At 35.9% G+C, this 72,089-nt stretch overlaps 1 long non-coding RNA gene across 1 annotated transcript; it reads right to left on the bottom strand.

Annotated features, from left to right (window-relative positions):
• Window positions 1-19,500: 19,500 nt before the first annotated feature.
• LOC127163933 (uncharacterized) lies at window positions 19,501-71,196 on the bottom strand. Its single transcript, XR_007827559.1, has 3 exons — window positions 71,132-71,196; window positions 29,401-29,490; window positions 19,501-19,640 (listed from the first exon to the last, which is right to left on the bottom strand). It is a non-coding gene; the product is annotated as an uncharacterized LOC127163933 (long non-coding RNA).
• Window positions 71,197-72,089: the final 893 nt, after the last annotated feature.

The raw sequence follows: 72,089 nt of genomic DNA, 5'->3' as shown, positions 1-72,089 counted from the left end.
CTTTGCATGCTGGTATCAGACAGAAGTCGAAAAGTGTAGGCAGACGTTCCAAACATCAAAGCGATTGTTTTTAGGAACTAATTTGAATATCCTAGACTGCGTGTAAACTAGAGTTTGAGTTTGCGAAAATCTTCCGTAAGCACTAGAGGGAATTGGTTGCGTTCTCCTGTTTTTGGTTTTGGCACGCACACACACACACAAACTGAGCTCTCGGATGCATGATCCGTTGAGTCGGTTTGTGGATGCGTATGGCTTATAGATCTAACCCTGGCCATCGCCACCTCACCACGCTTCACTGAAGCATTTATCTCCCAAACTGCACCGGCTTTCCCTTCTAAAGCACTTCCTCCAGCTTTCTCACTCTCCCCTTGGTCTTCGCGAGTGTCCCTCTGTCTATTTTTTCTCCCCTTCCTCTCTTGGAGTCTCTCTCTCTGTTATCGGCTGTTGGAGTAGCTTCACTCGGTCACAGATAGTGGAAGCTGTGGTGGGCAATCTGCCAGACAGCCGGAGCTATCAGATACGCATGGAATCCTAATACATCATGATACACGGCATGCGTGTGTGTGTGTGTGTGTGTGTGTGCGTGTGTGGACGGGAATGCGCTGGGAGAAAATGACAGCTAAAATTAAACACACTGAGAGCAGAAGTGTTTGTGACTGAGCTAATATTAGAGGTGCCACTAAAAGAGGAAAATCACACGCAGGATAACTTTTCTATTTCTCTCGCTATCTGTCTGTTTTTGTGCGTATGCGTTTGTGTGTGTGTGTGTGCAGTCCTTTCATTTTCACACTTCAGCTTTAGTAAGAGCGATGATAAGAGGCGAAGAGTCTAAAATGATTTTGCGTCTAAAATGGAAGAACCTGACAGGGAGAGGATACGTCTCTCTCTCAAAAGAGATCATGTCTTCCAAACAAATAATCATGATAAATTACAGTCCAGCATCGTTTTATGACTTTGCCATGGATTTCACCACGCAGAGATTTCACTTCAATATCTATAATATAAGTAAAGTAATATATCAATTACTATAAAGTGCTCTGCTTACTTATGTACTTATGTTTGTGTGAATTCTGCATGATTTGGAATTTTAGTTAACGTCTCCATAACAAAGAAAGAACAAACAGAGAGAGAGAATGTATTTATTTATTTATTACATAAACACATAATAAGCAAAATAAATAAACTAATAAAACTACAACAACAATAATAACTAAAGATGAGAAACATTCTGAAAAACTATTTTTATGAATAAGCAGAATAAATAAACTAATAAAAATAAAAGAATAATAAAAACAACAACATTTATTTATTGTTTGTTTTTATTTATTTATTTTGTCTTTGTCACATAATAAGCAGCATGAATAAAATAAATAAATAAATAAAAATTGTGACAATAATAATAATAATAATAATAAGCAGATGAGAAACATTCTGAAAAACTATTTTTATGAAAAAAATCAATAACATTTATTTATTTATTTATTTATTTATTTAGCCACATAATAATAATATTAATAATATTATTAATAATAATAATAATAATAATAATAGATTCTAAACATTCTGGAAAACTATTTTTATGAATGAACAATTTATTTATTTATTTATTTATTTATTTATTTGTGTCAAATAAATAAATAAATAAATCAATAAATAAATAAATTGCAATAATAATAATACTAATACTAATAATAATAATAGTCTATTTTATCCAATAATATTTATTTATTTATTTATTTGCCACATAATAAGCAGAATTAAAAAAAATAAAATAAAATAATAATAATAATAATAATAATAATAATAATAATAATAATAATAATAATTCCATCTGGTGAAGACATGAATAACAAGCAATATTAACTTCTCCAATGCTGTTCAGTCTTTGTAAAGCAGCGTGTGGCAATTAGTCGGTGTGGTACTAGTCCCCCCCTCAACCCTGTGATTGGTTAGCTGACTAAAAAGTAACAGTCATGAGCGCTACGTTTTACCCAAAGTTGAACATTCTTGAGCACTGTGAAAAAAAAAAACAAAAAAACGCTCAGGCTCCTCGTTGCGCTCCCAATAAAAACAACTGAAAAATACGCTAGCTTCACCAAAAAAATACTTTTGTGGGCATGTGGTCTAAGGCTATTTTTGCAGTTCTAAGAATGCAAACTTGCATTCTTGTGGAGACTGATCAGAAGGGCACAGGTATGAATATGTACATTTAATGTTACCTCAACTTCATCAATGCTGAGATTCTTCTTAACATGGCAGTAACATAGTAGCGCTTTCTGTAAGCTTTTATCAAGAAAACATTAATGAAAAATGTTTACTTCCATGAGCCGGCACATATTTGTGAGTTTGGAGCATGACGTTTAAAGCTTACAGGATTCTGTACGTCGCCCACCTGCAATGTCTTCTGGGATTTGTAATGGTTCGATTCTCTCAGATTTGCATTCAATGCAATCTCGATATCAAGAATACATCCAGGTAGTTTCATGCATTCTCTGTACTCTGTACTCTTAAATATTGGAATTGAACTTTTATGGTAGACGATGACGTAGTATGAAAACACACAAAAAAAGCATCAGAAAGCTGTTCAGTAGCTTGCAAGAATCACACATGAGCTGTATATGCTAATGAAACAGACTATTATCCCTATTACTGACATGTTAAGCATCCCTCAAGAAAAGCTAAATCACTACAGCAATCAGTTTACTGTATATTATCAATCTTACGCATACTGTTCTACATAATGATGTGTTTCTCAAAACAATTATCTTTCATGTGATCTCTATGAGCAAAGGTAAAAATGTGATTATTTCCTTTAATGTTCTCTTTGGTTCTCAACAAAGATCGCGTTAATGGCCCCAGATTAAAATTGCATTTAATTTCAAAGAATCAATAAAATGAATTGATAAAACCTGAGAAACGTAAGGCTTAGTTGACTATTAATTACCTTTGCGTATGTTCACTGCCCTCAGAAGTATTTCCTCAGAACGTTTTAATTATATCAACGCAGACTTCTACCATATTTCCAGATCGGATGAAAATAATTTTCAAAGCAATGAGAACTGTTAAGAAGGGGACAGAGGGGGTCTAAATCTTGCTGGTAACTATAGTCCGTTTTCAAATGTCACGATCTCCACATCCTGTTCGACAGACTCTCGTAACTGTAAATTGCTTTTCCAAACCATTCCATTTGCCCGCTCTCTCCTGATTCTCATCCCTGTAAATAAAATGTCATTTGTGATGTTAATAATCATGATGTTTGGTGGACCGAAAGCACTTCAACTTTCATTTCACTTATTCAATTACCGCCATCGCAGGAGGAATGTGGTGTTTGTGTGCGTGAGTGAATGCTATCACAACGCATTTGATGAAGTTTAATGGGTCCGGATAGTTTTGTGCCAGCGTTTCTGATTACTGATTACTTATGTTTAGTTGTTGTGGGCTGTTAAAATGAATGGTGGTGATTATATAGTGTAAGAGACATGTGTTAAATGGACAATATTCCTCTAGATATTGTGTCAACTCACCTAATAGAGTTGTCTGAACAAACTACTTCATATTCAACAATGTTATTGATTTTTTTTAAAAGCTTGCAGCCTGCTACTGCAGTTGCTGTGAGTATTGTTGTACTGTTTGACTTGTTTATGCTGTTTTTGTTATTACTGTCATGCTAAGATATCATCTTTTTACTTAATGAGGCTACTTGGTGGTGTGTTATTGAGGTCTAAATGCATTTTTATATATCTGCTGCACTTATAATTTTCTTCAGAAGAAAAACAATATTAAATTTGAATTGCCTATACCAGATATAAACTACTAACCCTGAGATCCTAATCAGAATCAACTGAGAGTTTGTCATCTAAAAGATTACAATTTAAAGCATCTTTTTTTTTTTATTTATTTAAAGATTATTTGCTGAAAAAGAAAGCACTATTTGTTTTGAAAATTATATTAGCTGAATGGGATTTTACATTTAGAAGTTAAAATTGTTATTGAGGATTTTATCTTTGAAACAAATAAAAGACAAATGTGTTTATCTCTAAAACGCAAAAAAAGATGCTATTAATGTGTTCTCAGTATTTTCAAAGAAAAATTTTATTAAATTAAATTATTAAATGTAATTAAAAACAAAGAAAACACAAAACTATATAAAACAAAGAAAAGCAAAACTTAAAAAAAGCAAAGCAAAACAAAAAACAAAAAACAAAAGCAAAGCAAGAACAACAATAAAAACAAAGCAAATCAACTCAAATCAAATCAGAAATGAAACAAAGCAAAGCAAAACAAAACAAAGCACAAAACAACAAAACAAAACAAAGCAAAGCGAAGCATAAAACAAAAAACAAAAAACAAAAAACAAAACAAATCAAATAAAAAACAAACAAAAACAAAGCAAAGCAAACACAAAAATAAAAAACAAAGCAAATCAAGTCAAATCAAATCAAAAAATAGCAAAGCAAAACATAAAACAAATCAAAGCAAAACTAAACAAAACAAAACATAAAAAAGCAAATCAAGTCAAATCAAATCAAATATATAAAGCAAAATAAAACAAAAACAAAACCAAATCAAATAAAGAAAACAAAACAAAAAAGCAAAATAAAACAAAGCAAAAAAAAAAAAAAAAAAAAAAAAAAAAAAAAGCAATGCAATGCACAAAAAACAACAGCAAAATAAATAAATAAAAAATAAAGCATAAATTAAAATTACCAAACAAAAATCAAATTAAAGCAAAATAAAACAAAATCAAAAGCAAATTAAATCAAGATAAAAACAAAACAAAACAAAACAACTAAGTAAATCCAATCAAATAAAAAATAAAACAAATAGCAAAGCAAAACAAAACAAAAAAAAATCAAAGCAATGCAATAAAAAACGACAAAAAACAAAAGCAAAACAAAAACAAAGCAAATCGAAACAAAAAAAAAAACAAAGCAAAGCAAAACCAAACAAAACAGCAAACAACGCAAAGCAAAGCAAAACAAAACCAAAACAAAGCAAAATAAAACAACAAAGCAAAGCAATGCAAAAGCGCAGCAAAGCAAAGCAAAACAAAACTAAACAAAACCTAGAAAAAAACAAAGCAAAGCAAATCAAATAAAAAAATGAATTAGTATACACAGTTTTAAATTTATAAAAGTTAGCTGACATGTAGTTGCAAAGTAATTCATAGATACCAGAATGTCTAAAGTGAACTGTCAAAATAAAGTGTTGCCTGGAATTTCAAAGGATGGACAAAAGTCAAGAGAGAATATTAAAAATATCTTTATTTTCAAACGTGTAACAAATGTTCAAGTTTCAAAGTTCAAGTTTCGAAGAACGAAAGTCTGGAATGACGTAAATGATCACAGAATATACATTTTTGGGTGAACTTTAAGGTATTTAGAGGAGGACTTAAAAATCTCAACGCATCATTTATTGATGTTTAAATATCCTTTGATTTCTAAACTTTTAGCGTGTATTAGTATAGAAGAAAATGCAAGCGCCCTCATTAGCAAACATGCAAACAAACACTTCTGGAACTAGCCGAGAATTAAATGAGGGAGGCGTGTTTGTGTGGTGCGATATAGTTTGAGTCTTCATATGTCAGTGTGTGTGTGTGCTTTCGCAATGATTAGTCAAGTGCTGATTAACTGATGAGATCCGCTTGTGTGTGTGTGCGTGTGTGTGTTTGTGTGTCTGTGTCTGGCTGTAAGAGAAAGGGTTGATTGAATGTGCTCAAGACACCTAATTATGTTGTAGCCCACCAAAGGTACAACAGTGCCAGGAAGAAAAATAAAGTTTTCAAGAGTTTTTGAACTGTAAAATATTGGCAAACTGACATAATTACGTCCTGTCGTAGCTCTCCCAAACCAACCTCTCATCAAGGCTTCTTAAAAGTTTTTAAGTGCTGACTCCTGCTACCTTGCCTGAGGTACATGAAATCCCAGTGAGCTAGTTATATTCCAACAATGCTGACAAACCCCCTCACCCCCACCCCCATTACACATTTGTAAATTGGAGGGACCTTTTATTTTGACCATAAGTAATTTTTACAAATGTATAGAAATCTAATTATTAGGGCTGCACTATTAATCATATAGTTGAGGTCAAAAGTTTACATACACCTTGCAGAATCTGCAAAATGTTTTATGCAAAATGTTATTTTTTTATTTAGTACTGACATGAACAAGATATTTAACATAAAATACATTTACATATAGTCCACAAGAAAATAAATAATAGTTGCATTTATAAAAAAAGACCCTGTTTAAAAGTTCACATGCACTTGATTTTCAATACTGTGTTGTTACCTGAATGATCCACAGCTGTGTTTTTGTTTAGTGATAGTTGTTCATAAGTCACTTGTTTGTCCTGAACACTTAAACTGTCCACTATTCTCCATAGAAATCCTTCAGGTCCCACAAATTCCTTGGTTTTTCTGAATTCTTGTGTATTTGAACCCTTTCCAACAATGACTGTATGATTTTGAGATGCATTTTTTTACACTAAGGACAACTGAGGGACTCATATGCAACTATTACAGAAGGTTCAAACACTCACTGATGCTTCAGAAGGAAAATCTATGCATTAAAAGCCAAGGGTGAAAACTTTTGGAATTTGAAGATCAGGGTAATTTAGCTTATTTTGTCTTCTGAGAAACATGTAAGTATCTTCTGTAGATTCTGAAGGGCAGTACTAAATGGGGAGAGAGAGAGAGAAAAAAAGATATTTAGGCAAACTAAGAAAAAAATAGACATATCTTTATTCTGTTCAAAAGTTTTCACCCTCTGTATTTTAATGCATCGTTTTTCCTTCTGAAGCATCAGTGAGCGTTTGAACCTTCTGTAATAGTTGCATATGATTCCCTCAGTTGGATCTCAAAATCATAGTCATTGTCGGAAAGGGCTCATATATTCAAAAATACTGAAAACCAAAGAATCTGTGGGACCTGAAGGATTTTTCTGAAGTACAGCGGACAGTTTAACTGTTCAGGACAAACAAGGGACTCATGAACAACTATCATTAAACAAAAAGACACATCTGTGGGTGATTCAGGTAACAACACAGTATTAAGAATCAAGCGTATGTAAACTTTTGAACAGGGTCACTTTTATGTTGTGTTCAGTTGTTAATTATTTGACATAAAATCTAATTGTTAATATTACTGTTGATCATTTAATATTTCTACTGTAAAACAGCTATCAAATATTGTTTAACTACTTAGATCTTACCTTACCCTCTGTTACAAACTGAAGCATTGTGTTTGAATTCATGTTGACATTTAGTTGACATTTTAGTAACTTGAGTCTACATGAAAATGTGAGAATTCCAGGTAAAATTTCTCAAATGAAACAATCATGAATAATAATTGTGATCATAATTGAGCAAAATAATCATGATTATCAGTTTAACCATTATCATTAATCACCATTTAGAGTGTTAAGCTAAAGACACCACCCAAAATCAAATCTCCAGTGATCTACTGTCTTCCACTGACAGTAATCCACTTGAAACCTGACACCATGGCTTCAAAAACTCCACAAATCCACTCTACTTCTATCAGGGTTCACTTGCCCTTTTAGCTTGTGGCTTATTCTGGCTCAAGCCTGACTGTGGACTTCAAGCTGTGCTTGTCTACATTTTCGATATCCCTTGACATAAAGCAACCACCTCCAATCCTGTCAGCGCTGCCTGGTTCCTTCAGCCTGGGTGGCCAGAGAACAAGTGCTACCAATGAAGGTGCATAAATTATGTTTTTTTTAATGAATTTCCTTTACTATTTTTTTTAAGCCTGCCATATGTATACACTGATGCAAACATCTTCACCTACCAACAAATTTCACGGATTTCTTATTAAATCAGGCACAACAAGTATCTGGCCATCATCACAAAAAGGTCTGAATCTGTATCATTACATTGATCAGTCATACAGAAATCATGTGTATGCTCTGAGCAAAGCATTTTGATGCTTTGTATCTGATCTGTGTGAGGACTGATAGGATTGAACGAATCTTTTCATCTTGTGCAAGTTTTGTGCCGTTCTTTTTCTCAGCTTCTCTGTTCTCTCCCAACTTTCTGTTTCCCTCAGGCCACCTCTCTTCAAATGACACAGAGCGAGTAATTTTGTCAGTTCTTTTGGTGTCTAGATGTCTGGTCCAAGGATTCCACCTCTAGCACACGGTCAAGGTCCTTTAGAAATCTTCACTATTTCTTTGAATGACTTGTTTTCAGACCTACATGCCTTTTGGAGCAAGTCAACAATGTTGAAAACATTACATTAGGTACATGTTGTGCCACACTTTTTCAAAAAGTTTGTACGTCAAAGAACAAAATGATCACAGAAGGAAAACAAGAACACATCCTGTGTGAATGCAATGTAAAATCTACTTTAGACCGTAGACGCAAAATGATTTAAAGCGATTATTACAATGTAATACCATAGTTATTACTATGTACTTAATATCTACTACTCAACAACTGAAAGTTATCCAACTTAATTTATTATTTACAATTTACTCACTGTAACAAAGCTGCGAAATGAAGAATATATTGCAAGGACAGCTCAGAAATGTTATAAACCACACAGAAAAGAACTATTTTTAATTTCTCAAATTCAAGCAATGCATCTCTTTCAATGAAGACGCATTGAGACAGAAGGAAAAATAATCAGCTCAATGTGTGCGGGTGTGATATTTATAACTTTATATTCTCCTGTGTGGAGAGACAGTGACGAATCGCCACCCCCTATTCAATACAGATCTATACGTTCTCATTCAATAAGTGGCATTAACCAATCAGCTGTTCTCTCAGTGGTCACATGACCTACACTGTTAAGGCCTCTGAGCTACTATGAGACAAATTACATCCCATTTATGAAAAAGTAATGATTTCTGCTGCAAGTGATGCACTTTATGAGCTCGGCAGTGAAAACCGTACACATCTGTAGTGTTTCTTTTTTTTTTTTTTTTCCTCACAGCAATCTCGACAATATCTAGAGCTTGGAAAAAGTCAATCCAATCCCACCCAAAGACAGGTCTCGTCAAGAGAGAAGAGAGAGATAAAAATATCAGTTTGATCAATAGTGTAGCTTTGTGAAAGTGGAGCACTAACGCAGCTTTCCAGCCAAGACGGATGTGGGATACTTGATATCTCTGATTTCTGAACATAAAGGCATTCTGTCTTCCAGTGAAGATAATGTAACTTTGCATTTGTCTGCAAACATGTTTGTGTGCTGTCTATGTACATCCATGCAAACCCTGGGATGTGGATTCCCACGCAATTCCAAGTTGGAATTCTGACTTTTTTTGTCACATGTATCCAATTACGAAGTTGTACAATGTGACATTACTAGTTTAGCCTGCACTTTTTTTCAGACCTATTCTAGCAGTCAGCTTCAAGTGCTATATATCATTGTAAACAGGAGAACTTGAAGTTTCAGCCTAGCTAATTTTAAGTCCCAATTGTCCTTTTGTCTTCTCTAAGAATTAATGAATTTCCAAAATTGTAAGAGAATAGCAGGCAACAATTGGAGGTTTTTTTAATGTGTACTCAAACAGAAACTCCTCAAGTTTGGATTTTATTCTTTAAAAAGTTGTTCTACGCCTCCAAATAAAATTTTGTCTACATATTACATTCCCCAAGCAAGTTATAGCCATTTATTGCAATATCGTTATTGACGCTTTTCAGTTAAAAACAGGTTTATTTAGTTTACTGACAATATTGATGTGTTCAAAAATGTTTAGGAAGTAAAGTAAATGGAAACAGTGTTACATAATAACAAATCAAAACTTTTTTTTTACTTCTTTAAATATAATTTTCAATCAGCATATGAACAACAAATGCAAACAGTGCAGCAAGTAGTGAAAACAATTGCAATTACAAATATACAAACAGTGCAAATGATTCATCAACTACACACAAAATGAGAGAAAAATATGTGCAAGAGAAAAAAATAGTGCAAATGATCTTTAAAAACTACATAAGAATAATTTACATAATATAACAGCCTAATAGATCGATCCACTGGCTGTATTCTGCGTTTTACAAGGAAAGCGCACAGCCACGTGAAAACACAAATTCAATTCAATTCAGTTCAATTCAATTCAAATTTATTTGTATAGCGCTTTTCACGATACATATCGTTGCAAAGCAACTTTACACCAAATTGACATTTTTACAATATATGTAGTAGTAGCTTGATGTACATATGGTAGAGATGTGTGGTAAAGATCAATTAATGACGTAATCAAACAAACAAAGAACACTATAAATTAGTAGCAGAATTCAGTAGTGCTGTATGTTGTTTCAGGGTTGGTATCATCAGATAAAGCACAAATTCCAGTGCTTTATCCGATATTTAAGCTGTTTTATCTATGTTTTGGTTTGTTTCATGTCAAAACACTCTGTTGTGTGTTTTTCTGTGCTTTTTCAGAGAATGCTGTCATGCACATGTGTTATTTTGTGTTTGTTTTCATGCATGCACAACGCATTTTAGTTTCACTTTGAGTTTGTTCAAATTTCTAAAGAAACATGCTAATTGGTGGTTCATAAGTCCAAAACCTATGTTTATTGGTTGAACAGATGACAGTTTGAACCAATCTGGGCACAGGGGTAGGGCTAAGCACCAACAATCGTTCCTGTTTTGCTCAGAGGAATGAAATGCATTGGTTTCTTCTGACAGATCAATGTGATGACGTTCACTACAGAGCCTCTGAATATCCAAAGGAGACAAAAGTGATACGGAAAAAAAGAATCTCAGCTTTGCGGTACTTTTTAAAGCATTCAGACTGGATTAGCGGTTCAAAAGTTGGTAAATATTTAAGAACAATAGATATTTTTAACCGTGGACTGCTGTTTTGTTCTTTGAGGGTTGAGGGATCCATGTGGTGACATATGCATATGACTTTCTTCTTTCAGACAAATATAATCAGCGTTATATATTAAAAAAAGTCCTGGCTTTTCCAAGCTTAATAATGGCAGTGAATGGCTATTGAGATTTTGAAGTTCAATAAAGTGCATCCATCCATCATGAAAAGTGCTCCACACAGCTCTGGGTGGTTAAAAAAAGGCCTTCTGAAGTGAATCGATGCATTTGTGTAAGAAACACCGGTCATGAATTAGAAGAACAAAATGAGGAATTTGTACCGAAAAATGTCGGAGGATTTCAATGTAAGCCAAGAGGAGACCGGTTTTCCTTTCCTGTTAACAAAACTTGGTTCTCATGAGACTAGCATATTTTCACCAGAGCTTACATTATGCCTACATCCTATGTCATCTGCTGGAGCTCCACTCTCTCGTGAACACGTACAACAGTTAGCGGAAGCTAGATATTACAGTTTATAAAGTTTTAAATATGGATATTTTTCTTACATAACACATCGATTAGCTTCAGGAGGCCTTTATTAACCCCTGGAGCTGTCTGGAGCACTTTTTATGATGGATGGATGTATTTTATTGGACTACTGAATCTCAGCAGCCATTCACTGCCATTGTAAATCTTGGAAGAGCCAGGACATTTTGATATATAAATCAGATTTAGAAATCAGAAAGAAGCTCCACTTTATGATTCAAAGGGCTCTAAACGATCCCAGCCAAGAAAGAAGAGTCTTATTTAGTAAAACGATCTGTTATTTTCTAAAAAAATTACAATTTATATACTTTTTAACCATAATGCTTGTCTTGTCTAGCTCTGCGTGAACTCTGTGCATTCCGGTTCAATACAGTTAGGGTATGTCAAAAAACTCCTATCTCATTTTCTCCTCCAACTTCAAAATCATCCTACATAGCTGCAAAAGTACCGACCAAGTGTTTACAAAGGGAATGCGCAAGAAGGGTCAAACACCCTTTACAAAAAAAAGGTAAAACAGCGATGTACAGCGATTTTGAAGTTGGAGGAGAAAATGAGATGAGAGTTTTTAGACATACCCTAACTGTACTGAACCAGAATGCACAGAGTTCACGCAGAGCTAGACAAGGTGAGCATTTGAGGTTAAAAAAGTATATAAATTTTTGGATTAACCAGATAAGACCCTTAGAAGGGGAGGAGTAAATTATCTGGAGTAAATTATCTGTAATTTTTTTTGTTGGAATTGAACTTCTCCTTTAATAAGAAAAAAACACTACTGGAACCAATATATATAGCTGTAATTTCCGTTCACTGCTATGTAAGTTTACTAAAGTATGAAGGCATCTACTTCTGAGAACCTCATAAATGTGGAAAAAGGTTCATTTGAGTTGAATACCAGGTGGAATTCTGAAAAATGAGGTTCTCTGTGCGCATCCCATGCCAACAAATGCGTTCAAACAACATTCACAAACACTTAGGAATGATCAGACTCATCTGAGACGCTCTAACATGAGGTAAAAACCGCCCCTCCGTCCTTGGAGCCTGTCTCCGACGCGCACAGGACCCCTGCATCCTCCAATAACAGTGTCTGAATCCATAAAACTTATGCTGAGGGACGCAATAAACTCTCTCATCAATAATGTATGACTCTCTTTCTCCACACATATCAATCATTATCCAGTCTACTTCCCCTCACTCTTACAAACACCGGGCCGCACACACTCAACAAATATGCATTGCTGCAGAACAAGGAGAAATGAAATGTGAGAGCGTATTTGTGTTTCAATAAGGTAAGGCTCTTTGCCGCTGGGCCCACAGCTCAATGCAGACTTAAAGGAAGCCACCGACCTCATACGAACACACGCATGCATACTATACGTTTCCTACGGGTGTAATGTGGCAGGGGTCAGTAGAACATGACATCATCAGCATGCAACATATTCATGAGGATGTACAGACATTCACCGGAGGGATTCTGAGTTCAAAACCATTTCATGTGTGCTGTTGTGACAGCTTCTGTGCTATAAAGACACACTTTGGCAGATATATCAGGGACGATTTGGTAAGATGGACCCCTTAAGAACAATGTGGATTTAATGATACATTTTACTTATTTATACTATAGACTTAGCATACACAGGATGATGATGCATTGTCCAATGTATTATTAAATAAATAGGGGGGAGGGATAAAGTCCCTTAAAGGGGCCATCTTGCCCTGCTATTTATATACTAACTTACTTACTAAAATTATCACAAAAAAAAAGTGTTTTTTATTAACTATTTAAAATAGTAAATCTAATATTTAATTTAAATCCAATATTTTTTTTTTTTATTTTTATTCCTTAATTTACTATTTAAATTAGTAAATCAAATGTTTAATTTTAATGAATTATTACGAATGTTAAATGTCATATAGTACAACTGAGGTAAACAGGTATGCATATTATTATTTGTTTGGTTGTAATTAAATAATTAAATCTTAAAATAACAAATTATTTGTAATTAACTAATTGTTGTTGAATTCTTATCTATCTATCTATGTCTTTCTTGCTAGTATATTAATATATTAATTTACAAATAATCACTATAAATAAATTACTATATTATATATTACTATATGTTACTATATTACTATAAATAAAAAAATGTATGTACATTTGTAGTAATTATATTTGAAATAATATTACATATTTAGATTTCTGAATTGTAATTGGAATTTTTTAAATAATTATAAAAAATAATTAAATATAATTAATAATTTATAAATACACATTTATTTTACAGCAAAGGAAATTTTTTTAGGAAGTGTTTTATTTATTATTTAAAATAGTAAATCAAAGATTTAATGTAAATTAATTATTACAAATTTTAAATGTTATATGGTAAAACAGTGGTAAATGTATGCATATTATTATTTGTTTGGTTGTAATATATATTGCAGTCTCTCATGCTAGTATGTTATTATATAAAGTATTATTTACTCATTTACAAATAATTGAAAAATTATTTATTAAAATTATTTAAAATTATTTATTATTTAAAATTATGCATGTACATATGTATATTTGTAGTAATTATATTTGAAATAATATTACACATTTAAATTTCTGAATAGTATTTTTTTAAAATAATTATAAAAATAAATATATTTAATTATTTATTTTATAATTATAATTATTTGTATAATTATTAAAAAAAAATACTATATCTATCTATCTATACTGACCAAAATGATAAACATATAAATATTGTTTTTGCCCCCATTTTTCATGAGCTGAACTCAAAGATCTAAGACTTTTTCTATGAACACAAAAGGCCTGTTTCTCTCAAATATTGTTTACAAATCTGTCTAAATCTGTGTTAGTGAGCACTTCTCCTTTGCCGAGATAATGCATCCACCTCACAGGTGTGGCATATCAAGATGCTGATTAGACAGCATGATTATTGCACAGGTGTGCCTTAGGCTGGCCACAATAAAATGCCACTCTAAAATGACCAGTTTTATCACACAGCACAATGTCACAGATGTCGCAAGTTTTGAGGGAGCGTGGAATTGGCATGCTGACTGCAGGAATGTCCACCAGAGCTGTTGCCTGTGAAATGAATGCTTAGTTCTCTACCATAAGCTGTCTCCAAATGTGTTTCAGAGAATTTGGCAGTACATCCAACTGGCCTCACCGCAGACCACGTGTAACCACACCAGCCCAGGACCTCCATATCCAGCATCTTCACCTTCAAGATCGTCTGAGACCAGCCAGCTGGACAGCTGCTGCAACAATCGGTTTGCATAACCAAAGAAGTTCTGCATAAACTGTCAGAAACCGTCTCAGGGAAGATCATCAGCATGCTTGTCTTCCTCATCGGGGTCTCGACCTGACTGCAGTTCATCGTCGTAAACGACTTGAGTGGGCAAATGCTCATATTTGATGGCGTCTGGCACTTTGGAGAGGTGTTCTCTTCACGGATGAATCCCAGTTTTCACTGTACAGGGCAGATAGCAGACAGTGTGTATGGCGTTGTGTGGGTGAGCGGTTTGCTGATGTCAACGTTGTGGATCGAGTGGTGGTGGGGTTATGGTATGGGCAGGCGTATGTTATGGACAACAAACACAGGTGCATTTTATTGATGGAATTTTGAATGCACAGAGATACTGTGACAAGATTCTGAGGCCCATTGTTGTGCCATTCATCCACGACCATCACCTCATGTTGCAACATGATAATGCATGGCCCCATGTTGCAAGGATCTGTACACAATTCCTGGAAGCTGAAAACCTCCCAGTTCTTGCATGGCCAGCATACTCACCGGACATTCAGCATGTTTGGGATGCTCTGGATTGGCATATACGACAGTGTGTTCCAGTTCCTGCCAATATCCAGCAACTTCGCACAGCCATTGAAGAGGAGTGAACCAACATTCCACAGGCCACAATCAACAACCTGATCAACTCTATGCAAAGGAGATGTGTTGCACTGCGTGAAGCAAATGGTGGTCACACCAGATACTGACTGGTCTATCTATCTACCTATGCATTAAAATCTCCTGAATGTATCAAAATTTCACAGAAAATTTTTTAAAACAAAAACTATTTTCAACACTAATAATAATACGAACCATAATTAATAATGGAGTACCAATAATAATTGAGAACCACATCAGCATATTAGAATGATTTGTGAAGATGTGACACTGGACTTATTTATTTATTTAAAAATAATAATTAAAGGTTGCAAAATAATATATTCTTTGGTTATTTTTTTTATCTTGTAATATTCATATTTTTCTCATCCCTAATAAAAGTTGGATTAGTGTACTGTATATCCTGTAGACTGAATCTCAGCTGTTTTTTTTTTTTTCCAACTGCACAGCCAGAGACACTCTCTGCTTATTAAACACACCTTGCTTTCCCTCTCTCTTTCTCTTGCTTTCCAGGTCCCTTCTGCACACATGAATATTTAATTACACTCACAAAATTACACACCTCCAAATGAAAGTGAAAAGAGGCAGTGAGAGGGGGGAGCAAGAGCTGCGGGCCGAGGAGAGGGACACTAATATCTCTGGGTAAATAGTCATTAGCTGAACCAATCGTCTTTGAATCAATATTGAGCGAGGCGCTTGGGACCCGTGCGCATGCATACACACGCACACACATCAGCGCAAACTCAAAGGTCAGAGGTCACAGGATGCACCTCTGGTGTGGAGTCAGAAACTAAAGTTATCTGTATAGTCCAGTTCAGAGATTAATATACTGTACTGTGTGTATGCAGTTGACATACAGTAGGCTCCAAAAGTATTGGAACCTGTGAGGATTTTCAGGATTTTCAAGCGTTTATTCACAATCTTTTGTATTATTTTTGGTCGTATTTGTATTATTATATAGGTTTAAACTTAAAGATCTCACGGGAAGTAATTCACTTAAACGTACCAGTCAAACAAACACAGAAGGAAACTACATTAACAAACAGAGCCTGCTTCCCTTCTAACAGAGAGTTTAACTAATCTAATAAATATTAAAATGTATAAAAAGAGTATTGCAGCATTTACAATGGTAATATTCGCCAATTAGAGCAGTGCTGGGAGGATTTGAGTTAATATTTGTGGCAGGCGACGATGTCTAAAGAGGGTCTGCGGCATGCGCGACAGAATCGAGCAAACGAAATTAGCATGTATAATTACCCTAAATCCTTGACAGTTTAATGTTTGAGATTAAAGCAAAAGTTAAAATGGAAAACAGCTCATTTGGAGCCTGGTTGGAGAAGTATTTGTGGGAATGTTACATGTAAAAGATGTTGGATTTTAATTAGGGTGATTATGGCAGCATGTGCGAGTGCAGAGTAGAGAAAATTCCATTGATTGGTAAGGACAGGCCTATCTAAACACAAACACACACATGCTTGTGTAACTGTGTGTTTGGTCTATCAGGGTGTTGTTTGTTCAGATGACTGCAATCACCAACAGAGCACAGTGGTACTTTAATCTCGTTGAGTTTGTCAATAAAAGCTTAATTACAGCTTAATGAGGGGTCTTAACACGGGTCAATGACAAGTCAATACCATGCACAATATAAATTGACTTCTTACACTTTGGAACGCAGTGGTTTATGGGAAAAAATAGGCCTAAATCAGGAAATACATCAAATCACTGCTGGACTTCATTTTGAAGATTACAGTTGTGAGGTTTGAAGTCGGAATGTCAAGTAGTGATTGTCAATTAGCTAATATTTGAGATTATTTGCTAAGGAGAAACAAACTACGTCAGTAAATACTGGCTTCAAACTGTAAATCACAGTGCTAAATAGTGGTGATATAAAACTTATATTAGAGGTCAGACAGACTATTGCGCTATGCTAAGCAAAAGCTCCCCAAAAATTCAATTAGAACAATAATAAGAAAAAATCAATCAATCAAGGAATGAATGAATGAATGACACATTCAACTGCTTAAAAGTAACAGTAAAGTAATAATGTACAAAATTGTGTTACAAAATTTAAAAAAAAGCTGTTTTCAGCATTGATAATATTAAGAAATGTTTCTAAAGGATCATGTGACTCTGAAGATTGAATTTAGACTTGAATATCCAGCATTACTATACAGCACTGGTAAGCATATGTGATTTCATTCCGTTTTTTAAAATACATAAAATAGCATTCTTGTGTATTATATATATATATATATATATACATTATGGAAGCCCATTTATAACTTGCAATTGTGAGTTTATATCACGTAATTCTGAGAAAAAAGTTAGAATTGCGAGTTTATATCTCAAAGTTCTGAGACATTGCGAGAAAAAAGTCTAAATTGTGAGATATAAACTCACATTTGCAAGAAAAATTGTTTATATCTCACAATATTGACTTCATAACTCGCAATTGCGCGTTTATATCACAATTCGGAGAAAAAAAAGTCAGAATTGTGAGTTTTTATCTCGCAGTTGTGAGTTTATATTGTGCAATTCTGAGAAAAAAAGTTAGAATTGTGAGTTTTTAATCACAAAATTGTGAGAAATCAAAATTGTGAGAAAAACGTCAGAATTTTGAGTTTATATCTGCCAATTCTGGCTATAACTCGCAATTGTGAGTTTATATCATGCAATTCTGGAAAAAAGTTTATATCACAAAATTCTGAAAAAAAAAAGTCACTATTGCGAGAAAAGAGTCAGAATTATGAGTTTATATCTTACAATTCTAACTTTATAACTCACAATTGCAAGTTTATAAATTCGGAGAAAAAAAGTCAGAATTGCAATTTTGACAATGTCTCAGAATTGTGAGTTAACGTCACACAATTCTAAGAAAAAAAGTCAGAATTGTGAGTTTATATCACAAAATTCTGAGAAAAGTCAAAATTGCGAGAAAAAGTCAGAATTGTGATTTTATATCTTACAATTCTAACTTTATAACTCACAATTGCAAGTTTATAAATTCTGAGAAAAGAAGTCAGAATTGAGATATAAACTCGCATTTGTGATAAAAATTGCGTTTATAGAAAATATAAAAATAAGTCAGAATTGTGAGATATAAACTCATATTTACGAGAAAACTTGTCTTTATATCGCAATTCTGAGAAAAAATTCTGACTTTATGTCTCGCAGTTGTAAATTAATATTACGCAATTCTAAGAAAAAGTTAGAACTGTGAGTTTATATTTCGCAATTCTGAATTTATAACTTGCAATTGTGAGTTTATATCACATAATTCTGAGAAAAGAGTCAGAATTGCAAGATATAACCTCGCATTTGCAAGAAAAATTGCATTTATATCGCAATTCTGAGAAAAAAGTTAGAATTTTGAGTTTATTTCTCACAATTCTGATTTTATAACTCGCAATTGTGAGTTTGCATCATGCAATTTTGAGAAAAAAGAGAAAAAAATAGTGAGATAAAATGTTACAATAACCTTTTTTATTTTTTTGTTCAGTGGTGGAAAAGTGCTTCCATAATATATATTGGTCATGGGCTAGAAGATAACACTAATATTGAATACTAAGTATTATTTCTATTTTTAGTATTACTACTATTTTAGTATTCTACAGGGTTCAATACAGCCATATAAACTAGTTTTATACTGAATGTGAGATTTTGCATGTGCTCGGAATACGTTGTCAATTGAGATATGATACTACAAAAAATACAGATTCAATACGAGAGAAGTCACAGGACAGACAGTTCTTTCCATTAACAGCTTTTTAGACGTGTTTGTGTGATGTCTGCTTTTGAATGAGGGAGAAAAGGCAATTGAAAACAGGAAATTACAATTACATGTCTGTGGTCAGTCTGCGCTTTCTCTTTCTCGCACACACACACAGCAACATGTCTTTCCCTATGCAGGTGTAATTACATGCCGTTTTTAAATAAATTAAAGCTGCTTCTCAACTGGATGAAAATAAAAAAATCAATTTTTCAATCAATTTAGCCTACAGTTCGTTACCCAGCCCACCCCTGTTTCAGAGCGCTCGCTGTGAGATGCACAGACAAGGAAAAAAAAAAAAAAAAACGTGTAGATACAGAGAACCGACTAAAGGTTTACACCATCAGGATAATAGATGTTAATCACACGAAAATGCAATCATGGGTGGGTTAAACGTAGTAAAATTCAATAGTATGAAAGGTGATGCTCTTGCATTACACGTAAGACACACACAGCCGTGGCTCCTTCAGTCTGGTTAACTCTAGTCTACTGGCCTACTGTTACCGTAACAACCGCTGACAGCTGTAGAAAGGTGAGACTTCAATGTCCGAACCTTTCCAGGAATTCCTTCTCACTCATCTTGCAAAGTCTTCCTTTGACCCCTCATTAAATCCTTCAGAAAAAACTGTAAGGGAAAAAAAGACAGTGTTATGTGTGCATAACTGAACAAATAGAATGTTCTCAAAGCTTTTAAACGTTAATGTCTCACAGATATAGATTTTTATATGGCCTTTATTTACGAGAGACGAGTAAAACAATTTATTTATTTAGTTATTATTTCCATCCTTCCGCAAAAATTTTCAAAACTATAGCATGAATATTTACTAATTATTTATTTGTTTATTGTTTGATTAATTGGCTCACATTTTTCTCATTTAATTTTTCAAATTTAATAGTTGAAAAATGGAATGGGTATGTGTTTTATAAGCATTATTACGGCTATAGTACTGAAACATGCTTTTAATTTAATTTAATTTAATTTAATTTAATTTAATTTAATTTAATTTAATTTAATTATTCAATAATTATTTTAAATGAGGGCTGTGACTGAGAATTTACCCTGAATATCACAGAGGTACTTTTATAGTTTTCAGTAATAGTCTAAATAACTTTACATTATTATTATTATTATTATTATTTTTCATTTTAAATGTTAACAATTTTGTTGCTTTTTTGTCATATTTTTTGTGTGTGTGTGTGTGTGTGTGTATGTGTATAGTGTATAGGTGTATAGTGTATAGTGTAAGGCGATGCTTCCTGTTTTAAGTGTCAGTTAAAGGCTTTTCATTCTTCTTGTTACTAAAGGTGAAACAAAAAAGAACGATCAGTTGTGGGACTATTTTGTCATAAATCGCATAATATTTACTCCTGAAATTCACCGTCCGTTACTGATGAAATTATGCATGGTTTGGCGATTTATTTGTTTGGCAAGCATCAGTTCCAGAATTAAATCACTGAGGATGCTCTTACATATATTTTTGTCCCGTTCATTGCTTTGGTTATCACTGTGTCAGTCACTGCTATTTCGCGAAGGAATCCAGCATAAATATGCAGATGTCATTCCGAAACATTGCACCATGTAAAATGAACGTTTCATGCAAATTCTGCGCAAAGCTCGCTCCCTTTATTATCACTTAAAAGCGTCACTTATCTCAGATCATCGCGATCTCACAGAGTTCTGTTGAATGAAGCTAACTGAAAATCAATGAAGCTCTCTAAACTACACAATGAATCTCTTATTTACAATGCGTCTGCGCAATGTTAGTCATGTGATGATTTACGAGCGTGCAAAACTGCACTTGAAAAAAACAATCCAACGTTTTCAGAGGTGAAAACGCCAGATTGTTTGCCCCTGCCCCTGCCCCTGCCCCTGCCCCCTTGCCCCCCTTGCCCCCCTTGCCCCTTGTTTCAAAATCTTATAAATGTATGAGGTGGAAAGGGGGGTCTTTTACCCCACACATGGGATAAAAGACTCACCAGCATGAGGTGAAAAGGCACACAGTATCGAAACAAATACTTTAGCTAAAATAATGTTATATATGTATATATGTATATATGTGTGTGTATATATATATATATATATATATATATATATGTGTGTGTGTGTGTGTTTATGTTTTTATTTAAAACAATCACTTTAGCAAAATTTGTGCTATTGATTTGTACTTTTGACAAATAATTCACTTTCATTCAATAAATATACTATCATTAAATATGTTATTACAAAACATATATTTCAAAATACACAAACAAAAACATTTTAAAATGTAAAGATTCTAAAAGCATCGAAGGAGATTTCATAGTAATTTAATATAGATTTACAGTAGTGACGACAAATTATATTTTATTTTATTATATGACATGATTAATAGCACGTTTTTAAATATGATGGTTTCATTCTAAACATGGTGATTATCTCCAAGATGTATGCCCAACATAATATATGATATTCACCATCAGAATCTAGCAATGTCATGTCAACAAATGGAAAAGTCAGCCTTCTATTAATTATCATGTTAATTATTGTGCCTTTTAGCCCCAAAAGCAGGGGTGCTTTTTACCGCAAATACCATACTTTTACATTTTTTTCAATTATTTAAAAACTCTTGCTTTAAATTTCTTAAACAAAACTGAAAATCATTAAGAAGACCTTTATCTCAAGATATACTCAAGAATATCTCGAATTTAGCAATTTTCATTTGCTACTTTGCGCTGCTGCCCACAATCATGTCAAGCATCAGCCAAATTTGCACGTGTATCTTGAAAAAACAGATATTTTGGAAAGTGCTATACCTACGTCATGTTTTTTTGCCATCTAGTGGTTTGATGAAAATAATTAGCCTGTTGTGTCCCATATACAGGTCACTTGCATTTTTAAATGAACTGGGTTTGAACTCCACTTGAATCTTTCCTGAATGAATCAGCATTTTGTGTGAATCAGTTGAATGAATGAATCAATGACAGTAATTTTTCACCACCTAGTGGCGTATCAATGTTACATGCAAAAAGACTCACTGACATATCTATCCAGTCTGCCTGGAACACAAAAGCACAAACAAATGTGATACAACGCTGCTTGACTCATCAGATTTAAGTACTGCAACTACAATAACTGTTGTATTTAACAGTGTTTATCCAAATAAAAAAAAAAAAAATACATGTGAATACTAAGAAGATACTGCAGGCTACACTACATTGAACTGTCACTGTATAAACAAAATGTAGATTACACAAAGACAGCCTGGTAGTAGATTTCAACAGCTATTTGATTTTCTTACTTTAGTGTGTGAAAGAAAATTCTGCTCCGTAATCTACTTTGTGTATCTGATAAATATCTTAGGATTTAATCTAGTGTTAATATAGGGCTGATATATTACCAAATATCTTCATTCAGAATGAGATATCAGCTTTTAAACAAGCCATAATCCTTATCTGTACAAACCCAGCCATAACCTACCCCTCATCTCTATCTCACAATGTGGAGGAAGACGCTAGACATTAATCAAATGCCTCTGACACACCTCCCCATTAATCATTCTGTGTGATGGGGGACGAGAGACAAAAAGAGAGAAAGAGAGAGACAGAATGAGAACTGAATTTCATTCATGCAATAACGGCAAATATCAGAAATTCAAAACAGCACAATAGCTCTCAATACTCAGCTATTGTTTACAAAGGCGGCTACCTTATAAAAGCGTGTTCACTGGAATTGTTTGCTAGTAGGCGTCCTTGTGTTCAAGTGTATCATGTGACAGATCAAATGAGCTTCTCTGTCCTACCTTCCGTTGGTAGTCGAACTCGCCTCAACTTTATCGCAACACCAACAGTCTCTATCCTTCACATTGCATCAAATCACTAGCTTTCATTGAAAATGAATGAATCTGGTTTCCTTGTCGCTGCAAATCACTGTCAGCCCGAACATGCCTTAAGGCGGCATATTAACCAAGAAGAAACCTCATAAGTGACTGATTTGAAACGCTCTTCATAAGGAGACTCAACTCACAAATGATTTCAATGGAGTTTGATGTTAGCATGTTGGTAAGCTATCGGTTTTTAAGCCTTTAAAATTTAAATCCATTAAAATACAGTCCATTTTTAATATTGGCTAAAATGGTAAGGTTGTTGCAGTGCATTCTGGGATTGCAACTGGCTAGAAACCTTTTTTATATGGTGTGCGAATGCACAAGACAGTTGCATGTTACAGTGGTAGAAACAAACCTAAAGAGAGTATAACAATGTTGGATGTGTTATTATTCAGATAGCTCGTTATAAACAAATAAACTAGCTGTAAGCTAGACATTTAGGTCATTGAAGGTCTTGCTCTCTGTGGTGTTTGCTTTGCTCCATTTGAGGTTTATGACAGAAATATTGCTGACCAGTGAGAATGTGAGAACAGCTCTTACCCTGCCTTAAGGCAAACTACGTTTGATCCAGCCTTTGAGAATAAACCCAGCACTCAGCCTCAGGGTAACTGCAATATTATATAAGTTTATGCATGTGTATGTGTCTAAATGTTTTGGATTAAACACTAAATCAGCAGTTTTGTAATCATTTTAAGGTCAAGTTTTTATTTAATAAAAAAAAGTATGATAAAAATAAAAAAGTATGAAGAGTATGATATTATGTTTATACAAATTCTACAGCACAAGTGTGTAAATACATAAGAAACAGAGTGTCTTAAAAAAAAAACTCTTTCATGCAGAACTACTTCCTTCCGTTACAGATTTAAATCTCAGCTTGACAGTTTAACAGTTGAGCCCAAGCCTCCCTTAAAGGAACACTCCACTTTTTTTGAAAATAGACTCATTCTCCAACTCCTCTAGAATTAAACAGTTGAGTTTTACTGTTTTCAAATCCATTCAGCCGATCTCTGGGTCTGGCTGTAGCACTTTTTGCATAGCTTAGCATTGAATCTGATTAGACCGTCAGCATCTCGCTTAAAAATGGCCAAAGAGTTTCAATATTTTTCCTATTTAAAACTTGACACTTCTGTAGTTACATTGTGTACTAAGACCGACGGAAAATAAAAAGTTGCAATTTTCTAGGGCGATATGGCTAGGAACTATACTCTTATTCCAGGTGTAATAATCAAGGAACTTTGCTGCCGTACCATGGGTGCAGCAGGCGCAGTGATATTACGCAGTGCCTGAAAATAGTCTCCCTAAGCAAGCAGGTGGTCACGTTGGTTATATTGACGGAAGTTAGCCTATTTTCCGTCAGTCTTAGTACACAACGTAACTACAAGGACAAGTTTTAAATAGGAAAAATATTGAAACTCTGGTCATTTTTGAGCGAGATGCTAACGGCCGATTCAATAATCTATGCTAAGCTATGTTAAAAGTGCTACCGCCAGACCCAGAGATCGGCTGAATGGATTTGAAAATGGTTAAACTCAACTAGGGAAGTTGGAAAATGAGCCTTTTTTCCAAAAAAAGTGGAGTGTTCCTTCAATAATTTTAAAACGTCACTTTAGAACTAGTAACGAAGGAACGTTCAGTTGCTTCATTAAAAGCTTATTGGTTTACTGTATTAAAAGCTCACTTTATTATGTAGAGTATTATGAGAGAGAGATGAACTGAGTGAGTGATAACCTGCATCTGATACAGCATTCATACTTCAGCTCAATCTCATATTCACCATAAAACATTAGTTTGAATGTCTGCTGAGGAAAGCAATATCTTTGTTGTACTATTCTTTCATCTGTCAAGGATGATTTCTGACGACAGCGCTACTCATTCCATTTGTTCACGTCATACATCAACACGTGTTGTTGAAAGTAAAAATAACTTCCTTGTTTACAACCCTGTTTCAGTCTTTTTCAATATAAAAGTCTTTGCTGCTGACTCACTCATAAAAACAGTCTCTTGCCACCTTCTAATGGCGGAATAATGCAACTAAAATCCCCATTACGCACTGTTTCTTAATACTTATATTAATAAATACCACTGTTTATATTAAATATTATTTATTAAATAATATTATTTAATATTTAAACAACAACAACAGCCATCTAAAAGTTGCTAGGCAATTCAATCGAAAAGACAAAGGCAGCACTGTGACATACAGCATTAAATTTACATAAAATATAACGCGATGAGATTTTGCCCTAAGCCAAAACTATTTGCTTTGGAACAAAAGAAAATGTTTAACATGCTTAACCACTATAGAGACATCAGTGGCAAATTCCAGAAGATCTGGCCGAGGTAAGGCTGCTCTTGGCGGGTTTATGAGTGCTCAATGAAGAAAACGTCAAAGGGAATTTTCAGATGGGCATTATCTTAATGAACAAACTGGATATTTTCAGTCTAAACAACTACATTCTAACCTAAAAATCGTGTAAAACTACATTTCGTGACACAAAACACTATAACTTATAAAATTGTAGTGGTTTGGGCATCTGCCATAAGAGATACGGTGAAGGGGTTGTTATGTTTTGTTATCACTAGAATATTGCACCGCTGTACACACAGACACACACAACTCGTATGTACATATGTATGTAGTAGTAGTAATAATAGTTAATAAAAATAAAAATAAAAACAACATGCCATAAACCTCATAAAATTGAGTTCGATTTATGCTTAAAACAACAACAACGTTTCTCAAAGAGGCTAGAAAAAAATGCAATTCGTAATCTGTCCTTACTTTAAATATAGATATTTTTAATGGAAAACAAGGGGGGAAAAAAAACTATCTATAGGTCCTCACTCTCCCTCCGTCATACAAGTCGTCACACTCTGTAAAACTTTCTCCTTCCAATTAAGGCAAGAAATGTGAGACAGGGCTGAGAAACAGAGAGATAGTCAGAATGAGATGGAGAGATGGAGAAAAAGAGGGAGAAAGAATATCAGCAGTGTCAGGTATGGGGAACTGAACGTGTCACATCCCAGAGAGAGAAAGAGAGGGAGAGAGAGAGAGACAGAGAGGGGTATATGAAACTGCCACCTGATTCTTCTCTGCTGAAATGTTAAAGCTGTGCTTGTCACTGAGCAACAATCGGTCCTGCCACAGCAGCAGAGAGATAGGATGGAGAGATAGAGAGAGAGAGAGAAAGAGAGGGGGCGAATGGAAGTGGAGAGGTGTAACAGACTTCGGAAGGGAAGAGAAAGACAGCATGTGACAAGATTTCAGCAGGCCTGGGGCATGCACACACTGGCAGAACATATACTCACATACTGATAATACCACCGCTCTCGCCTGGAACTATAATGAAAACCAAAGTATAAATAATACCCAAATACAATTCTTAAAGGAGAAGTGCGTCATTTTTGTTTTTTTCCTAGTGAAAGAGTCCTGCAGTGATGATGTTTGTTTTTTTAGGCCAACTCAGAAGTTATCATCACTCTGGTTCCCTCAACAATAAGATTTTTCCATTGTTTTTTAATGGAGTACTGCAAATAGTAAGCTCTGTGACCAACATAAGAAGTCTAAATATAATCACTAGAGGTAAAAAGCAAATTGTAGGGTATAAACAAACTACACCACATTCAAATGACTTCAACTTTACCACCTTTAAGGTTACGTCAACTCAAAAAAACACGTTTATATGTTTGGTGTAGCAATATTAAATGTCTAAGACAATCTCTGTGGTCCCATTTAGCAACTTGTCAGCAATCGCATTTTTCAAAACAGGTAAAACCTTAAAACGATTCTCAAGGGGGTATTACTAATATGTTTTTCAATGGTAAATTAGAATTAAACATGAAAATATCTTCAGCTTGTGTGAACCACAGACCTCACTTTAAACATTTAACCAAAAACCCTTTGACTAGGACAATGGAAATGGTGCAAAAATGATAACTTGTTTCTGGATTTTGGCCTACAAACATATGTCATCCCTGCATTACTCTATGTGTTAAGTTATTACTCATGTATAAGCCATCTGCAGATTAACTTCCTGAGGAGTGTAAACACTGTGGCTTTGTGGCGTTATCCGTTTGAATGAGAATTCCGACAACCAATGGTGTGCGTTTGGGGGCGGGCTATATTTTTGTCTGCAGTAATGGGGAGAAGGGAAGGCTATAGTGTTTTGGAAACCTTTTCAGAATTACTGGAATCTTTACTTTTCATTTGGTGTCAACCTTTTTTTAGATATATGAGGCACTTAACCTTTAAGGTGTGATTGAACTACTTTTTTTAAATTACTGTTAGTTCAACATATGCATTAAGCCAAAAGTATTCTTCGGGTTTCAGTTTCTTACTACATGTTGTTTTTTGTCTGCAAATGTGAATTTACTGTAGTAATTGCTGGATCCAATTAGACCTAAACCAACCTAGTAGTATGAACAAAAACAAACGTGAAGTAAAAACGCAATCACAAGCATGCCATTTTAGCTAATTTTTTTCTATCTCTCACCTGTCAGCTCTTTCATCATGAGTCATGTTTTTCACGGGATTCGTACCCAAGGATGCGTAAGTCCAATTCTGTCCTGGCTGAGCTACCGAGCAAGCTTGTTACATTACAAGTGCTCGCTGTTTTACCGCCTCTAGTGTTCATTTCTATTAGAAACTGCAGTGATATGTACTTATTGGTACGTATTTCACATATTGCAAAAAGGTTCCCACAGGTACGTTTTCGCCATAAGATCAGGTAGTATATAATGTTCCAAGATCATGGACCAACATTGATTGTTTTGCTTCATAAGATCTCAATGTGTCATGAGGAGCCATGTTTATTAATTTTGTGTTGCCTCATATGCTTTTTTTGACTGTCAGTGGCGATAGTTGTTCAATTACCAAGGACCAAGGTTTCAGCTAAAACTCTTTTTAACTCTTTTTTTCAATTAAAGCAAAATATTCACCTACATGTTGGATGACCTGAGAACAGGGTTGCCAAGTCCAGTTTTCCCACAGAATCGGGCTACTTTAACACTGTTGCCACGGGTTGTTTTTCATGTCTGAGGGTTGAAGCGACCCCATAAATGTAATATTTAGCTCCTGGAATGCTAATTTTACCAGGGGAACCCCGCTACAAAAATTGTATTTTAACCCCTGGAACGCAATTTTTACTGGGGAACCCACCTTGAAATGCGAATGGGCTTCTTTTGGACTAGTTTTGCGTAGCAATTGGGCGGATTTTGTTGTGAAGAGCTGGCAACCCTTCCTTGGCAAATTTAGTCTATGGCAAATCTATGGCAATATTTGCCAAGTCTATGGCAAATCTATGGCAATCTTTGCCAAGACTATGGCAAATTTTTGAGTGAACTATCCCTTATCAATAGGTGTGAAAATCTAAATTCTGACAAATTTCAAAACTCTCTCTCTCTCTCTCTATATATATAAAGCCAGCAAATTAAAATGGAGCTTGCAATTTTGAGAATCATCTTATGAGCAGTCAACTAGTCAGCCATCAGCACATACTTTTTAACAAATAATTAAAGTTGTTAATATATTAAAATTATTCAATGCTTATTAGGATGGGATCTGGGAAATTCTCACTGCAAATCTGTGACATAAGGTGCGTTCATGCATATTAATGCAGTCGATAAAAGATGCAGCGATACAAAGAAAAAAAAAGAAAATGAGTAGAGAAAAAAATATAAATGTATTCACTTAGAAACCACATTTTCCAAGTCAAAGCAGGACTTGGTTTGAAATAGCCTGTTATATAATGATCATTTAAACTGGAAATAAATAAAACTTGTAAAAGGAGATTTCAGACAAGTCAGATGTTTCAATATCTGTCTCTCTCTCATTTTGGAAGTTCTTCCTCCTGTGTTTTACAGCTGACACAGGCAGCTCGGCTCTGTTCTGGGAACTCGTAGGAAGAATGAACGCTTTGTGCCTCTTCAAAAGAGAATCGTGTTATTAGCACTGGAACACACGTACACGCACACAAATACACACGGCGCGAGATCTATCAGACTTTAACCTTTCATCATTCCCGCTCTAAACAAAGTTGCCGACTCCCACTCCGTGTTCAATCCTCACCGTTTCCACCCGCACCACCTCCTCCCCCTGTTCTTTTTCTCTACCTCATGTTCTGTAGAAAAACAAGATTAACAAGGCTAAAGTCTGGTCCACATCACAGCTTATTTAGGCCAAGAACACCCACCTAGACATCAACAGACTGTCTGGCTGAAAAGTAAGGTGACCAATCACAGTTCACTTTGATTTATTCGACATTTAGGTGTGGGATTGGATTGCCACTAAATGTCTTAAACAAAACTGAGTATCTTTCAAAGATCTGATGACCTTATCCTTGTGGTTTTGGCAAATCTACTGACTAATTCATTCTCAGAAGCATTCCGAGTTCTCTTCCTCACATCTCATATTATTTAAATCACAAATTTTTTGCAAGCAAAAAAGAATAAGATTGTGGCAGAGGGGTCCTTGAAGTTACTGCCACCCAAAATGGGTTTTGTTATCATAAAGAAACTCCTCACCTGCCATCAACTTCTTAGTCTCCCTCCATTTTTCTCCACATCTGGCCCATCTGTCCACTCTGATGAGAAACCAGTCTGTCCCCATTTCATCTAGAACAACAGAAGTAACAACAGCCTGAGTGTTCCAGCACAGCCAAAAAAAAAAAAAAATCTAGTGAATGACATTCAGATAGGCACAGAGAAGACGACGATGACGACGACTCACATTTCTAAAGTTCTTTATATTATCGATGCAGGCATACAGGAATGTCATGCTACTAATACTTCTACTACTACTAATAGGATGAATATATGTATAAAGTAAATGAACATGCATAAATACATAAATAGACATACATTTGTAGAAAGCTACAGCCTGTGTCCTCGCTTTCATAGCAAAATCACTTGAACGCATTGTTTTCACCCAAGTGTTTTCACTCCCGTTCCTTTCACTGAACAACCTGCTGGACAATAACCAATCTGGATTTGAAAGTGGTCATTCAACTGAAACCGCCTTGCTGTAAGTCTCTGAATCACTATATAGGGCAAGAGTCAAACCATCAGTTCTCATACTACTAGATTTATTTGCTGCTTTTGACACTGTTAATTATCAAGTCCTTCTGTCCACCCTGTCATCACCAGGCAACTCCAGTACTTCACTTCACTGGTTCAAGTCTTACCTCACTGATACCTCTTTATCACCAAGGCAGTTCAAGTGCTGGTTCAGAGTCAGGGCCTAGTTTTAAATCTGTTCTTTGTCTTTTGACTCCGAAAGCACCAGCTCGGAACCAAAGTGGTTTGTAAGTAACACCAAAGCGTTGCTGGTCTAGAAGTAAGAACAACTTGTGTCAGGGGTTGCGGGTGGGGCGTGACCAATAAGACGATCAAAAACTTTTGACCGGGCTTTTTTTAAAATAGCAGCTAATCATGAACGTTGTGTTTGCATTCTGATGTAGGTTCGCGAAGCCACTGTTGATATTAGGGTTGTTCAGGATGTGCGCTGTGCGGGCCAGTGTGTGGGAACTCAGAAGCTTAAACTTAAAGAGTCGTTTGCTCTCCAATCACTCTGGACTGGTCTGTGTGGCGCTGATGCATCTTGAGTAAGCCTGGCGTGTTTGTGTTTGAAAAAGAAAGGATGTGTGGCCAAGCATGGTGTCCCATGCTTGGAATTTGTGCTCTGCATTTAACCCATCCAAGTGCACACACAGCAGTGAGTAGTGAACAAACGCACAAAACTGGAGCAGTGGGCAGCCAATACTGCGGCACCTGGGGAGCAGTCAGGGTTTCGGTGCCTTGCTCAAGGGTCTCACCTCACTCGTGGTATTGAGGGTGGAAAGAGTACTGGACATTTTCTCCCCCAACCTACAATCCCTGCCGGTACCGAAATTCAAATCTGCAACCTTTGGGTTATAAGTCTAACTCTCTAACCATTAGGCAACGACTGTCCCCATGCACCGTGTGCCCACCCGTTGGCGCTGTCATACTAGCGTTGCTGGGAAAGATGAGATATTCAGTGACATAAGACCTGGCTCTGTGGTGGCTCTCTAGCCCATGGAAAAGCAAACTGGTTCTTAGAAGACCCGCCAGTTGAACCAACTCCAAACCAGCAACAGCACTAGCTCTGAACTAGCAGCTGGTTCCTGCTGGTGGAAAAAGGTACAGGTAGGTCTTGCTTGAGGAGAAAAGGTATCCAAATTACATCAACTGATCACTGGGGTTCCTCAGGGCTCAGTTCTTGGACCTCTCCTTTTCTCTATAAACACTGCATCACTGGCAGCCATCATACAGGCACATGGCTTTTTTTTCTGCTATGCTGATGATATGTATCCCTGCCTCTCAACCAGATGATCCAACCTGTGTGAATCTCAGATATCTCTTTTCCACCAAGGCAGTTTGAGTGCTGGTTCAGAGCCAGAGCCTAGTTTCAAATCAGTTCTTTGTATTTTGACGTCCAAAGCACCAGCTCGGAAGTGGTTCATAAGTAGCACCAAAACATTTCTGGTGTAGAGGTAAGAACTGCTTGCCTCAGGGGCTGGGGGCAGGGTTGCCGTGACCAACAAGATGAACAGATACTTGGCTGGGCTTATTTGGAAATAGCAGCTAAACATGAACACGTTTGATTCAAAATGTTTGGATGCTGATGTAGGTTTGCAAAGTCATTGTTGATATTAAGCTTGTTCGGGATGTATCGGCACTGTGTGGGCTGCTCAGTGTATGACGTCGAAGTACCACGAGAGCAATTCAAAAGCTTAAAGAGTCATTTTCTTTCCAGTTGTGGTGCTTTGGTGTCATGTGCCGGTTAGTCTGTGTGGCACAGATGCATCTCGAGCAAGCCTGGTGTGTTTGTGTTTGGCGCTGCCATACTAGCATTGCTGGGAAAGATGAGAAGTATTCAGGGATGTAAGACCTGGCTCTGTGGTGGCTCTCTAGCCTGTGGAAAAGCAAGCCGATTCTTAGAAGGCTCGCCAGCCGAATCAACTCCAAACCAGCAATAGCACTAGCTCTGAACTAGCAATCAGTTCCTGCTGGTGGAAAACGGGCCAGGTAGGTCTTTCGGAGTTTCTTGGACTAGAGAATCCAAATCACATCAACTGATCACTGGGGTTCCTCAGGGATCAGTTCTTGGACCTCTCCTTTTTAATCTATACAGGGACCCATCATACAGGCACATGTTTTTTTCCTACCATTGCTATGCTGAGGACATGCAGCTCTACCTTTCAACCAGATGATCCAACCTGTGTGGATTTCAGACTGTCTGATGGACATCTCAGCATGGACGAAAGAACAAGACTTTGCTCAACCAGACAAAGATGGAGCTTCTCATATTCCCAGCCTGCCCATCAGTACTGCATCTGTTTACCATCCAGCTAGGTTCATCAACGATAATCTCATTTTGTTTGGCCAAGAATCTTGGGGTGATCCTTGATGACCAGTTGACCTTAAAAGCAACACGAACATGTGTTTGCTCTACACAATATTAGAAAGATCAGGCCCTTCCTAACAGAACATGCCATAAAGTTTCGTTCAGGTGCTCGCCATTTCTAGCCTGGACTATTCCAGTGCTCTTCTGGCTGGACTTCCATCATGTGCAATCAGACCACTGCAAAATGATTGAGAATGTCTTGCATTCAGTGAGCCCAAGAAAGCCCATGTCATGCCGCTTCTCATCTTTCTGCACTTGCTTCCATTTGTGGCTTGCATCAGAAAAGCCAAGGCCTCTGCACCCTCCTACCTCTGCTCACTCTTACAAGTCTACAGGACCTCCAGAAGCCTGCAGTCAGTAAATGAGCAATGCCTTGTGATCTTATCGCAGAAAAACACAAAATAACTCTCAAGGACGTTTTGTTTCACTGTTCCTTGCTGGTGGAATGACCTACCTAATTCCATGCGGACAGCTGATTTCCTTACAAGTTTCAAGAAACAACAGAAAACTGTTTTCTGTCAACTATCTTATTATTAATCACTTGTTGCTTTCCTCAACCTTAAGTTGCTTAAAAAGCGTTCGCCAAATGAATGAATGTAAATGTAAATGCACAAAAACAGATAACAACTACAATATCCCTTTCATGTATATGATCTAAGAAGTCCGTGACTCATTTGGACTGACCAAATATAGACCAATGAATGGGTCATTTCTGCTCACAGCATTTTAGACATTCACCTTTTCTCTCCCACAGTGCCTAATTAATAAGGAGAAAAATCTGAGAGGCAGGAAACTCCAACAAAAGTCTCCATTTAATCTTATTGCTGTCTAGGAGATCTCAACCATGTTGTTTCTTTTCTACAGGTTGACAAATTTCGACCCATCTAACAGTGGTTTATTGCATTGATTATGCCAGCAGGTTATATTTAACACATCTTGTCCTGTTAAGGAAGACTAAATGTCACATGGTCGACATATTTTATCCATGAAACGACCTGTTAAATCAGTCAGTCACCTTTATAAATGTATGCACATGCACACACATGAGATCATGCCTATGAAACCGATACTGCCGCTACACTTGGCAACAAACCGAATCAGATTTATCAGCCAGAAACACAAATCTACTCCCTTAAACAGCTATTTATCTGGGTTCACAAGACATTTTTCCAGCATAAGCGTTCTGTGGAGACACTTTCAGATTTGGGTTATTTTCCTCCAGTGTCAGGTACACTGCTTTCGGCCAGCAAATTAATTTAATGGCCTTTATCGTCTTCACATCGAACTCTCACCTTGTCGACCCTGCTCACACCAACACATCATTCTTGTGGTAACAAAAACACAACGGTGCACAACGATGGCACACCACAGCGTTTGAGTGCGTGAATGCGCATCTGTGTCTTTTTGCGCATCTCATCGATACAATGTGACAATCTGACATTTTCTGCTCCGTGTTCCGTGCTGAAAAGGTAACTCACCGTGAGTGTGATCATCTCAGCTATTCAGCATTGCTTTAAAAAAAAAAAGAAAAAAAAACAGCGCTCAGCCGTTAACCCCCCCTCAACGACTGCACTTATATGTACCGATTTCATCTATGAAAAGCAGAAAAGCGACCGTAACGCAATCAATCCCACATTTCTAAGTGATTACGTTGCAGCCCCTTTAGATTCACTTATGCAAGTCAATCTAACCTATTTTAGCCTTGCACTTATTTGAGTCGTGTCAGGGCTCAAATTTGACACTTGTGATGCAGAAAATGGCCTTTATGCGGTTTTTACACTCATATAAATGCCATGAAGTAGGAATGTCGATTATAGCGCGGGGTCTCGCACAACTGCAGCTCCGTGGACTCGGCAGGGGGGAGGCATTTTGCTGGCGCACGCCAGGTGGGCAAAGATTTGTGCGTGGGGCTTTGGAAGGACTAATTAGTATGTACTGGGCAGGGGGCGAGGAGCCACAGGTGCTGTGAGAGTTGGGGACACATCCTGTCAACCCCTGCAACACTTTAATTAACACACACACACATACACTTAGACAAACAATCTGCACCATGCTAGCTACATGTCATGACTATTAACAGTCAATCCACACGGTTTTGTTACAATATGGTGTGTGAGTGTAAACATGTGTGATGTAAAAGGAGTTGTAGATGCGCATTATCTATTGTCTTTTTTAGCATATCTTGGCTGCGTGATTGGTTATAACATCACAAAAAATAAACTGCATTTTCCCAAATCTCTCTTTATGAAATTGGATATATAAGTGTATACAACTTTATCCGCAAATGTATAGTATACTCAAGTAAAGCGATATATATAGCATATCTCAACTGCTTGATTGTTTACCCAGTTGCAAAATGTAAACTATACACACTAAACTATTAAATTAAATATAAATATAGTCATGAAATATATCCAACTTTATCCACATAAATATATTTTTATCCATATACTTATATAAAGCATTTCCTTTAGTAGTGTCAAACGATTAATCACAATTAATCGAGATTAATCGCATCCAAAATTTGTTTTTGTTTACATAATATATGTGTGTACTGTGTGTATTTATTATGTATATATAAATACACACACATGCATGTACAGTGCACAGCATAAATGAATACACCCCCTCTGAATAAATATAAAAGGTGTAGTTTCTTAATGATCAATAAAAGATAAGAAGAAATGTATTAAACATATACTTCATAAAATCAATTAAATATATATGCCAATATTTTCTGTCAAATAAGTAAACTAGCCAATTTTGTTTAAATGAAGGGTTGCAGAAATTAGTACACCCTAGATTTATTTCAGAAAATACATAATATTCTAGTACTTAGTATGTCCTCCAGAATTTTAAGTACACTTCTCTGACCCTCCTTGGCACTGAGTGTACAAGTTCATGACAAATTGTCACACATGTCCTGTTTAGCTCCTGGAGGATGACCTCCTTAAATGCCCTGGTCTTTAATGGGGAGTGGTGCTCTACAGAATCCCCCACAGCTGCTCAAGAGTGTTGAGACTGGGTGGAATAGATGTCCACTGAAGGATTTTCATGTCGGAAGAATACATATCATCACGGTCATGTTGAAAAAAATAGCCAGCAACTCAGAGAATGAGGAGAGGGTAGCATCTTCTGTTTCAAGTTTTTTACATCCCTATGTAAGAGCTTTATTACCACTGAACATCACTGTGGGAACTAGGCACTTCTCACTGTACTCCTCCTCTAGCAACACCATAACATTTTGGATGCTTTTAGATCCAAAATGACTTAATCTCATAAAACCAGAATATGAATTCCCAGAAGTCTATAATTTGTATGTTACTTCTGCAGGCTACATCTTACTCTGTGAGATAAAGTGTCATTTTTTTTTTCATAGCTTTTGTCATCCATATATACATAATAATTATACACAGTATACACACATATTATGTTAACAAAAACGTATTTATCATATTGTGTTACTCCCTAAAAAAACTAATTGTGTTACTTTTCATGGAAAGTAATGTGTTACGTTATTTTTGCATTACATTTTCTAATTTGGGCTGGGCTTGTTTGTTTGTTTGTTTTTTATATAAAAAAATAAAAAATGATACACACACACACGTTTGTTTTTGTGAATTGTGGGGACTTTCCATAGACTTCTATAGTATTTATACATTGTCTATCCCCTAACCCAACCCTAACCCTAAACCTACCCCTTACAGAAAACTTGTTTGCATCGTTACACTTTCAGATAAACATCATTTACTATTTTTAATAATTTTTTTTTTTTTTTTTTTTTTACATTGGCCGGTCCCCACAATGTAGCAAAAACAAGTACACACACACACACACACACACACACACACACACACACATATATATATATATATATATATAAATATATGTGTGTGTGTGTATATATATATATATATATATATATATATGTAATTCGGTCAATAAATGGAAGAGCAAAACAACTGGCAGTACTTGAAAAAATAACTCGGATATTTTCTTGTAAATTAAGTAATGCATTACTAGTTACTTGAAAAAAGTAATCTGATTACGTAACTTGGGTTACTTGTAATTAATTACCACCAACACTGTATATAATTACTGTAAATACAACTATATCCATAAATAACAGCATACTTGTGTTATATAGCAAATCTCAGCTGTATGATTGTATTATATTCGCAAAACGTAAACTAAATTTTAAAGTTGGAGACTGTACATTACATCGAACTTTACACACATACATAAAGTACTTATGTAAAGCAATATACTATATATAGCAATCTCATCTGCTAAATTGTTTATATCGTAGCAAAATGTAAACTGTATAACAGTCCAGCTTTAATCTGCTAAGTGTATCTGTAAGGCATGAAGATGAAAAGATATCATAAACAATAACATCACAATTTTCTGTAAAGCTGCTTTAAAACCACGTGTAGTGGAGAAGTGCTATATTAATAAACTTGAAATGGACTTTATCAAGAGCCTAGCACATAGACAGTGTGCGTGTGCATGTGTGTGTGTGTCCGTATGGTCGCAGCTGTGGCAGGGTAAAGGTGCGTTGTTTTCGGCCTCTCCAGCTAATTTAATCTCAGGTCTAGTGAGAAGCAGAACTAACGGCGTTAACCGTCAAACAGAGCCGTATCAAATTATTTGTGTCTCTTTTTACACTCACACAGACAGTCATGAACCAGACTAGCACTGCAGATTCTAGAAAACTTGTTTAGCGTGAACTTCAGAATGTCATACAGATAGAAGGTAGGTTTGATTAAATTATCACTTTTATAAGCAGTAATGTGTTGCACAGTACCTCAACTGAAATAGCTGGGTTAGCTAGCTAGCCAAATTAGCTATCTGTTTACCTCAGATTAATGTTTTGTTTTTTCAAAAAAGTGCAGCTTTTGAACAGTCATTTCATCGACTGAATGAATACACTGCTAACTTTAGTCAGTGTCTGAACGAGTTTTAATGAATGAAATAATTGAAATCAACAGCTTCATCTGCATCTATCGCAGCACATTGTGCAATTGCCTTAGAATTTGGCCAACGGGGGCACAATCAGGAATTCATATTAAGAAAGTAAATCTGATTTTGAGTAAATTTGATTTCTTGATTGTTTGACCTTTCAAATTTAGTCGTTTCAATCACAGATCATCTTTCTGATGGGTCAGAGTGTACTATGTCATCTGTGAAGATTCTGTTCACATTACAGTTACACAATAAAAATGGCCCTTCTCCTAGAGCCTCTCTCTTTTTTTACTCTCTTTTCGCTTTCTATCTCTCATTCTGGGTTCGTCCTGTTCCCCTTCACCATTCCACCTTTTTCTACACCTTCATTGTCGTCTTCCTTTCCTCTTTGTGTCTTAACCAATCCTGTTTACTCCTTTTGAGCCAGGAATCGCAAACTGTATATATATTCTAAATAACATTAATTCTTTCTTTCTTTCTTTCTGTTTTAAGCAGAAATCCAACAATATGTAGTGAGATTTATGGATCATTATGACTTTAATGAGCCAGTTCTTTAACAAACCAACCAAAATGAATGAGAAAATGCTACCATTTTACATTCCTATGGTTTGACGTAGGGGGAAAAAAAGGGGAAAAAAAGTTATTAGTTTGGATCTAACTAAATACATAACAAAATTTAATATACAATTAAATAAACAAATAGTTTACAGTTATAAACAGTTATTCTTAAGTACTTAATAAATCATCAGTGGAACCATTAAACAACCAAAACTATAAAGTGAAATTTGAATCTAAACCAAAATCATTCTCATTCTTGCGATTTCGACCCAATGTCCCCTTCTCTTACCTTCTCTCTGTCAGGTGTTAGAAGTATAATCAGGCTTTAATGATCTCTGTCTGTCTAGATTACTGGAGGTGATTCTCCGTAATGATCAAATGTTAGAGATCTGTTCTCTAAGGTTCATCGTGTGACACTTAACTACTGATTTGGACCAATGATGAATCACACAATCAGAGTACACGACACACTTGCACATTAATGAAGGTGCATACATTGGCTATGTTCAAGAAAAATCAGCATACTACTTTTTGAAAACTAATCAGTATACAATAGTTTTTGTTAATTAATGAAACAATAAGCACTATGCAGTAGTGTGCTACATTGTCACATGACCTCAATACATTGCATGTGTAATTAAGAACTGCTTCAAAAGGTCATCTTAGAGATAAATATGCTAATTTTACATTTTAAATGCAAATGTGAGTAATTTAGGTTTTTATTATTTAATCAATTTGTTACAAATAATTACTTTTTTTTGGCAGTCAAGAAAGAGATGTCACAAATTCTGGCTGATATTATTTCTTCATTCTTCCAGTTCATCCGCAAATGTTAAATACATACAGAGATATGATGTATTTTATCTATACGCCTATATCATGGATGTTTCCACCAAGGAGGCCAGGCGGGCAGTGCCTCCTCAAAAAAGTGAATGAGAAAATAACCCATATCGCCTGTGGTGGTTCTGGTGTGGGCCACTTGTGATTTTAGGGGGTAGACTTTAACATTTATCTTAACGTACTTTCAGAGTTATATCAAGTCATTTTTCACTGTCATGTATCACTCTGCAATCTCTAGAAGCTTAGGAGAGTGAACCAACTGCAGGATAAGACTAAAAGTAGCGTAATGTAACATCTTTTTAGGCCGAATACAGGTGATTTTGTATTTAACGTGATCAGAGTTTAATAAAAGCATTGTGAGTTATTTAAACAGCACGTAAATAATATACAGAAAGCGAGTAAAGAACATTATCACTTTAAAAATAACTCCTGTTATAATGACTAAAGCTGTCTACACTGTGAAATGAATTACTTACATCATACATACATCTGTTGTTTATAACAGATTTCATAAGATTGCAGACTTTTCTATATTGTCACAATGAACAAAACTCTAGCATTTGAATGACTAATCTGAATGCTTCTGATTGGCTATTGCATTCATGAGCTCAGCAGAATCATGTGTGATTGGTTTTAATGCGCGACACCTTAAAAACATGTTAAAAGAAAAATGATGCAACACTAACAGTTCTAAATGTAATGCCACAATTAACACTTTACATTTCAAATTCACTTTATTCGCTGATTTATTTTGATTGCACAATGGCATTGGCAACAAAATTGTTTGTTCTGATACCATTCCAAATTCAGGGGGACCAGAAGAGGGGTTAGCTTTTTGACACAGGGGCTTAATATCAGGGGATTTTTCCTTTTAGAAATGTCTTGGTTTCTTGGAACTGTTTTGGAAAATTCTGATATTAGAATTAGAACTACAGCACCACCAACATCTATAGTCACATCATTCTCACATTTTAGGCCTAGTCCACACATACATGAGTATTTTTTTTTTAATAAATCATTTAACAACAAAAAAAAAAAAATGTAGACATGAAAACGCAAAAACGCTATGAAGCGCTGTCAAGAGCATGCCAAAACAGCAGGTGGTGATATAATGCTAACGGTAAAGCCATGTTGGCCAATCAGAGGCCTGAAAAAAAGCGCAAAATCTTAAGTTTCACCAGCCAGGTGACAACACTGCAACCGGAGCTTCTGAAAATCTTTTTTTTTTAAAAGGTTAGGTTTCAGTGATCTGATACTGCATTTGCATGTTGACAAATGGCCAAACCGCACAGAAAAAGCTACAGCTTTGAAAATACCCGTGTTCGTGTGGACAGAGCTGATTATTTGTCACATTTAATTGGTCTGAACAAAAACAGCAGCTGGGCTGAATAAAAAAGCAAATTCACTCTTTGAAAAATAGAAATACAGTGGTTACACCAGTTACCCTTGAATATACTCAAGAAAACTATGTCCAAACCAGCCATTTACAAAAAAACTGCAATCACTAATTGCCAGTTCTTGACCAAAGAAGGTCAAGAGAGTCATATTGACTCTCACACAACACAGACTGTTGCACTACACCTTGGACAACATTTCCCATGCTCCACTTCTCTGATTACACACACAGCCACAGCCAATCACACACAGTATAAATACGAGGCCAGCCCTATCATTCAGTGCTGAGTATTGTACAGTGTTTATAACACATTCTGTGGTAGCTACTTTATGAAGCTAATTCCAAGTTTCCTGAGTCTAGTTTAATCTTGTTTCTAGTCTAGTCATACGTGTCTTGATCCTAGTCTGGTTATCTCGTTTTGTCTTCCTTCAGCCTGCCCTGGATTTATCACCTGTTGTAGATTTAACCCATGCTCTTGCCGTTTCGGACTCTGTTCGCTCCTCGTTGGACTATTGACTGTCAGTTTGGATTACTCTATTTCCTCTCCCCCTGGATTACATTCCCCGTTGATTGACCCTCGCCTGTCCTTGTCCGGTGTCTTGCCCTGTATTATATCTGTTTGCCGGTGTTCAACCCATGCCTGTGTTATGACCATGTCTTTCCTTAATAAAAGCTTGCATAAGGATCCACTCGCTCCACGTCTCATTTGCTCTGTAATAGATACTTAGTCTACTGTTTGCCGTCTATCTGTAATGTTATTATCATCAATGTATTTTGGAATATATTAAATAAATAGTATATAACCAAACCATTGCTTACATACCAATGAGCTGCTAGCTTAGCCTATACACTAGGCAAATGTCAGATTTTTTTTTTTTTTTTTTTTTTTTTTTGTATGTATGAAAGGATTAGTTCATCCAAAAATTTAAATTCTGTCATTAGTTACTTACCCTCATGTCATTTCAAACCTGTAAGACCTTCCAACCTGATCTCATGGCAATTTGTACATATTTTACGAGGTGGCTAATTTGTGAGAATCATAAGAATTTGTAAGTTTATTTGCTAAATCGTATCTATTTCATGAGTTCCCCAATTCATATGAATTTGTAAAATGACCTACCCCCTAAACCTACCTGTCACTGGGGTCTAGACAAATCTTACAAAAATGAGTGAGGTCGTACAAATGTGACCCTGGATCACAAAACCAGTCATAAGGGTCAATGTTTTTGAAACTGACATTTATACATTATCTGAAAGCTGAATAAATAAGCTTTCAATTGATGTTAGGATAGGACAATATTTGGCCGAGATACAACAATTTGAAAATATGAAATCTGAGGGTGCCAAAAAAATCTAAATATTGAGAAAATTGCCTTTAAATTGTCCAAATGAAATTCTTAGCAATGCATGTTACTAATAAAAAATTAAGTTTTAATATCTTTATGGTAGAAAAATTGACAAAATATCTCCATGGAACATGATCTTTACTTAATAACTCAATGATTTTTGACATAAAAGAAAAATCAATAATTTTGACCCATACAATGTATTTTTGGCTATTGCTACAAATATACCTGTGCTACTGGTTTTGTGGTCCAGGGTCACAAATATGTACAAATTGTTTGTGAGATGAGGTGCTGGACCTTCATTTATCTTCGGAACACAAGTTAAGTTAATTTTGAGTCTGGTGATTTATATAAGCATTTATTCACAATTAGAAAATATGATCATATCAACGCAAAGCTGATCGGTCTTCATTCGCTCTGGGACTTGTCTGTGCGTGTTTGAGAAAGCATATGTTTCTGAATATGAACACAGTGGCGTCCTAATATACTCTTCTTACAACATATCCTAACTAGGCCTTTGACAAGCAATTTGTCTGTCCACACTGAACGTAAAACTACTGCGCAACATGACACAATCACAAGTGATCAGGAAATACTTGACGTTTAATATACAGCTATGTCAGAGAGTTTGAACCAATGGCATTTCACAGTGGGCGGGGTTATCCCTGAATTAAAGGGATGGTTCACCCAAAAATGAAAATTCTGTCATTACTAACCTTCATGTTGTTCCAAACCAGTAAGACACTTCGCTCATCTTAAGAACACAAATTATCTTTAATGGAATCCGAGAGCTGTCTGAGCCTCCATAGACAGCAACACAACTGACACATTCAAGGCCCAGAAAGGTAGTAAGGACAGTGGTTCAACCATAATGATACGAAGCTAAGAGAATACTTTTCATGCACAAAGAAAACAAAAAAGACTTTTCCTTCCTTCTTTTCCGTGTCAGTCTTCGATGATGATTTCACATGGAGTATTTTAATGATGTCCTTACTACCTTTCTGGGCCTTGAACGTGTCAGCTGCATTGCTGTCTATGCAGGGTCAGAAAGCTCTCGGATTTCATCAAAAATAATTTATGTTCTTAAGATGAAAGAAGGTCTTACGGGTTTGGAACAACATGAGGGTGAACTACATCTTTAAGTCAGGGGCAGCTCCGCCCATTGTGAAATGCCATTGGTTCAAACTTTTCTCCACATAGTTGTGTATTAAACATCAAGTATTTCTCGATAGCTTGTGATTGTGTCATGTTGCACAGTAGTTCTGCGTTCAGTGTGGACAGACAAATTGCTTGTCACATCGAGCCTAGTTAGGATATGTTGTAAGACTACTACATTAGGATGCCACTGCGAACACAGCCACTGTGTTCATATTCAGAGAAATATGCTTTCTCAAACACGCACAGACAAGTCCCAGAGCGAATGAAGACCGATCAGCTTTGCGTTGATATGATCATATTTTCTAATTGTGAATAAATGCTTATATAAATCACCAGACTCGGTGCTCTACTTCAGCGTGTAAAAGGCTGGCATAGGAACAGATTGTGTCTTTATGCACGTCTGATAGGCTGTCATAATTCATCCACCAGCCTCTAACACCTCCATAACTCGAACAGCATCAGACGCGGGTGTCTCGCAGACAAAGCTATCGTCTTAAGAGCTCACATCACTCACTTTAACAACCGGCTGATGCTTCGTGCTCCCTGTGGTTATGATATGGTCGCTGGGAGGGGGTGAGGAATTCTTCTCATATAAACACTGTGACGGCGCGCCGCTTTGGGAACGACCTGGCGTTGCAGAGGAATTAACCGCCTGTGTGTCGGTTTGTCATCTCCCAAATGCCATCACACTTAAGAGCACAGAAGGGGGTTGGGGGCCTGCCTGATATCTAGGAAAAAAGCAGCCGGATAATCCTGATGAAAGAGAGATAGAGGACCGAACATTTGTCTCTAGATTTGGCAGATGATGAGTGTGATTTTAATGGCACGGGGAATTAGACGCGTTAGGATTGATAAAGCCATAAGAGCCTCTTAATATAGTACATCTGTTTTGTGTCCGTATCTTCCCGCTGGACAACTACAATGTCCGTGTAATGTAATCACCAGACAATGGTTACTAAATTACTCTATATGCTTTAAACATTAATCAGTGAAAGCCAAAGCCATTTTCTCATATTGGGCCTCATTCATGAAACACAAGCGGAACGAATTTCAGTGTAATCGTTCGTAAAAGCATTCTTGGGTAAACTGTCACTTTTTATTCAATACAAATGGTTTGTGGTGCCCTTCAGTGTAACACTATGCTTTAAAACTATTTTTTAATTATGCAAGAATTTAATTATTTGATAATTAGAGCTGGAGAAAAATTTAATTGAACTGCAGAAACGCTAAGAGATGACTAAATGGTATAAATTCTATCAATTTTAACCTTTTAAATGCATTTTCTTTGTGCATTTTAACCTGAAAATTTTTCAGTATGTGTCAGCTGCCTGTATGCGTACCTGTACTTTATTTATTGTTTCTGTATGTAATGAATGGCATTTAGCTCAACTGTTTTTTGGGATTACATTTATGGCTTATTCTACATTAAATCATTAATCAATGTCTGATCTCCTTGTATTTTTATTCTTTTTAATGAATGTAATAAAAATGCAAATTAATTCAAATTACTCCATAATGGCAAATAATGGGAAATAATCAGGACAGTTAACTTCGGAGATTAATTAGTTTCGTGAAGCAGTCAGATCAGTGCATTCAATGTTTCTGAAAGATAAACGGCAATTAAACACAAGAAGCTAAACCTGCTGCTACATGTGGAGCCAAACCTTCCTCAAGTCCAATGTAAAAGATGCTTATTTTCTTGAGTTTGTAAGAATCAAGAAGATTCCAAAGAACATACAATCAAAGAATGATGGAAACAGCAAAGAATGTTTGCTGTTTTCCATGTGACCTAATCGACCTCATAATACAGTCATGGCCAAAAATATCGGCACCCTTGAAATTCTGAAAAAAAATCCAACACTTCTCTCTGAAAACTGTTCCAATTGCAAATGTTTTGGTATTCACATGCTTATTGTTTTTGTTTGCACTGCAACAACACACACACACACACACAAAAAAGTCAAACTTGATAAAATTTCACACAGACCTCAAAAATGGAATGGACAAAATTATTGGCACCTTGTCAAAATTGTAAGAAATAATGGCTTTTCAAGCATGTGATGCTCCTGTAATTTGTATTTAGACACACCTGTGGCAAGTAACAGGTGTGGACAATATAGTAATCACACTTGCAACCAGTTAAAATGTAGAAAAACTGACGCAACCTTTACGTTGTGTGTCACACTGAGCATGGAGAAAAGAGTTGTCTGTGGATTTGAGAGAAAAAAATTGTGGAAAAACATTGACAATCTCAAGGCTACAAGTCCATCTCCAGAGATCTTAATGTTCCTGTGTCCACTGTCCGCAATATCATCAAGAGGTTTACAGCCCACAGCACTGTAGCTAACCTCCCTGGATGTGAACGGAAGAGCAAAATTAATAAAAAATTACAACAAAGGATTGTGTGAATGGTGGATAAAGAACCCTGATTAACTTCAAAACAAATTCAAGCTGTTCTGCAGACAACAGTGTCAGCTCGCACTATGTTAAGCTATGGTAGGAGACCCAGGAGGACACCACTGCTGACACAAAGGCATAAAAAAGCAAGACTGGAGCTTACCAAAATTTATGTGACAAAACCACAATCCTTCTGGGAGAATATACTGTGGACAGATGAGACAAAATTAAAGGTTTTTGGTAAAGGACATCGTGGCACTGTTTACAGAAAAAGAAATGAGGCCTTCAAAGAAAAGTAAAATAAAATAAAATAAATAAAATAGAATATGCGAGTACCAAAACATTTGCAACTGCAACAATTTTCTGAGAGAAGGGTTGCATTTTCTGACAGAATTGCAAGGGTTTTGCTTTTGGCCATGACTCTATAGGGCCTTAGTTTGGTTTCAATTAATTCCTGTGAGGTAATTCCTGAAATGTTTGGTGGTTTAACATTATTATTCAGAAAGAAAAACATCAGTTCACTCTCAGATATCCAATAAAAACAATGAAACCTGTTTAAATGTTTTCTGCTTTGGATCTTTCAACAAGAGATTAAAGAAGAATACTAGAACTGGTTCAGATGCAGAAAAATCATTGAACATAAACAGTCAGAAATACTCAGAGTACATTATGGTTCCCACATACTTCAAGTGAAGAACTAGCAGCTGTGGTGTCATTCTGAAACTAATTCTGGTCAAAACTAAAATGTTTGTATATTTCAGGTTTGAAACAGCTCTGAATTATGTTCTGTTTATTTTCTTTACACAAGTAAAAACATTGGAGATCTGTTTAGTTGAAAATCAAGTTGTAATCATTATTCAAATTATAACCCAACTGCTCTTTTCTCACTGCAGTCATTTTTGTAGTATATTTGCATAGTGTCAGTAGAAGAACTTCACTGGAGTATATCAAGTCCTTTAAATCAATACTTTAGAAAAACACTCAACTAGAGACTTGACTGAACTTTTGCTCCTGAAACACATCTATCTAGCCAAGCATTATCATATTAACACCATAAAATCCCCAAAAAAACAAACAAACAAAAAAAAATGCCAAAATCAATTGCAAAATGACTGAAGATGTTTTTGATATGTCCAGTATCAACTTCATCACACAACAACATATGACTCTTACAACCAAAAATCATCAAGCTATTTCACTGGGTCTTTAAAGGTACATATAACCTACATTTTAATACATCTGTAACAAGTTCTGTAATTTTGTAAACTGAAAAACAGTTATATCCATCCTCACTCACCCTTGTTGGTGATACTGTTATGCTACTGTCTGGAAATGACAACTAAGTAAACCTGAGTGAGATTTACACAGTACGGTTCCATAGAACTTGAAGGAAACAATTTAACATTGCTTCTTGACATGCACTCACTAAATTAAAGTAAATGTCTTGACTGAACTAAAAATGTCAGGTTGCCATGACTTTAAATCTACCCCATTTAGCAATTTAGACTAAGTAAGTCTAAGACGATTCCATCAAAAGAACACTCATTTGACAAATAAAATATACCTCACTCATAAATTACCTTAAAATGCCACATACAGACATTAAGGCTTGAGGTAAAAAAACAACTCAAGAGTCAACTAACAGGTGTGATTCTGACATCACAGTTTAAAAATGTAAAGGGATACATCATCCAAAAATGAAACTTCTGCCATTAAATTCTCACGTGTTGTTCCAAATCTGGAAGACCTTTGTTCATCTTCAGAACACAAATCAAGATATATTTGATTTGAAATCTGAGAGGTTTCTGACCCTGCAACACAACTACCACGTTCAACGTCCAGAAAGGTAGTAAGGACATCGATAAAACAGTCCATGTGACTTGTGTGATCTCACAATTTCATAAAATAAAGGTTGCACCACTGATGTCCAACGGACTATTTTATCAAGTCCTTACTGCCTTTCTGGGCCTTGAACATGTCAGTTGCTTTGCTGTATATGCAGGATCAGAAAGCTCTCGGATTTCAACAAAAATATCTTAATTTGTGTTTCGAAGATGAATAGTCTTACAGGTTTGGAACGATATGAGGGTGAGTAATTAATGACAGAATTTTCATTTTTGGGTGAACCATCCCTACTGTGGCAGTAAAATGAACAACAAAAGTGTTAATTAAATTAACAAATGGTCAAATAATGTAAACCATTGCATTGAAAATGCATTTAAACCAAGCTCTTTCTAATTAAAACAACAGAATAAGAACACGTAGAATAAGAATAGCTTACCAATCAAATGAAATCAGTATTAACAAAATTAATTTGTACTACAAAGTTTGTACAGAAGAACACAAAAGTGGCTTGTAGGTGTATTTTCATGTTTAATGAGGCTCAGAGGTGGCATGAGTGCAATCAAATTCATGAATTCATGTAGATAATGTTTTAAATGTAAAATTTTGAATATAAATAAAAAAAGATTACATAACTAACAAGATACTTTAAAAATGAAACTAAATCTGCCAGTAGGTGACGGCAAGTCACTGATTTAATTACTGAATCATTCATTCATTTGATTCGTTCAAACAGCTGATTCGTTCAGGAATAAAGCAAGTGACTGTTTTTATAAATGGGGAATTGAATCACTCACTCATTAGATTTGTTTAAAAACGCACACTCAATTCACAAACGAAACACTGCTGTGTTTAAATGGAGATGCGCAGCGGCTCAATTGTTTTAAACAATTTTTGACGACGAAATAGAGCAAAATCAGGCTATAGTATTATAGTCAGAGAATGTAACTCAATTTTAACTTCTTGTTTATTTAACTGGTGCATTAAAGCAATATCTCATTTACAAACTCCCTTAAAAAATTTTAAAAGCTGTTTCTCATAGTTCATCATGATCCCACGAAGTTCCATTACAATCAACAAAGCTCCCGACACTGCAAAATGAATCTCTTACTTACACTCTCTCTACACTTCATGAAATGATTTGTGAGATATGTCTGTGATACATTACTCAATGCTGCAAAAACATGTAGAAACCTTTGTAGCTCCTCTCAGCACAAACGTAAATATGCTTATCAGGTCAGTCGCACTGGTACTCCTAAATATTTTTTCATAGTCACGCAGTCGCAAATGCGACTGAAATGATCGCACTGCAGAGCCTTGATACTCATCCCCAGCGCATGTTGGGAATGAAAAAATGGGTATAACGTAAAAGAAACCTGCATTGAGGTGCATTACTTAGTGGATTGAGAGGAACACAAACGCATTATTTACTTGATATTAAAAAAAAAAAACATTTTTACAGTGTGCTGATTGTAAGTTATGTGAAAACCAGTTTAACGTAACAGGTTGTACTAGCTATTTTTTGTGAGAAATCTCCCAGCTTTGCAGCGCAAATCTAATTTCCTCTCCATCTGTAACACACGGCCTAATTACGTCAGTACGAGTTAAATAGACCCATCAAAATTACAGAATACTAAATTGGGATCATCCCTCCCAAACATGCTCTATATCCATTTTGTTTTTCAAAAGCAGTAGAGGGAGAGAGTGACTTCAAATTAAATAGCCTGTTGGATCAGCCGAGATCCAATTTAGGCCTGACAATAATGGGCTGGCTTGCTTAACTAGAAATCAAACATCATTGGCAAGTTCATCAGGACCAGTATTGACTGAAACAATGTCATCGAAGGAAAAGAAGGAAGCATAACAGGATTAACGACTGAACATCGGAACCCAGAGCGACTGCTTACTAAACACGCTCCTTAATCCCGGCAGCCACACTTTCCCCGTAACCCATTTGTGAATCTATCGGTCTCTTTCTCTGCTTCTCATTCAACGGCTCTCTCCGATAGACTTCCCACAACATCGCCGTCTCTCTCTCTCTCTCTTTTCTGTTTCCGCCGGTTTCCATGCATCCCTAAGCCTCTGCAGATGTTGCTTGCTCCGTGAATAGACCTTTTGCTCATGGCTGAGTTGGAATATGGCAGGGTTTGCTTAATCTACTTTGCCTTAATCCCTGTGGCCCGGACCCGTTTCGCCCAGTGTCTTACCGCTTCCTTCGAAATGAGACGCGCACACACATTTTGACATCAATAATAATAAATGAGTTTTCTTTCCCAGGCAGCGTTTGGGGACATTGGAGCCGGTGAGTGGCGCGTTGGCATGTGTGGACAGGTTTTAGTATGGTAAATAGGTGGTGAATGCTGCACAAGCATGAGAAGAGAGTCTGTTTCCGCCTCGGGGGCTTTGAGATATGATGCGATTCGTTTCCGCGGTCCTTCCGTGCGAATGGAAGGTAAGCCGACTGGATCTGCAGAGAAAATGCCAGTACCACCCGCACAGGGATTTGGGTGCCAACAAAGGATGCTGGGAGAAAAAGACAGGAACTATGAAGGGTAGAATGAACAAGAGAAATCAAGGCAGATCCTTTCAATCCTTGCATCGAAGATGCTTAGATCTATCTATCTATCTATACTAATTCCAACCAAAATATTAAATAATATATACTGTGTAACAGGATGAGCTTGTAAAAATCAGTCAGAGGTGTATTAATGCACCTACTGATTATTATGTGCTTAAGATAATTGGCAATGTTACGCATTGCTGTGTTGTGTTTCATTTAAATGAAAATGCCACCATCTGCTGCCAGTGTGGCCCCAACTGGGTCAGCCAATAATATCTCTTATTGATCATTTCATAATCGTTGCCTCGACAATCATCGCAGAGCGAAAAAAAAACAACAACATCAGGAAGGTCTTTTTGGGTTACAATTACACATTTTCTATTTTAATTCGGGTTGTTGCTAGCTCTCCAGTTAACATAGTTAGGAAATGATTTGAACAGCAAGGGAAACAATGCAGAAGTCTTCTGTTGACCTTGTTACTCTCAGAACGCGCAGCCGCCCACTCAGAGCCACCGAATAAACATGTTATTCAAACACGGTCTAAACGTGCGCAAACATGTTATTTGAAAAGGGGCAAAAATGAGCCGTACTGAAGGCCATGCCTGTTGAATTGTCATATATATTTATAACTGTAATGACAGGAGAATCACCCCTCTCTGAAAACTGTCAACAAACACCGAAGGACAATGAAAAAGAAAAACAGTAAATTATGTTAAAACGACCGTTTCTGTTTTGAAACTGTAGGAATATATTAAATAAACAAATAGACTCATATATGATATTCATCTACCACAAAAACACTACTTTACTTTGGCAACACTTTACCATAAGGTTCACTAGTAAACGCCATTAAGAATGAACAATACTTTAAGAGCATCTTAAATGTCAGCATTTACTAATGCATTATTAAAATCACAAGTTGTGTTTGTTAACATTAGTTAATGCACTGTAAACTAACATGCACTAACAATGAACGACTATTTGTATTAACATTAACACAGATGAATAAATACTGTGATAAATGTATTGTTCATTGCTTGTTCATGTTAGTTAATAAATTAATGTTAACAAATGACACTTTGTAAAGTGTTACCACTTTGGTAGATACTAATGTTTTGTCTTTTTGTAGCATTAGCAGTGCGTTTACACTGCTATTAACAAAACATGTCAGCAGCCACTTTTGTTTTATGTAAAACAGAAAAAAAAAAACAGAAATTCTCCTTTTGTGTTTCGTGGATTTAAATAGTACAGATTTGGAATAACACAAAAGTGTTTTTAGCCATTTTTTTTTAAAAGGAGTAGCCAAAAAAAGAAAAGAAAAAATATGTTGTTCCAAATTTGGATTGTTTTCTTGTATTATCAGGTAAGTAACCTAAAATGTTCCTTACAGTATTGATTTTATCTAAGTATTTTATTATCATTTTGCAATATGACTGAATCAATCTGAATACATTAGTAACAATATTTGTTTTTTATTGGATTAGATTAAACCGAAACAGATCCAAAGTCCATATGAATCACAAGTTGTGACTAACTTTAAAACAACTCTCAAAAAAAAAAAAAGGAGCAAAAAGCTGTTACTGGGGTGGTACCTTTTCAAAAGATACACATTTGTACCATATTTATCCCTAGAGGGTACATATTATCTTAAAAGTATACTTTAGGACCTAAATGGTACATTTTAGCACTAAAATGGTGCAATTTAGTACCTTTTAAAAGGGTACCATGTCCATGTCTTTCTTTCGTCAGTCGAAAAGAAATTAAGGTTTTTGGACTTCAGTGGGAGCCAACTGGTTGCAGGTCCAAACTGCAGTTTTAACGCAGCTTTTAAGGGGTCCAGCTAAGGAATAAGGGTCTTATGTTGTGAAACGACTGGTCATTTTCTAAAAATAAATACATAAATAAAAAACTTGGAAAGGTCACGTGTGACGTAGGTGGAAGTATCAACCCAGTGTTTACAAAGCAAACATGCAAAGAAAGTCAAATGGCCTTTATCAAAAAAAGGTAAAACAACAACGTTGGATGATTTAGAAGTTGGAGGAGAAAATAAGATTTTCGGCCTACATGACCTTGATGAAGAACTAACGTGTGACCTTTCTAATGTGATTATGTTAATGCGTGAAGTCATAGTCACGCATCACAGAGCCAGTGCAAGATGGAAATTTGTGGTTAAAAAGTATATACATTTTACTTTAAAAAAAAAAAAAAAAAAAATTGGACTTTCAACCTGCTGATCCCCATATAATCCACAATATAAAGAAAAATTCACGAATGTTTTTCCTCGAAAACCTTTCTTTTCGACTGAAGAAAGACAGACATGAACATCTTGGATGACATTGGGGTGAGTAAATTATCAGGAAATTTTAATTCAGGAGTGAACTAATCCTTTAAAGGGGTGCTATTATGCTTTTTTCACTTTTTAAATTTTAGTCAGTGTGTGATGTGTATCTTTGGGCATAAAAAAGATCTACAAAGTTACATATCTCAAAATCCACTCCAAAGGGAGATATTTCGTTTTTAAAAAATCTCTTTTCAAGAACTACAACGAACAGCTCCTTTGGTCTACAGCATTTGTTTTCTGCACACAATGATGTCACAATGCAGTCCATTAGAATATGATTAAATTAAATCCCACCTACAGAAATTCGAATTGTTAGGGGGTGTGTACAGACGAGGTGAGGGATTAGCCAAACTTTAGCGATGCAACGCAGAGAGCCGCTTTAATGACCCGCAGCACGGGGCGTGGCAGTACTGAAACGGCGTCTAAACTGTACGCCAATCGCAACGCACTGGGACAGCTAACCAATCATAACGCATTTCCTTTTTTCGAAGGCTGGCCTTCATTGAACCCGGAACTAATCGAGCTATTTGTGCTAGGCTGGGGAGAAAGGTATTGTAATAATATAATTATGTGAAAAAAAGGGGGTTTTTAAACCATCAAGCATGAGAGTATGTTCTAGCAAACCCCTAAAACAAAATCAAGACTTTGAAAAAGAGGACCCCTTTAAGAATCTTCAACCCAAGTGGTGAAATTGACATCAGCGGAGAAGGAATGCTATTGTGGATTATGAAGACAAACATTTTTTTTTTTTTTTAATTGTTAGTAATGTGTGCTAACAAAGTAAATAGACTTTAAAATAACAACTCCATGTTGCCACTCATTACATAAACTTTCTTTTAAACGTAAAATTGCTTTTTCTTTAGTAGCCTTTTAACATCTGTGCTGTTATATTTTGCAGGTCTCTCATGAATAACTGAAGTGTGTTGATTGTTGTGCATGTTGCCGTCTAACTCCCTTTGGACGACTTAAAACTGAACTCTCAGCGTCTGCTCTTGAATATTTCAGTGTTATTATATAGTGACAATCAAAATGCAAATCTAAATGCATCAGCCTGGGGTCACGGTAATAATATACCTAACAAGATGACCTGAAAATGTCCTATTCATCACCTGCCCACACACACACACTCGCTCGCTCACACACTCCCATAGAATTATCAAAAGTAATTCATCTGCCGTAATTGATCTTCAATCTAATTACAGTCTGACAGCACATAATAATCTAAGGTGAGTGTAGAGAGAGGCTGAACACTTACCAAAGTGAACTTTTGTACAGTGCCTTAAAATAGTATATAACATATACTTCATGCGCTCTGAGGTCGCTAAGCAACCGTACCGCAACGGGGGAGGCATCATGCTGTCCGTACAAGTGTGATGAAGGAAGCCAGGAATGTGTATTATAAGTTTAAAACTATTTCAGTCACAGGTTACTCACAACCTTTTGCCAAAACACTGTGTCCTTTATACAATAAAGCTATTTTTTACCCATATAATAAAACTAATACTAGTACTAATACTGTTTGAAACATTATAAACAGCAAATGTTATGAAATGCTATGAATTCATCGTAAATTTAAATTCAACTTCATTCAAACTGACTAGAAACAGAACTGAATAAAAACAGTTGGAAAATTGTACGTTACATAAGCAGATGTTTATGTATTTTTCTGTTTGTTTATGATCCCACCAGTGAAATCAGAGAGAATGCACTAAAATAATAAGGAAATAAAAAGGAACGCTATAAAGGGAAGTTACCTAATGCCAAGACGACCCACGTTGCATCACAACTGCCCGAGTGACTGAATTATGAAGCTCTGATGTAAAGCTGACTGTATTACAGCGTGAAGATATGCCATGCTTTATTATATACAGATCAAAGCTAATGTGCATATATTTTTAGATGTGGATTGATTTCAGGAATTTTAATGATGTCTGATTCATCATCACTGGTTTAACAACATAATTCACTTTTTTTTTTGTAGTAAAACTGCTGGTTATTAAAGTTTTCAATGTCAGGTATATAAAGTGCTTCAAATTATTTAATTATTCGCTGTTAAGAGTATTATTATTAGTATTATTATTAGTAGTAGTAATGGATTAATTTATTCCCAATATTATATTGTTCCCATCTATGAAAGGCCGTTTCCGACAATGAAAAAAAAAATGGTTGTTGCGTCTTTTTCTCTCAGAATTACATGATACAAACTCGCAATTCTGACTTTTTTCTTAGAATTGCATGGATATAAACTCCCGATTGTGAGAAAAACAGTGAGAATTACGCAATAAAGACCTCAATAATCTGCAATTTCTCAATATTTCTTTCGAGCTTTTATCTCGCAATTCTGACTTTTTGACTCAGAATTGTATACTGATACTGTATAAACTAACAATTGCGAGATATATAGTCCAATTCTGAGGTGAAAAAAGACTGATATGTTTTCAAAATGGCAAGTTTATATCTATATAATTCTGACTTAACTCCCAACGCATTATAAATTCAGAATGGCAAGATATAACTTCTCAAATTCTTGAAAAAAGTTGCAATTGCGAGATATAAAGTTGCAATTTTGAGGAAAAAAAAAAAAATAGATTTGAGTTTATATCTCCCAATTCTGACTTTATAAATTGGCAAAAAAAAAGAGAAATAAAAGACAGAATTGGGACTTCGTATCACACAGTTCTGAAAACAAACAAACAAACAAACAAAAAAAAGTCATAATTGTAAGCTGTAAACTTGCGATTGCGAAAAAAAAAAAAAAAAAGTGAAAAGAAATTGTCAGAAAATTCTCAGAAAGTCACAATTACCTTTTTTATTTTTATTCAGTGGCAGAAACAGGCTTCCATAGCCATCTCACATAATCCAAAACAATGTTCTCTATTTCACTGAATCTTAAAAATCGATTTAAGAATCAGTTCATCTGAATCATTAAAACTCAATATAAAGTATACAATATATATGGTTGTATGTAAACTAAATTTCGTACAAACTCACTCGAACAATTTTGTACGATTTGTCTAGATGCCATTAATGGGTAGGTTTAGCTCATTCGTACAAATTCATACGAATAAAATATACAAGTATACGTACGATTTTGCAAAAACTGGCCACCTTGTAAAATTTGTACGACTGCCATGAGATCAGGTTGTATGGTGACACTTTGGACATTTTGATAGTCCACTTTAGACATTCTACTAACAGTAAGTAACTTTGCAACTGCATGTCAACTAGTCATTAGAGTATTAGTAGACTGTCTGCTTAATATCTTCAAACACTAAACTTTGCAAGTATATGTCAACTCATTCTACTAACCCTAAACCTAACCTAACAGTCCGCTCTGAGAGTTAGTAGACATGTAGTTGCAAATTAATGAGAATTAGTTAACATGTAGTTGCAAAGTTACTTATAGAATGCCTAAAGTGGACTATCAAAATAAAGTGTAACCGGTTGCACTATTTAGATGTAAATAAGGTAAAAACATGTACCTTTTAGCGTCTGTACCTTGGTTTTTAGCTTTTGCACCTTTTTATACCACTGGTATTGCCTCAGTGACAGCTTTGTGCCTTTTGTTTATTAGTTTGTTTTCTCTAAAAGTGTAGCATCTCAAAGTAAAATAGTATTGTTTTTTATATTGTTGGAGGGGATGGGCTGGAATAGAATAGATAGAAAAAAAAGTGCCAAAAGTTATCACACTTTAATAAAAAATAATACAAATTTACATTTTTCTTTGTGATAATTTGCACTGAAATAGTGCACATAAAACCAGAAAAGCGCGTTAAGGTAGTGTCTTTGACTTTACACAGACAGGCATGCTGCAAAGAAGAAATAAACTGGCGCTCGAGGCAGCAAAAAACACGCATAGTGCCTCCAAGAGTGCATCCAACACACTTAAGGACAGTTCCAACAAAAGAGAGCAGAAAGGTGGACATTTACTGACAAAGCGGAATTACATTGTCAAGAGGGACATGCCAGAGAGAGAGAGACAGTGTGTGTGAGTGAGTGAGTGTGTGAGAGAGAGAGGAAGGGCATGAGACAGGCAGAGAGAAAGACTGCAAGGGACTCTGGATCTGACAGGTGGTGACGGACGACCCTTCTGGGGGTGTTGTGTGCGTGCGTGTGTGTGTGTGTGGCAGATGGAGTGAAGGGACAGGATGTGTCTTCAGAGCAGAGCTGCCAGCACCACAGGGAGCAGGACTCAAGACATGTACATGTGGTTGTGCGAGAAAGAGAAAGATTGGAAATGGAACTATTAATGTTCATTAAAACAGAATATGTCTGAAACAAAAACTTTTAATTCATCATAACAATAAGGTTGAACCACTGATGTCACACTGTCTATGCAGGGTCAGAAAGATCTCAAATTTCATCGAAAATTTCATCTTAATTTGTGTTCCGAAGATGAGGGGTGAGAAATGAATGACAGAATTTTCATTTTTGGGTGAATTATCCCTATTGCAGGTCATATTTCTGTGGCAGTTGCATCACCAACCAGTTTTCTCAACAACTCTCTGCCATTGGTCAGTCAAACAGATTAAAACACCCCAAATGCACACGATTGGTCAAGCCAGTGTTGCTTTGTCAGATTGGTTGGTATCTTCAAACAAACACAGCAATGTTTTTCTAAAGTGTTTATAATTGTCAGGGAACTCATTCTTTGATCCTCAATTTTGTTTAGTCAGCACAACACCAGGAAAGTGATTACACTATAAGTTTCAGAAGATTATTTCTTTTAAGTAAGTATAAGTTTGAATCTCTTTGTTTTAGATTTGCTCATATCAAAAAAAAAAAAAAAGTCTGCTTGATTAATTAATTACAGGCCATCTGGTCAGTAAGTTTAGTTTATGTACGTGCCCAAGCCAAATTCCACATGTATTTGGCACATGAGATAATTAACTTTGAACTAATTTCAAACTTTTATTTTAAAATAATTATTTTTAATCAGCATAATCAACATCATGTTACATGTGCATGCACAAATTATGCATAATTACATGCAACTAGCCCTTAACCAAACCCTCATCCCAAGTACATGTAGTTAATTATTATTACTCAGTACTTCAATGTTACACTGTAACAAGAAGGCTGTAAAATATAGTGTAACACATATCTTACATTTGTAATATAATGTAACTACAATTTTTACTAGATCACAGCAGAGATAAATTAAGAGCAAACAGACTTTTGCTGAAGTCTGTTGCTTCTCCGATGTTTCTCCTGAGAAAGGACACTATCAATCTCAACCGTGGCTGCTTTTACCTTTCAAACTGCACAAAATGAAATTGTGAATTAAAAATATGCCATTGAAACATGTCAATCGGTGCATTTTGATTACAGATTTGTGCAAAACTCTTGAAATGATGGTGTTAACATAAACCAATGTTATGCAACTAAAACATAATTTTTTCCTCTCACGATAAGTCATGACGACCGATGTTGGTAGGTTTATGTATATCGCAGCCACTGCACTACCCATTATTTTTAATTGAATGAGACGTAGACATTATCTTTAGCAAGAGCTGCTTCTGGGGCGCTTCTAATACTGTGCGTTCCATAATGTGCTGCAAACGTGTACAGTGTAAATAAGGTGTTATTCAAGCATTATTTTCAAGGAAAGCCTCTTATACTTGTGAGTGGCCACGTATGAAGTGTTTCTTGGAGGTTATAATACATTAAAGAATGATCATGTGACTACATATGCCAAGTGAGCTGTAAATACTGAGGGAAAAAAAAAAAGTTTACATTGCAGTTTTGCAAAACATTCCTTTTTCGAATTGCTTGAAAAACCACCTCATATGAGCGTAAAAACTTGTTTACGATATATAGAGTTTTTGGGAAATTGACGTGTTTTCATTGGGTGTATTTTCAATTCGCGCAATTTGAAGGGCAATGGAAACACAGTTTATTTTGCAAAAACTCCAATAAAGTTTTTATACTTGCATGAGGTGGTTTTTTAGGCTATTAAAAAAAAGGAATATTTCGCAAAACTGCAATAGAATTTGGTTTTTTTTGTTCCACATATATAGATCACCTGGCATACGTAAAAGTCACAAGATCATTCTTTAATGTACTATACCCTCCAAGAAACCCCTCATACATGGCCACTCTCATTAATGTTCAGATACACATTGCGGGTCTGACACAGCCACCATAGCTGATCGCGGTCGCTCTAGTCAGTTCTTGTGTTTATACCAGCCACACTGCGGCATGTTTCAGAAGCAGCCCAAAAGCGGCTCTTCATGCTGTTTTGCTAAAGATATAGCCCTTAAATGCATGAATGTTTCACCAATCATTATTACATATTTGGGTCTTTAGCAACCCAGACCCATATATCCAGCACGGATGGATCTTTAACTGTTCTCTTGATGTTTTCAGAACAATTACAGAAGAATAAAACAAAGCATATGCTGTTACCTTTTGAAATGTAGAAAGGTTTCATTTGAGCAGATGATTGCACTATCGGCATCATCGTCAGAGTGTACTTCTGGCTCACATTCGCGGTCTCAACCATATCCGCAAAACTATAGTTTTCAATTACTCCAAAATCAATAGTTTGATCGCTGGCAGCTCATTCACCACATCCACCACCAAATGACAGTGACATTTATATTTTATGGCATACAGTAATTGCTCTGCAGTATAGACACTAAAACCTGTTCAATTTTTGCAGATGATATTCTTTTGGTTTATGTATTTGGTAATTATGAGTGAAACATCACATCATTATTTCTATTAAACAATGCCACCTCGAGGAATAAAATTGAATTGCGTGTACTGAGTCATCAGATATTTGAATACGTTTGTGCAGAAAAAATAAACTTATACACACCTTGGGTCTCTAGCGACCTCTAATACTTTTTATTTTTTTAAAAATAAGAAGAAAATAGACATTCTTTTCAATTATATATATATATATATATATATATATATATATATTTTTTTTTTTTTTTCTTGCTTTATGGTTTATAATGAATAGATTGAGGAATAATGATGTCCCGGCTTACTAAAGACCCAAGGTATGCATTTAGGGGTTAAAAGCAGTGGCTAGTGCAGTGGCTGCGATATACTTAAACCTACCAACATCTGTCACCATGACTTAGCGCAGGAGGAAAAAAACAAGTTTTAGACTATGTTTACACGACAACGATGTAGGCAAAAATGGAAAGTTTTTCCCTTGCGCTTTTAAAAAGTTTCAAGTATACACGACAACGTTGTTAAAACAATTCGCATTTACACATATCCGCGCAAACTATCAAAAATGCTGTATTACGTATGCCAGGCCAGTAGTTGGCGCTGTAACCTTGTTAGAAAACACTACCTGTAGGGAAGTAAAATTCGACACATATTACGCAGGTGTATAACGTCACCCTTTTCAAAAATTCCCGTATCGGTTTTCTGTTTTCAAAATTATGCGTTTTCAGTCCCCAAAACATCATTGTTGTGTAAACGAACAGGCAAAGTGCATAAAAAGTTTCCCATTTTTTGCTGAAAACTTCATTTCTCAATTTTATTTTTACTTTTTTTATTGGCATTTATAAAATATTGCAAAAGGTTTGTGCAACTCCGTAATGGAAACGCAGCTAGTGTCTCAAACCATGCTTAGATCTGGCTTCTCATAATTTTTATAATATTAACTTTAAAGCTGTATTCTCATTAAACGTCCACAAGTGACTCATTTGTGTTGATTTCAGGTAATTTAAGGACATCTGAAACAAAGCTGAAACAGAAAATAAAAGTCTACTAATCTATGAAAGAGCAACCTATAAACCGTCCAATTTTCCACTGGGAAGACACTTCTTGAAATATACTGTACAAAGATCAAAATGTCATTAACTGACAAAACGGCTGCAGTGTGTGTGGCGTGCTCTCTGTAGCTCCACATTAAATATAGATCAGTGGAGCATGACTTCAGAACAATAACACTAATAAAAGACAGTTATTACAGCCATTTATTTGAGCACACTGAAACAATGAATCTGCAGCTCAGTCTGTCGTAATAGACACTACAGTATTCTCTTTTTACCTTTTTTTTTCTCTCTCAAAAGAACAAAACAGCAGGGAATTATTAGAAAATGGAGGGAGTGTAAAGAAGGGTTAATACATGAAGTTAAAAGCAAAAAAGAAATAAAGAGACAAAACAAGAGACACTAACTTCAACCAAGAGCCACCAGGAAATCCACCTGACAGTTGCCATGGCAACATAGGTGAAGATGGGCCAGACGCCAGGCCCGTGGAGCATCTCTTAATTGGAAGGCTTTTAGCCTTGGCTCTCTAACGCACAAACACACGCATCGTCTGTATCCTGCACATCCTCCTATATCCTCACACACATAGAATATATATGAGCACTAATATCAAAATGAGGTTAAATGAACTGGACAGAGAGAAATGTATGAACATGTGGGTATTAGACAGTCTAAATGTGCTTCAGGTTTTGTACTTGATGTCCAAAAAAAGTTTAATTGCTGTAAAATGAACAGGGGGAAAAATGAATGGACTTTAATGGACTATTCCTTTAAACCTCACTTTTCATCCCACACTCTTTTATGTTCACTTTCACCCCATATTTGTTGCGTACACACACAAATTGTTGCTCTACAAGACTAAATTCCTTTCATCATTTACTAAAGATTCAGTGATTCATATTTGCAAGGTTATTAATAGTTTTGAAAGTGTTTGTTAGTTTAGCTTGTTTGTAACAGCGTAAACGGGGTACATATTACCATGTCTGTTTTTCACAGCAGTAATAGCCACTCTTTGATCTGTGTGTACCAAGCAACAAGTGAACAGCCTGGCTCAGTGCCGCATTCATTTAGAACTAGATCATTTGTATGAGAAAATAGTTTGTTTTTAGTCTATATCTCCACAGGTTTGTTTACAGTATGCAGCAATTGTGAGAGATCTTCAGGTTTGGGGTTGGGGAACGCCTACGGCAAAGTTATCATCTGCCCGTGTTTCAGTATTTTTATTTTAATACTAGAGTTTTCTTTCAGTTTAACTGTTTTCAATAATGTTTTTTGTTAGTTTTAGTTTTTATTTCACTGGTATTTTTATTTTGCTTATTTTAGTTTCTGTTTTAGGTATATTATCTATAGCTAGAGTTGTGTACATGTATATCATTCATTTGAATTTAAAGCTTTTTATACATATGGTAATGCAAAATGCTATACTGTATATCCTGTATAGAAGTGTGAGGAACTTTTTATTATGGATGGACGCACTTTGTTGGACTTGTTTTGGACTGATGAAGAGAAACACTTGCCAATTTCATTCTAAAGCTTGGAAGTGCCAGGATCATTTTTAATATAACTCAGATTGGATTCATCTAAAAGAAGAAAGTCATATACACCTAGGATGCCTGGAGGGTGAGTAAATAAAGGGGAAATTTTTTTGTGAACTAACCCTTTAAGTTATTAAATTAGATGTCATTTACACTAAAAGTGCAAATAGCAATGAATTCTATTTACACTTAGTGAAAATATCAGTATTTTTCAGTGATACACTATTTACACTAAGTGCAAATAGTGACAAATTCTATTTACACTATGTAAAAATATAAATATTTTCTTTGCAATAATAGTAATTACATACTGTTTATACTACTATAGTGAAAATAGTGGCAGACATCTGCACCTCAGTATTGTAGTACATAATAAACAGTACGCAATAATAACGTACTGAGGGTAAATTATCATTTTTATTGAACTTATTAAATGGACGCTGCATTGGGCATCCTAACCCTAACCGATAAACACCTGTGTGGGACATTATTTTCCAATTTTCAATTCCTTAATTTTTATTAAAAAATAAATGCCTTTCCGATACCATATGTGATGTGAAAAGGGAAATGGTGGATTCGAACTCGGGTTGATATATATATATATATATATATATTTTTTATTTTTTTTTCAAATTATTAAATGGATGCCACTTTGGGACAATATAGCCCTCCCTACGCCTACCCCTAACCCTAACCGTTAAACACCCGTGAGGTACATTATTTTGCACTTTTTAATTATTTCCTTCATTTTTATTGAAAATAAATGCCTTTCCGATGTAATATGTGATGTAAAAAGAGAGAAGAACAACTTCTGCAAAAAGCGGATTTGAACTTGGGTCGATCGCATCAAAAACACATTTGCAACACGATTTACTACCTATGCCACTAGAGCGCTTGCTTAACAGGCATCTTTTGCTATGCTGTCTAAGCCTAATTGTTGGTGGGCGGAGTTAGTGTATATATAGCCTCTGCCAACAAGGCAGACTATCTGCGTTTAGTGTAAATAGACACTTCAAGTCATTTTAATCATAGCTACTCTTAAATCCACCATTTTTGTTCTTAGACAATCAGTTCTGTTCTGTTGTATTTGAACCAATCATCAATTTTGAACTGATTAATCACTCATTGCAGAGAGCAAAATTACATCACAACAGTGAAGATCAGCTAATGTGTAAATTATTTGTTCACCCAACAGATCCATTTTTGCAAAAAATTTGTTCGAAAACTGAGCCAGTCATGGCAGAAACGGCACAAATGCACACAAATGCCTAAACCCAGCAGTGTGTCTGCAACATCTCTGTGGGCACAAAAGGTAAACCGTAGACCTCTGAAACAGGCTCAGCAAAGAGAAACAGCACCGTGGGAGGTGCTGATGGCAACGTTGTGTGAACGTTATCCGCTCTGTGTGAGTCTATTACTGATATATTGATAGAACGTTGCCATCCCAGCAGGGAATTTATAGGACAATGTTGGGAAAACGTTATCTGTGAAGTGGAGAGTTTAGCATGCCATTGAGGCAGAAACACGCACGTCTCAAAACACTCCGAGTGAGAGGGGAAACCAGAGAAAGAGGAAGGATGGCAGAAGGTGAAAACTGTTTCGGAAGGAATCCAGATAAGAACTGGGTGAGTGTACACATAAAAGCTCCAATGACCTAGGTCCTAATATTTACTAGTGGACTACAGAGAGTATGAGGGCAATGCGAGACTCTCTACAGCAAGTGAATCCTAGAACCAAATGTTACAGCCTTGCCCCTTTTTTTCTGTTTGTGTTTCTTTTTGTAAGAGTTCCAGAGTAGACACACCTCCATGGTGGGTGGGACAGCAATGCTGGGAAGGAGCAACACCTGTGGCAACCTATTTAAGAAGCTCCTGGATTTTGCCTCACTAGCTCTCATTTTTGTTTCTTTGTTTGAAGAGTGAGATTTGGGGGGGGTTTGTTCTCATCTTGCTTCCACATCTCCATTTCCAACCATTTATTGATGTGTTCTTGTGTTAATTTCCCTAAACTTGTTTTGCTTTAAATAACTTCATCTTTATTGAAACCAGTTTTGTTAAGTGTCCTTTTTATGTTGTGATTTTGAGCCAGGTCATAACACAAATTGGGGCCTCGCCCGGGATCAATAATTTACTTCACGTCTGCGTTGTTGTACGTGGACGGTTTGCGCACAGCCTGGTTTTTGTCCATGGACACTTCTGACGACAAAAAATTGTGGCCAAAGTATAGTTGTCCTGGAGCAATCCTGAATACCTTAACCCTTACTTTGGTAGCTGAAATCAGTTGTGCTTGCTGGGTGAGATTTTGGCCAGTTTCTGGCAGTCTGGTTTCTACCTGAATTGGACTTCGTACATCTTTAGTATGAGGGAAAATAAGCTGATTATTATTGTGAAGCTATCTGGCCAAATGGTCATTACAGGTAATGAATCACAGAATCCTATATATACGAAAAGATGGTAGATTTCATGCAAACCCATGCTGACGATTTGGTCTGCAGAGTTCTAGTTAAAGAGTCTTGGAAGTTTCCGCCTCACCAATCACAGAAAAGATCTCAACTTTCCTCTCTGACATGTTGGCTCGCTTGACATGCCTACTCATTAACTAAATCTGAACCTTCCACCTAGATAAGACCTCCCTCACTCAACTGCTCTCTATTTTGGTGAATGGCTATGCAATGGTCTAGATGATCTGCTTGCGAACAGGATACGACAACTTTATATTCATCGAGTATATATTCACTGACAGTGACAACCTCTCATGGGCACTGAACTTCTCCTTATTAACTTCTTCCTAAGGTGAGCGCTGGTCTCCAAACCCCCATCCTCTCCAACTTCTACAGGTGTGTCACAGAGCTTCCCGAATTGCTCCATTACTGTCTGTACAGGAACAGCGTTACCCTCAGATAGAAAGGGCCTGGAGCAGTTCATCAATGGGGACTGTCTTCCAACTGTCATGGATGTCTGCTCTGAGAAGAAGGCCTGAGTGTACTATGGAACAACTTGGTCTCATTGTGTAACTTGGGAAAAAAAATTCAGAATTAGCAAAGGATAACAGATTGTCATAAAAGAGAATAAGCCTTAGTCAAACCCTGTGTCAAAGTTTTAACAACAACATGTTAAATGTACAAATTTATTTACTTATTTTTGCATTTGGCTTTCTATGCTCATGACCCACAAGTCGGCATAAACCACGCATTACGTAATGAGAGGATCCAGGGTTTTAATTCTTCAGAGTAATAGTAACCAGCACAGTCTACAGAATAAATTGACACAAAAAAGGGAGAGGTGAGGTCAGTTTGTACTAAAAATAAAATATAAGGGAGCAAAAGAGGTTGATGCAGAAGGGCAGAAATTTACTGTGATTTCTCGTGGGAGATAACATTTTGTAGAAAACTAGAACGCAGCAGCGAGATGGCATTTGAGCAGAGCTCTGAGAATTATGGTCAGGTGGTAAATGGATGGACAGAGATGTTTCATGGTGAGATGTCAAAGCAAGGCCTTTTTAAAGAGAGAATATTTTTATTTTTCTTTCTGTGGCTCTTACCACCGAAAGTGAGATTGATGGTGAAAATAGACCAAATGATACTCAATTATGGTTTCAGTGAGATAATCATTGAGAGCATATTTAGCAAGCTAGAACCAGTAAGAAGACATTAATCATGGCATGGAAAACAGTGTAACAGAAACTAGAAGAGAAGCAATAATGAGTAGGACACTGGTAAGAGAACTGAAACATTACAAAAAAAAGTTAAAAACATATGTTCTATAGAGTGTGAGTTTGTATAGTGTGAAATAAATCTGTATGTACTACATCTTCCACATTGTCATGTGACTTACAGCATCAGCTGAGTTGCTTTATTGTCATTGACAACTCCATTTCTGTGGCCTGGTGGGATAGTAAAATGCCCATCGGATGCACACTTCGAAATTAGATGTGCCATTATTTTGATGATGTGAAATGGTATCACACAGTGAGTGATCGGTGCTACCTGTTGCTATTTTTACCATAACACAACTTGGAAAATAAAATACTGATATGACCACAGCTACTGAAAGAGCTTACAGGTGGCAATGGATATAAGCATAGGCTTAAACCAAAATGCCATACCATGGATAGTCTAAAATCCTCCTGATATCGAGTGAAATCCATGCTGACAAACTCCTTCAGTAGTTGTGGCATCATTACAAACGCCAGCAGGTTTATATCCTGCCAAGATGGCATCTAACGTTTCTCGTCTCCGGCATTTGTATGCTCTTTCAGCAGCTGATGGTCTACTAAAAGCCTCAAAGGCATCAGGGCTAAAGTGGAAAGAACAAAGATGCGGGTCTTTAAGAAGTCTTTAAGCAGTGTGAAAATTTCAGATGAGAATTTTGGACTGTGTGCAGACCTTAAGAGACGTAATTTATGTTATATTAGGCTATCCAAGTCTTAATACCCAGGTACAGGTACCTATTGTTTTACGAAAATTATGAATTTAGACATTTTACTCATTTAACGTATTGTTTTTCACCTACTGTTTAGAAGAGAAGTAGGTGGGGGAATTAGTGAGAGGGTGGAGCACAGCACTGGTGAGTGGGAGGAGCAATGATGAAAGGGAGAGATACTTGCGAAGGGCCAATGAATGGGTAAGTAGGTAGAGCAAAGCATTAGTGAATGGTGGAGCAATGGTGAGCGGGCTAGACAGGTAAAAGTGGGTGGAGCATCAAGTAGTTGAGTAGATGTGACTATCAACTGCATTTGGTGGCAACTGTCTAATCCTGGGTTTCTCAGATCTGGGTCTTGAGGTCCACTTTCCTCCAAAGTTTAGCTCCAACCCTAATCAAACATACCTGAACAAGCTAAACAAGGTCTTCAGGATCACTAGAAAGCTACAGACAGGTGAGTCTGAACAAGGTTGGAGCTAAACTCTACAGGAAAGTGGACCTCAAGGGACAGAGTTGAGAACGCCTAGTCTAATCATTCTCCTCACAAACCACCATTGCAATCATTGGCAATTTTTGAGTTTTAATCAATCAATTCTTTTAATAATTACACAAATGCAGCACAAACTTTTTTAAATCACCTGATTAATGTTAATGCAGTTTATTATTTTTTGGACTGAAGTCCATAATAGTAATCACGCAAACCTAGATCTGAGCCAAGACCGTCTGGATGAACAGTAATGGAGAGGAAGACGCAAGAGCAGTGCATTCAAGATTTTTTGGAACAGACTGGCATATCGAACAACGTGAGAGCTGTCGAATGGAATCTGTCAAAAACAAGCAGACACAAGCCAGGTTTTCTAAGACAAGAGTCACATGGAGGCATTGGCAGGAACAGAAGGGATTAAAAGCAAAACTCACAAACTTCATTTGAAATTTTCAGTGAGACACAAAGCAATATTTCCCTGAAACACAAAGTGATACATAACCATTAAAAATACAGTATATGAGCCATGAGCCGACACTGACCCACACACGGATATACAGGAAAATCTATCACGCTATCAGTAGCCCTGATGGAGTTCTTTTTGTATGTGTGTGTGCTGGCAAGTTTGTGTGTGTAATCTGACTGATTTGATAAGAGTCAGACAGGCCTACCTGAGACCTCAGCCGCCAGGTCAATGTTATCAGGCATCTCAGCGGACAGCCAGCAGAAAATAAGGCCTATCTGAGACACACACACACACGCTCACACACACATACACGTAGGATCGATTCTTATCGACAAACCCAGTAATTACATTTCATTAGCTTTAGCTACTAATCCAAGAGTTCCTGAGAGGACCTGAATGAAACAAGGAGAAAGAACGATAGCGAGAAAAAAGTGGCACAAAACAAAGAAAACAGAAAGAGGATTGAGGAAAAGATAGTACAACAGGAAACAATCAAACTGAAAGATGAAAAAAGTAGAACATAGAATATTTTGATACTCTGACTATGGATTTTAAAGCTGAATATGCCTACTTCCACACTATATAGGAGACAAAAAAAGTATGTTAAATTACTTTAAATTTCACCAAGTTGATTACTTACTAAAAACTCCCACAGATGTTTTAATGCCATTTTAAGTCTTATTTTGATGTAACAGAGTGGTTATATTTGTTTGTGAGTTGTTTGTTTACTTTGTAAAATTAATCTAGTCTTTCTATTAACGCCAATACATTGTTTATTCAGACTGATTCATGAACACGGAACGCGCGCGAAAACAAGAGGCGGGATTCATCATGTTAACCAATCACAGCCAAACATAACCAGTGATATCCAATTATATCACAATGGAGGCATTGCCTCCTCTCATGTGGTTTTCCCCCATTCATTCTTAATTACCCCCCACCAAACTCACCGCATGCTTTAGGGAATCTGTTAAAACACAATGGGTTCAGGGGAGGCAAGAGACGTGGACCCCTACTGTAACTTTCGCTGTTGGACAAGGTTTCTATAGGAAAACGAGTGATTTATACACTAATGTTATACTTTTTTTCTCATTCAATTTTTTTTCTCATCCAGCATTTTGAGGAGACACTGCCTCCCTTGCCTCCGGATCTCATTCACATATTTAAGCTTGAAATCTGCATACGATGGGCCTCACTCATGAAACACGAGCAGAACAAATTTTTGTGTTAATCGCTCATAAAGCCGTTCTGACGTATACTTTCGAATTCATGAAAATGTTCGTATTTTCAAAATGTTATCTGGTACAAAAGAAATGTAAACCTGCTTCCTACCATGTGTAAATGGTGCGTAAAACATTCTGTGTTATTTTCGGCAAACTATACAGTCAAGGCCAAAATTATCGGCACCCTTGCGATTCTGTCAGAAAATGCAACACTTTTTTCAGACAACTGTTCCAATTGCAAATGTTTTAGTATTCACATGCTTGTTCTTTTTGTTTGCACTGCAACAACACACAAAAAAAGAAAAATTAAACTCAAACAGAACTCAAAAATGGACTGGACAAAATTATTGGTACCTTGTCAAAATTGTAAGAGATAACTGCTTTTCAAGCATGTGATGCTCCTGTAATTTGTATTTAGACACACCTGTGGCAAGTAACAGGTGTGGACGATATAGAAATCACACTTGCAACCAGTTAAAATGGAGAAAAGTTGACTCAACCTTTGTGTTGTGTGTCACACTGAGCATTGAGGCCTTGACTGTGTGAACGGTATCATGAAATCTGACGATTACCAAAGAATTTGGGGGCGCAACATAGTGGCCAGTGTCAGAAAGCTACGTCTCCACCAGAGTAAATGGGTCTTCCAGCAGGACAATGACCCGAAACACACAAAAAGCACTCAGAAATGGGTACAAACAGAGCGCTGGAGAGTTCTGAAATGGCCAGCAATGAGTCCAGATCTGAATCCCATAGAACACCTGTGGAGAGATCTCAGAACAGCAGGTGGGAGAAGGCATCCTTCAAATCTGAATGACCTGGAGCAGTTTGCAAAAGAAAAGTGGTCCAAAATTTCAGTAGAGAGGTGTAAGAAACTCATTCATGGTTACAGGAAGTGACTGATTTCAGTTATTTTTTCCAAAGGGGGGTGCTACCAAATATTAAGTTGAGGATGCCAATAATTTTATCCAGTGCATTTTTTGGGTTCTGTGTGGAACTGTATCAGATTTTACTTTTCTTTTTTTTTTGTGTTGTTCCAAAGCAAACAAAAAAATAAATAAATAAAAATAAAAAATAAATAATAAACATGTGAGTACCAAAACATTTTCTGACAGAAGTGTTGCATTTTCTGACAGAATTGCAAGGGTGCCGATATTTTTGGCCATAACTGTATATTTATGCAAGTTTCATGAATGAGGCCCAATGTATTTATGAACAAAATGTACAAAACTTCTAAATTTACGAAAAATGAAGGAAAAACTGAAGCCACTTTATATACCTGCATTATAGCTTGTGTTGCAACTTGCAAAAAAACGCAGATGTGTGTATCTACCCCTAGCAAATGAATGCTAATGACTTGCTATTGCTCAAGTATCTTGCTGCACTTGCTCTCAAGCATAAATGTCTTTACAGAACATCATATGTTTGTTTAGAGTGACGAAAAACAGGATGTATGAAAAAGCCTTACATGGAAATGGTTTGGGCATGTTTTATGCAAATTACTAAGCTTGGGCACACTGTCGCTCATTTAGAGAACTCCAAATTCATTAACATTATAACGAGGTTAAGAACAAATTCATGTGCCTATGCAGGTGTTGGACAGTATTTATTTATTTATTTATTTATTATATTGATTTATTTTTTGGTGAGTTCTCCTGTGTGTACAAATCCATGCAATTATTAGTTAATGAGACCTACACTGTAAACCCTAATGCTGTCTTTACTTATACAATCAAGTAATGTTGACTAAACATTACTTAAAATTTTGCATTTTCGACCTATTATTTAAAAATATGAGTTCCTTTAACTTATTTACTATCAAAATGCATAAACTTAAGATTTCAAGTGTTGTGAGCTCAAAATCATGATTAATCATTTGAAAAAAAAAATCATTTTAAAAAGTCATCTTGAATGTTGAATTTTCAATACAACTGAAATATTTGAGAGAACATCACATAAATTAATGTTGATTTTCCTGAAAAGGTTTTTTTTTTTTTTTTTAAATACTCACCATTATAGTGAATAGTGTTACTTTTGGTTGGGCACTTGGAACTTTGTTTATATTACTATAGTTTTCTTTTTGTTGTTGCAACAATGCAGCATGAAATCAGAGTTCTTTGATTTCAAAGAAAGAAAAGTAATAAATAGATTGCTTTTAGAAGGTGATCTATATTCTAATTAAATCATTAGGTTTTTTAGGTAATTAGGTAATTAAATCATGAGTGTTTTTCATGCTGATTAATGATTTTACAATTTTACTGATTTTCTTTTTTTTTAATAAACACTATAAGAAGCTTTTAACTGCGTTTATATAATCTTTTAATATTTGGGGTAATGTGCGTGAGTCACACACAGACTTCAACATTCAGCATGTAAATCACAACAATGGTAACAACTCAATTTTATTTATTTTTATTAACTATCAGTAACCATTTTATGAGCTTTTTTTGTTTGTTTTTTGTTGTGCTACTACTGACATGACTTGCAGTCAAATATAAGAACATTGTTTAACAGTTTTAAGTTACATTTTCATGTTGAGTTAACTTAAATATATAAGTACACTTAAAAAAATGAATACCAAGTGAACACAATCGTTTAAGTACATTAAATAAGTGCTAAGTTTGTTGAACTGATTGATTTAAGTACAGTCTACAAAACCGCCAAGTTAAATAAACTTAAATATGCAAGTTTTGGAAGATTCCATTACTCAGTTAAATTGAGGCAACGAGTTTACTCAATCAATTTAGTCCAATTAACTTATTAGGGTTTTCAGTGTACAATTTGTTATAATATTAAGATAATGCAATTACACTTAATAATGATAATGATATTACACTTCAGTTTAACCCATCAGCTTTATAACATTATGGTTGAACCACTGATGTCACATGGACTATTTTAATGATGGCCTTACTACCATTCTGGGCCTTGAATGTCTCAGTTGCGTTGCTGTCTATGCAAGGCCAGAAAGCTCTTGAATTTCATTAAAAATATCTTAATTTGTGTTCTGAAGATGAACAAATGTCTTACGGGTGTGAAATGAGGGTGAGTAATTAATGACAGAAATTTCATTTTTGCGTAAACTATCCCTTTAAATTCATAATGGCTTTGGACATTAAAAGCAGTTTTTCTAAATGCTAAAACATGGCATCATTTCAAAAGTTGAATTTTCTCGTTTTTGCTGTGCTGCTAAAAACACCTGCATCACTTTGCATGGTTGCATTTCGTCAACGCCAACTCTCATGGAAAATTAATTGCTTTGGACACTTTGGCAACTCACTGACAGCGACTTGCAGCGACTATTAAAATGTCGCGGCACAGTGCGATACATTGCCAGTTGCTTTCAGTGTAGACAATCGGCGTGAGTGTGTGCATTCACACACAACACAAAGGCCTGTCAGCTGCTGACAGCAAACTACACTCACCTCCGCCTGTAAGATCACAGTCTATTTCACACCGAAACATCCATCCTTCACACACATCCTAAGATTTCAAATGCAATTGCACAGATCTCTCTCTATCACACACACACACACAGACTTTGAAGGCATTTAGACTCACATTTGGACCAACAAATATACTCCACTGTCTGTTCCACTTTCTTCCTTGCTTTATTTCTCTGCTCTTCCGTTCCGTCTCTGCGCATTTGTCCCCTGAAGGAGGGCGTCAGAATTTTAATGAATTTTAAATGACTAATAGAGCAGACAGAGAAACCTTTATTCTTTAAAGGCACACCAAGCGCTCAATGACTCTTTTTAAAGCTAGCGTCACCATCTATGACTGCACACTAACTCAGTTTCCTTTTTCAATTTCCTCATAATCTTTGTAAATTTCTTTTAACTAGAGGCAGAGAATATTTGTAATGTTTGTTTTATGTTTTAAAACTCAATAGCTCTGTGTTTGTGTGTCTGGCTAGAAACATATTCTAGGGTATTAAGCTAACACAGACTTTAATGCTCATGTCAGTGTATTGCAAGTCCCGCTGTATATTTGTGATTCAGTGTGGGAGTAACAAACCCCAGTATTTAAGGGAGCAATAAAGGTTTCTTCAAATGACATTAAACCAGCTGTTTTATTATTCAGGTAGCTACTAATAAACATGTTAACAGTTTAGCTAACTTGTTTAGCAAAGTTCTCTACAAACAGGGACCGAAATTAAGTTTTTGACACACCGGCCAAGTTGGCCGGTGGATTAAAAAATCAACCGGCCAAGCTTATTTTTTACCTGCCAAAATTCTGAACGATTTAACACAGATATATCCAAAGCACGTTATTCTGTATATTATGTGTGCTCCGGACAGAGAGGAGTGACAATTAAAATAGGGCTGGACGATATGGCAAAAATTCATATCACGATATATTTCTTAATTTTGGTCGATACGATATAATTCCGATATCGATACGGACAATATTAAAAAGCCTCAGGAAAAACACACACAATGGATGTTTGTACCTACAAATGTCTGCAAACTGAATTTGCAAAGTCTATAATACCTCCAGGCTCCTCCTATTAAAATTA

Source organism: Labeo rohita, chromosome 4 (assembly GCF_022985175.1).
Source record: "Labeo rohita strain BAU-BD-2019 chromosome 4, IGBB_LRoh.1.0, whole genome shotgun sequence".
Classification (NCBI taxonomy): Eukaryota; Metazoa; Chordata; class Actinopteri; order Cypriniformes; family Cyprinidae; genus Labeo; species Labeo rohita.
This window is presented reverse-complemented; position numbering and strand designations above follow the sequence as displayed.